The sequence below is a fragment of the Balaenoptera ricei genome, chromosome 15 (assembly GCF_028023285.1).
Source record: "Balaenoptera ricei isolate mBalRic1 chromosome 15, mBalRic1.hap2, whole genome shotgun sequence".
NCBI lineage: Eukaryota > Metazoa > Chordata > Mammalia > Artiodactyla > Balaenopteridae > Balaenoptera > Balaenoptera ricei.
Window position 1 is genome coordinate 15,291,281 of NC_082653.1, and position 70,262 is coordinate 15,361,542.

General features: G+C 47.2%; 5 protein-coding genes and 1 pseudogene across 5 annotated transcripts in view; 2 read left to right on the forward strand and 4 right to left on the reverse strand.

Moving 5' to 3' along the window:
• Positions 1 to 3,791: 3,791 nt before the first annotated feature.
• LOC132349042 (spleen trypsin inhibitor I-like) lies at positions 3,792 to 8,875 on the reverse strand. Its single transcript, XM_059897143.1, has 3 exons — positions 8,781 to 8,875; positions 4,845 to 5,036; positions 3,792 to 4,154 (listed from the first exon to the last, which is right to left on the reverse strand). Exons 1-3 carry the CDS (start codon positions 8,872 to 8,874, stop codon positions 4,069 to 4,071), a joined length of 372 nt encoding a protein of 123 aa, XP_059753126.1. The 5' UTR covers position 8,875; the 3' UTR covers positions 3,792 to 4,068.
• A 1,513-nt stretch (positions 8,876 to 10,388) lies between these two features.
• Positions 10,389 to 12,517, forward strand: LOC132349478 (methyl-CpG-binding domain protein 1-like; annotated as a pseudogene).
• Positions 12,518 to 28,404: 15,887 nt separating this feature from the next.
• PIGT (phosphatidylinositol glycan anchor biosynthesis class T) lies at positions 28,405 to 40,262 on the reverse strand. Its single transcript, XM_059896986.1, has 12 exons — positions 40,042 to 40,262; positions 39,312 to 39,489; positions 37,400 to 37,527; positions 36,998 to 37,098; positions 36,759 to 36,845; positions 36,149 to 36,236; positions 35,943 to 36,040; positions 35,675 to 35,840; positions 34,791 to 34,991; positions 29,957 to 30,122; positions 29,757 to 29,840; positions 28,405 to 29,081 (listed from the first exon to the last, which is right to left on the reverse strand). Exons 1-12 carry the CDS (start codon positions 40,226 to 40,228, stop codon positions 28,829 to 28,831), a joined length of 1,737 nt encoding a protein of 578 aa, XP_059752969.1. The 5' UTR covers positions 40,229 to 40,262; the 3' UTR covers positions 28,405 to 28,828.
• Positions 40,263 to 46,354: 6,092 nt separating this feature from the next.
• On the reverse strand, positions 46,355 to 48,602 carry DBNDD2 (dysbindin domain containing 2). The gene is made up of 3 exons (XM_059897156.1): positions 48,464 to 48,602; positions 48,135 to 48,272; positions 46,355 to 47,026 (listed from the first exon to the last, which is right to left on the reverse strand). Exons 1-3 carry the CDS (start codon positions 48,600 to 48,602, stop codon positions 46,821 to 46,823), a joined length of 483 nt encoding a protein of 160 aa, XP_059753139.1. The 3' UTR covers positions 46,355 to 46,820.
• The window catches only part of SYS1 (SYS1 golgi trafficking protein), a 33,489-nt gene continuing 11,748 nt past the window's right edge, over positions 48,522 to 70,262 (reverse strand). The window contains exon 4 of the mRNA XM_059897159.1: positions 48,522 to 48,610. Coding sequence (XP_059753142.1) covers positions 48,604 to 48,610 — 7 coding nt within the window. The 3' untranslated portion in view covers positions 48,522 to 48,603. The remainder of the gene's footprint in view (positions 48,611 to 70,262) is intronic.
• TP53TG5 (TP53 target 5) overlaps positions 69,369 to 70,262 on the forward strand; it is a 3,218-nt gene continuing 2,324 nt past the window's right edge. The window contains exons 1-2 of the mRNA XM_059898158.1: positions 69,369 to 69,443; positions 69,646 to 69,776. Of these exons, the coding sequence (XP_059754141.1) occupies positions 69,369 to 69,443; positions 69,646 to 69,776 (206 nt within the window). The remainder of the gene's footprint in view (positions 69,444 to 69,645; positions 69,777 to 70,262) is intronic.

Below are 70,262 nucleotides of genomic sequence, written 5' to 3' on the forward strand. Positions count from 1 at the left end.
CAGAGGACGCCCGCCTCCTGTCCTAGGACCACAAATCTCAGTCTCCCAGGAAATCTCCGTCTCTGGCCCTGGGTGCCTCCCTACAGCCTTCAGAGAATCCCACCAGGCCCCACTGCTGCCACCAGGGGGCAAGAAGGGCCTTCCTTAAAATATGGTGCCTAATGGTTGAGGTACTGGTGACTTGATCCCAAAGGGAACCAGAAGTCCCCAACCCCATCTACATTTTTGAGGGACCAGAGGGTCAAATAAAGGGCAAGATGGGGTGGGCAAGGGACTGGACCTGGATGAGACCTATCACTGAAGCAAGAGGGCCTTAGGTTACCTCTGAGGAAGAAAGGGACCATTTCAGGAAACAGACAGTGACGCTCCTTGGGCACTGGGGAACTCCCTGAGGGGGCTTATGAAAGGTGGGTGACACTACAAACAAAAGGCTATTTATTCCTTTCTTTAATGCAGTAGACGGCACATTTAAGAAGGAGTCAGGAATCAAGAAAACTAAAAGTCTATGTGCTTTTAGGCAAGTGCTTTGGTCTGTGGTATTCAAAGCACTTTAGCACCATAACCAACATGGTCCTCAAAAATATACAAACCCATGGGGCTTCCCTGGTGACGCAGTGATTAAGAATCCGCCTGCCAATGCAGGGGGCAAGGGTTTGAACCCTGCTCCGGGAAGATCGCACATGCCACAGAGCCACTAAGCTCATGCGCCATGACTACTGAGCCTGCACTCTAAACCCCGCGAGCTACAACTACTGAGCCCACGTGCCACAACTACTGAAGCCCGTATGCCTAGAGCCCATGCTCCGCAACAAGAGAAGCCACCGCAATGAGAAGCCCATGCTCCACAATGAAGAGTAGCCCCTGCTCACCTCAACTAGAGAAAGCCCGAGTGCAGCAGTGAAGACCCAACACAGCCAAAAATAGATAAATAAATAAATAAATGGACACCTTGTAATCATGGTTGAACACAGACAAAACAAGCTAAGTTAACAAGCCACCAAAATGACCAAGCATATCCCTGTTCTGCCTCATATGAGTGACTGATGCTGCTTGACCAAATACAGTTCTAAACTCTATCTCGTCCTCTCTTCTTAGAGTTAAGAGTAAGATACACAGTCAGAGAACTGCCCCACTTCCTGACAGCATCCATCCAGAGCAAAGCCAGCTTCCTGAAACCTTCCCCAAATCACCTAACCATAGCACATTTCTTTAGGTCTTTTCTAACATCCTCTTAATGAGATGCTAGGTGATTCCCCAAGGTGTGTGTTCTCCTTGCTGCAGTGAGTAATAAACCCAACTGGTTCAACTAGGAACAGGAGTCTTTCTGGAGGTGTGTGGCTAGAGACATTGACAGGTAGACTCATTAGCCTTATTTTGTAAAAAAGGAAAGAGAAACTCATTGATTTGGAGAGAGATTCCCAAGACTATAAGGTAGTAAGTGACAGAAGCAGCTCTTTCTATTTTCTCATATTTAAAGACCCTGCTATGTGAGTCTCTATGCATCAGTTTCCTTATCTGTAGTGATGCAGTTAGACACTGTTCTCCAAAGATCTCTCTAGCTCACGTCTTCCTAGAGGCAGGGGCATGAAAACATTGTCAAAGTGGCTTGGCTTGGGAGAGCTGGGACCTCCTTTTGGGTGAGAACCCAGTGGATTCTAAACAAGTCATTCCCACAATGCCTTGCAGCTGGGAAGGTCTAATAATGAACTTGAAGTGTGGTGCCTCCTGGGAAATACCTCCATAAGCCTTGGATTCCTGCCCCACCTACATCCTACCCGCTCCTCTCAGCCACCCTCACTTAGGTGTTCATATTTCCACAGTATCTGATTGCCACAGCTCTTGGCCTACTGGGGAAAGCAAGACTGGAGGGTGGGGCTTCCCTGGTGGCACAGTGGTTAAGAACCTGCCTGCCAATGCAGGGGACACGGGTTTGAGCCCTGGTCTGGGAAGATCCCACATGCCGCGGAGCAACTAAGCCCGTGCGCCACAACTACTGAGCCCGCTCGCCTAGAGCCCGTGCACTGCAACGAAGAGTAGCCCCCACTCACCACAACTAGAGAAAGCCCGCGCACAGCAACGAAGACCCAACGCAGACAAAAATAAATTAATTAAATTACGAAAAAAAAAAAAAAAAAGACTGGCGGGTGACCTGGGAGCTGTGATCCTACTGACCATCCTCTTATTCTTACACCAACCTCACCTCCAGCCCAGTGAGGGGGCACCTCAGGAAGGTGCCAACCATCCTAGCAGCATAAACTGTAGGGAGCTCTAAAGAGTCATTCCCTTAACTCTGAGTCCTGAGAATCTGAAAGATGGTGAAAGGGACTTAGCAAATGTTAAGAACCGAAAAGAGACTTGGGTGGTGGTGGAGGGGTACTTCCCTGACGGCCATCTCCCAATGTCTGTAGAACTAACACAGACAGCAGAATTTGTCTGTAGTGTTCTTAGGAGCAGAGTCAGGACCAATGTGGAAACACAGGGCCAGAGAGGAGGGGGACTCTTATTGGTTCAATAGGACAGAAGAGTGTTCTATTCATGAATGCTACCAGCTGGCACCTGCTGCCCAAGAGAAAGTGAGCTCCCCCTAGCAGGAGGTAAAAAACACCGAGGCTGGTTGACTAGTTACCTTCTATGAAATTTTAACATTTAATTATTCGGAAGCCTTCTCCAATGTTTTTCCAAAACCTAATTTCTCTTCCACTGGTACCTCTACACACCCACATGGCTCAGCTCTAATGGGTCTGTTTCTTAGAGGTGACAAAAGCGGCTGCCTCACCCCCCTCAGGAGCTGGGACTAGCAGAAGGGAGCAGAAAACTCAACCAGGGCTCTCATGCAAATACGGTGGTTCCCCCACCCCTCCTAGGTAACTTCTGTTGCCCTACTCTGTACAGGGGGACTCCCAGGTTCATTGTATTCAGGGTTGGGTGGACTTTGAGGAACAAGTTGAGGTCTCCTCGTGATGCTCAAAGGCTACTTGGAAACAAATACAGACTCCGACTTGGGAAATGGGTGGATGTAGAATCTCTGTTCTCATCTCCACCTCTTTGTTTTGCCCCAAAGCTCCTGTTTGCCCTCTTCTCTCTACCTGACACAATACAACTCACCCTTCCAAACTCAGCTCAGACATTGCCTCTTCTGGGAGGCTAGCCTTGACCTCTTCAGGGAGGCTGGCCTTGACCTCCTCAGGGAGGCTGGCCTTGACCTCTTCAGGTGACAGCCAGGACCTCCACCTCGGCTCCCACAGTAGCCCCGGGAAACTAATCCTCCAGCTAACTGACATTTCCGTGCTCCCATTTCCTCCCTCGCAGTATCATTAGGAAAATACAAACAAATAATTTGGGGAAAATGACAAGCACAGAGCCTGGCACATGGCCAGTCTCACAAAAGAGGGTAGTTGCCCTTCTTTAACAGAAGTAAGAAGCCCCCTCTCCATACAAATGACCTCGCAGAAGGGTGTTCCTTGGAAAACTGGACAACTGAGCCTCATGCTTCTTCTTTTCTCCTTCTAAGAGTCCAGGAGAACAACTTGCCCCAAAATTTGACCTGACCCAAGAAGTAAAGAAAGAAAGCTTTCATGTTGAGGTGTCTCCCAGATATTTTTGTAGCTTGGGGTGTCCATTAAGAGGTAGATGGTATTGTAATAGGTTTTCTTCCAATACTTGGTAGGGCCCAGTCTGAGGGCAGGAAAAGGGGAGGTGTCCACTGCTCTGCAGAATAATGAGAAGGACCACCATCTCCATGGACAGTGTTGGATAAGGTTCTTAGGTGCAAAAATCAGATTCCACACAAGTTAGCTTAATTAGGAGATTAATTTATTGATTATAAGGATGTAGAATTTTAAATGACAGATAGGAAAATGTTCAACATCGCGGTGGGGGAAAGGGGCTTCTTTAATGAAAAGACCTCTGCCATCACTGATTCTCAGAACTAGATTCCAGAAATTATACCAACGATACCCACAAGGAGAATAGTGATGGTGGCGAGGGGGATGAAGGTGAGGATGCAGCGAGGATGAGGGTTAGGACTAGAACACTTGCTTCAAATCCCAGGCCCCGTAGTCACTCCAGTCATGAGGAATGTGCTCCTGCATTCATTCTTTCTTTCCTCAAACATTTATGGACGGTCTCCTTTGTGCCAGGAACCGTGCTAAGTGCTAGGGATAAAGGGAAGACTTTCTCTCATGGCGCTTAGAGCCGACTGGATGAGACAGAACTAAAGCAAGTAGACCCATGGGGGGAAGGAAAGAGGCAGGGTTCTGCTGAGGAGGGTGGGGTTGAGAAGGACTCAGAGGAGACTGAACTGTTTCAGAAGCAGCCACAGCCCAGCCCTGCGTGGCTCCTCCTCGGACTTCAGCATGTCGGGAGAGCACGGTTCACTGGTCCTCTGCAAAAAGAAAGGGACTGGCTGAATGACATCTCTGAAGCCCCAGACTTGGACACGGTACATTCTGTTGGGTCCTAGACCATCCCAGAAATGAGCAACCACAGTCCTCCCAGGACCAGAATGACCAACAAGAAGGAAGTGAGTTTCCAAGCCTGGGTGGGGAGCTCAGGAACTCTGCAGACCTGCTCTGTAGGGCGGCTGACTCAGTGTTCCCATCTGAGAAAAGGGGAGCATGTGAGGAGGCTCAGATTCTCATGACGGGGCTTCTAGGGGTGACCTTCTGCCAAGCTGGCCCGTGGAGGATGTGCTCAGTGTGTGGTTTCACAGGACACTGCAGCCACTTCTCCTGGGTGGCAGCGAGGAGGAAAGACACTGTGCAGGTGTGAATGGTGTGGGGCCCCCTGAGCCCCTTCTCTTTCCCCAGCCCTTCCCCTACCACCCTGCCCTGCCCCTGTCTTACTCCAGGGCCTGATGGCACCACCACAGGTCCTCATGCAGTCCTCTGATGTCAGGAAGTTGTTCGGCCTGCCGCCACACCCGCCATATTCGAAGGTCTCGCAGAACCCGGAGTTGGCGTTGTAGAAGTACCTGATAAAGATGGCCATGCAGTAACCAGTGTAGGGAGGCTCCAGGCAGAAGGCAGGCGGGGGGTCTGCAAGGATGGGAGGGACTCTGGGTCAGTTATGAGAATGGTCATCAAAGCTTGGTCTAGGGGCTTCCCTGGTGGCGCAGTGGTTGAGAATCTGCCTGCCAATGCAGGGGACATGGGTTCGAGCCCTGGCCTGGGAAGATCCCACATGCCGCGGAGCAACTAAGCCCATGAGCCACAATTACTGAGCCTGCGCGTCTGGAGCCTGTGCTCCGCAACAAGAGAGGCCGCGATAATGAGAGGCCAGCGCAGCGCGATGAAGAGTGGCCCCCACTTGCCACAACTAGAGAAAAGCCCTCGCACAGAAACGAAGACCCAACACAGCCATAAATAAATAAAATAAATAAATAAATAAATAATTAAAAAAAAAAAAAAGCTTGGTCTATAAGGTCAACAACAGCAACACCCAGCTTGTTTGCAATAGAGAATGTTGGGGTGCAGGGGTGTGAAGTGTGAAAAGGCCAGTCGAGGGCCTGTGCTCCAACACGTTACTATTAATGTTGTGGTGTGACCATGATATGGTAATCATCTTAAAAAACTATATCTTCTTCATGAAGTATTTATGGATTAATTGCCATAATGCCTTAGATGAGTTTTGAAACAATCTACAAAAAAAAGAGGACCCACATCAATAATATTCTCCACATGATGATAAATGTTGAAGCTGGATGATGGGTAAATGGGGTTTATAATACTATTCTCTGTACTTAATTGAATGGTTGAAAGTTTCCACTATTAAAAAAAAAAAAATTGTGAAGAGAATTCCCTGGTGGTCCAGTGGTTAGGTCTCCGTTTTTCCACTGCAGGGGGCCCAGGTTCGATCCCTGGTCAGGGAACTAAGATCCCACAAGCCAAGTGGTGCAGCCAAAAAAAAAAAAAAGTGTGAAGGAATCACGATGTAACGGAGAAAGGCATGAAAGAAAACACACCGGTGTGTTAGCTTTGGTTACCTCATGGGGACTGGAATAATGGAATATTGAGGGAATATTGATATTGTGATTTATAATAAAAATATATTTGTCCTTCATCCCATTTCTAGTAACAGACTCCTAAAAACCCTGGAATTGCCAAAGTGAAGAGAGCTATAAGTTGCCTTTTGTTATGGGACAGAGGTGACTGACTATTGGGAAACCCCTAGTAAGCCGAGGATGGGCGCTGGTTGCCACAGGAACTAACTGCCTGACCAGAGGGTTGGAACTTTCATTCCCACCCTCCTCCATGGCCTCCCCCAGCTCCGCTCAGGGAGGAGAAAGGGGCTGGAGGTTGAACAATCACCAGTGGCCAATGATTTAATGAATCGTGACTAGGTAGTGAAACCTGCATAAAACCCTCAACAGACCAAGGCATTCATGTTATTCAAAAGAACTGGCATCGACCCAGGGAACAACATAGGTACACGTTCCATCATTGCTCACCTGGACCACTGCAGCAGCCTGCTCCCTGGGCCTCTGTCTCTGCCCTTCGCCCCCTAGAGGCCACTCTTCACAATGCAGCCGCAGGGACCCTGTTACAACTTGAATCCTATCCGGTTGCTCCCATGACCAAGCCCTCATCTCTCTCAGTCAAATTCTGACTCTTATCCTACACGGCTCCTCACGACCTGCCCCCATGGCCTCTCTGCCTCATCCCCTTCCACTCCCTGCCCTCCACCCACTCAGCTCCAGCCACCCTAGTCCTGGCTGCTGCTCAAACACACCAGGCACTTTTTACTGAAGCCTCTACTCCAGCACCTCCTTATCATAGAAGGTTTGCCTACCAGTCTATGGAAAGAGCACAGCCTCCTTTATCCCCATCACTCTCTTTCTTCAAAATATTCATCACGACCTGGTATGTTATTTTCCCCTTTCTCTGTGATCTGTCTCCCTCTTAGGAGGCAAGTTAGTTTGTTATTTTGTGTACAGCTGTTTCCCCACATCAAGAACAATGCTTGTAAGGACTTGAGAAATATTGTTAATGGAATTGACCTCCCATTTCATGCTCATGCTAAGCGTACGTTCATTGAATAGAATGGATATCATTGAATTGCTGTTAGTGAAAAGTCCATTTAATGATGAGGCAAGTCTATATAACTATGAATCTAGCTCTAACATTCTATATCTTGAGAGGATAGTAAAGTGATAGACAGGGGGGCAAGGGGAAGGGCATTGAGTTTTGACTAATATTGTTCCAGCCTGGAAGAAAAACAGCCTTAGGCCCACGAACAAACTCACAACAGTGCTAGATTTCTTGCCCTCCCTGCAGTTGCCTCAGGCAGAGCAGAAGCTCAGCTGTCCCAGACTTTTCTGATTAATTTTAATAATAGAGAAATAATCATTATTTGACACCTAAATATTTCGGGCTGGGGAGGGAAAGGTAGGTAGACTAAGTCTTCCAGATGAAGACATCTTGGGGGAAAATGGACATCATTGGTTATGAAATTCATGATTGGTTGGTTATCCCTTCAGAGAACCTGTGTAACAGGTGTCCCCAGCCAGGTGAGGAAACCACAGATGACTTGCCCCAGCACACACAGTAGGTAAGTATTTAGGTCACCATGATACTATCATGTCACAACCCATTTAATAAACTACTTGATTCTGCCAGGAATTCTGAAAATACAGATAACTGGTAAGAGCTGCTGGGAGCACTGACGCATACTAAACACAACCCTGCCCCCGAGCCACAGTCACCAAATTAAAGGGAAGAGTGAGTCCGGGTTTTGTCCCTGAGAGCAAATATGTGGTGTCCCTACTGACACCAACCAATTCTGCAACGCCACCTGGGCGTCCCACGAGTCAATTCACTTCTGACACTAAAACCGCAGAGTTAGTGCAGATTCAACAATATGAGGGCTCAGTCCCACAAGACAGCCCCCATTTCAAATGCCAGTCACAAGTCCCGGGGTCACCCATACGTGTGACCAACTTGCTATAAATTCGCAGGTTCCATGACCCCACTTCCCATTTTCAGTAATTCATTAGAACCACCCACAGAACTCAGGAAAGCCCTTTACTTACTGCTCCCAGTTTATTACAAAGGCTGAAGCTCAGGGACGGTTGAATGGAGGAGACGCATAGGGCAAAGGGGGGTTGAGGGGTGCAAAGCCTCCAGGCCCTCTCAGAACACTCTCCCCTCACATCACCTCGAATGTTCACCACTCTGGACATTCTCCAAACCCCCAAAGTTTAGGGGTTTTTATTGAGGTTTCCATAGGTCGGCAGATTGATTGAATCATTGGTCACTGATGATTGAACTCAGCCTCAATACTTACCCTCTCCTCTCCCCAGAAGTACTACAGGTTGAAAGTTCTAATTCTCTAATCACCTGATGAGACTTATTGGAGACCGGCCCCATCCTTAAGCTATCGTGGGTCCCCTTCCTTGACTCATTGCATTACCGTACAGAAGACAGCAAATTCCAAGGGCTGCAGGACATCTGGGCCAGGAACCAGGACAAGGACAAATATGGATGTTTTCATTACACCACAGTGAGCTTCAGGCACAAGGCAGTGACCAGGAATAGTCTCAGAGATGGGGTCCCTGGTCTGGTAGAGTTAGGGGGGATACTTTTTTAAAAAGCTGAAACATAATGATTCCTTTTGAGAGTCATGAAATGTCCCTGGAGTTAAAACTGCCCAGTTTCTCAGGAGAAATCCAGAGAGGGCTGTCAGCACCCACCCCACCCCTGCTCCCCAGCCCCTCCCATGGACTCGCCTCATTCCCCCCAACCCTGCCCCAGCCTGTAGAGGTGAGGTGAGCCGGGACTTACCTCTGAAACGGCCCTTGTATTTACCCCCCGGGGCGCAGGTCACCAGGGTGCCCAGGAGGACGAGAAGGGCGACGGAGAGGCAGAGTCGGCTCATGTTTCTGGTCTTGCAGGAGGGCTTCTGAGGAAAGCTGGGGGCTGACAGAGCTTTTCATATCCCAGCTGAGGGATGGGACAGGCAAGGAGGAGGAGAGTAAGCAAGGGAGGAGCTGGGGTCAGTCCTGTTTATTGCGTAATCTCCCTACCTAACCAGGCTTCTTGCTTCTGCCTGCTGGGGCCAAATGCCCAGTGACAGCACTTCTCAGACTTGACTCTGCCTGTGGGTCTTGGAAACAAGGATTGTGATTCCACAGGTGGAATTTTGTCCAATATGTTCACTCACAGAGCATCCCAGCACCTAGAGCAGTGCACGGCAGGTGATGGCCGCTCAGTGGGTGGATGAGAGCCAATCAAAGGACAGATAAGTGAACAGCAGTGTGTTAGCTCCGGTCCTCCTTTTCAGCCTCCTGCTGATGTCATCACATCCGGGCATCAATGCCCTTCACCCCCCACCCCAAATTCACTAACCTCAGAAGACAGGTGTGACACAGGACACCATCCTGCAACCATTGCCACAGCTTCTCAGCTGGATGGAACTTGCTATTTACCTGGCACTGGTCCAAGCAGAGGCTGAGCTGGGGGAAGGCAATGTTCTCCTGGGAGACAAACCCTGATTTTCTGGGTAGAAAAAAGAGTAAGGGGCGTGGGCAGAGGGGAAGCAGGGAGCTGAACACATCTCCACAGCATGACCACTCACCACCCCTCACCTGGTTACACCAACAGGAGAGCTGCCTGCCTGAGTGGACCTCAGGGGCTGGAGTGATCTGTGGGAGGCTGGAAAGATCGCCTGCAACATCTCCCTTTCTCGGGTCTCTCCACCTGTGGTTTTGGGGTCGGAGGATGTCAATTTGCATCCCAGCTCTCCCTTTCCCTAACTTTGTGACCTGTGGCCAGAAATCTCCCAGAGCCCCGTGTCGTCATGTGTCATCTGAGATCCATGCTGCCCAGGTCGTGGGGTTCCTATGGAAGCAGTGGACTCAACAGACATATATTCCTTCTCCCTGCAAAGTCAATCCTTGTAATAAGAATAATAGGGACTTCCCTGGTGGCGCAGTGGTTAAGAATCCGCCTGCCAATGCAGAGGACACGGGTACGAGCCCTGGTCCGGACTCGAACATGCCACGGAGCAACTAAGCTCGTGCACCACAACTATTGAGCCTGCGTGCTGCAACTACTGAAGCCCGCACACCTAGAGCCCATGCTCTGTAACGAGAGAAGCCACTGCAATGAGAAGCCCGTGCACCGCAACTAGAGAAAGCCCGCGTGCAGCAACGAAGACCCAACACAGCTGAAAATTAATTAATTATTTTAAAAAGAATAATAATAATGAGTAATGACAGCAGTAAACACTTAGCTCCTTCCATGTGCCAGGCATTGTCCTAAGCATTTGACTTATATTAACTCATCTAATCCTCACGATAATCCTAAAAGAGGGTGAGGAAATCTTAATATTTCCTAACAATACAGAGGAGAAAATTGAGGCAACAGGAAATCTGTAATTTGCCCGAGGTCATGCTGGGTAGGAACAGGATCTGAACCCAGGAAACCGGCTTCAGAGTCTGCCCACCATGCACTCTGCTGCTTTGTAAGGTATAACGTGCAGGCACATGTGAAGGCTTACATATCCTCCCCTCTTCACTTGTCCCATCTATTCACTCCCAATTACAACCATGTACCACAAGGCCCCCCCATACACACTCACTCATCCACTCACAGACAAGCATCTTCCCACTAACACACACACACACACACACACTAACAGCTAACACTGCCGAGATGTGCTGATTACAATTCCCTCTGTGTAAATCTTTTATCTCCTTTAATGATCACATCTCATCTCTCCTCTCCAGGGGATATTTCTACCTTACCACCGATCACAGAGGAGAAAAAATGCAGCACAAAGAGGTGAAGACCTCACCCAGCACCAAACTGCTGATCAGCAGTAAAAACAAGACCACAGCCCAGCCTTCTACGCAATCACACACACGCACACACACACACACACACACCCTGGGCTCCACTTCCAGGGTCAAGGAGAAGGGAGCTGGGCTCAGTGCCCAGAAGCCCCAGGAACAAGCCCAGCCAAATGTCAAAGGGGCCCAGAGCTGCATGATGAGCTGCAGAGGACGGGACGGGTTTGTGGCTGGCCTTTGAAGTGGGGCAGTTTTGTGGCACAGAGTCTTCCACCTGTGGGCTCTAGTCTAACTCTGGAGACTTAATCTCAGAAGGGAATTGACTTGGGGGATGCCCAGTGGGTGTCGGAGAGGTGGTTGGTCTTGGTAGAGACACCATGGATTTGGTGTCTGGGGGAAAAAAACCCAGACCCACTCGTCGCTGGGCTTTGATGGCTGAGATGCTGCTTCGGGACAGGGGAGTAATGAGTGTGGGGCAGGGGAGTAATGAGTGTGGGGCAGGGGAGTAATGAGTGTGGGGCAGGGGAGTAATGAGTGTGGGGCAGGGGAGTAATGCGTGTGGGACAGTGCATCCAGAAACTATTACCCATTATCTGCATTTTAACAATTCCCTGCAGATGTCAGGTGCTTCACTGACTGGATTTTGACAGACTAGTATCTTGACTTGAACTTACCACTTACCATGAAGTGACCAGGGGCCACTCACGTATCTGCAGTCTCCCCACGCAGACAGGTGACACCTGCCACGCAGGTTCTAGGAAGGGATTACCTATCGTCACATAAAGAGTTTTTTCACATTCCATGGCCCATGCTATCCATTTCCAGCACGATGTCTTAGTCTGGGGAGTTCGCTGGTGGCACAGTGGTTACGAATCTGCCTGCCAGGGTCCAAGGATGGCACAGGGCCACCCACACCTTACCCGCGTCGAAACAGGCCTGGCTCTACCCGAAGGCCCTGTGTGGGTCAGACTCTGAAGCCTCCCTTGGCCACACCCAGAGCCCAACCAGACCGTGCCCAGACTCCAGTGAAGCAGGAGGCAGGCCGTGGCTTCGTGCTGCCCCCGCCTGGCACCGACCTTGTGTTCTGACGGGAGGGTGCAAGCAGTCCCGCGTGGGTGCCTGGACCAGCCCCAGCTTCCACAGAAGCTCTGTTACAGGAGGCCCAGTGCCCTGGCCTCAGTTGGGTTGTGGCCTTACCCCAGGTGAAGCAAGAGCAGGCGGACGCCCAGGAGGACTGGACACCGGGCACAGCCATCCTGACTTCTCCCGTATTGCTGCCGGGCTGCCCCAGCAAGGCAGGAGACCCAGGCCTGCCACCTGTGAAGCAAGAGCCACCTGACCCTGAGAAGGACAGGGATGACTCCACCTCTGACTTGGCCCCAGAGGAGGAGGTAGGAGGGGCTGGCACGCCCGTGATCGCAGAGAGTTTCAGCCTGGGTGGAACCCGCCTCCAGGACACAGAAGTCTGGTTGCCAAGGACAGGCAATCGGGAAGGGAAGACGGATGTAAAGAGTGGGAGACCGAGGAGACACTGGCGCCACCGAGCACGAGCTGGAAACCAGGCGGATGGCCCGGCACCCGTGTCTGTCAGCCTCCCACCACCTCCAGCCTCGATGATGTGGGTTTCCTGCAGAAGAAGCTGGGGCCCTGCGTCACAGACTTAAATACGCATCTGGGCCAGGAATCAGAGAAGCCGAAGGAAGATCCTGGGGAAGGTGGAGCAGCTGCAGGCCTGACTGCTGCCCCATACCAACGAGGTGAGCCAGCAGATAAAGGACATGTGTGAACCGCAACAGTGCCTGGTGCCCCTGCACCAACCTTCCGAGTGCACTGCTGCTTCACTTCTGCCCTCCAGTTATCACGCAAAATGTCTCTTGTGGCCCATCCTAACCGGAAGCGTATGAGGAAGGGAGTGCTGGGAAACATAGCCTAGTCAAGGTGACACGTTACAAAGCCACCCTGCCATGAATCAGCTCCCAAGGGTCTCACTACTCACCTGAGGATAACTTGATAAAGCTACGTTGCTGAAAATGCAAAGCTGAAGACCATGCATTTCATGGTGACCCCAGCAAGTACAGAAATTCTGTCAAGCCCACCCAGAAAACACTTGCTGGTCTCGGCTATTTATGTGTCATTCAGGTATTGAGAACCTGGCCCATGGTAGGCACCGTACTTAATGCTGGGATTCAGGAATGAAAAGGATATAGTCGGGCTTCCCTGGTGGCGCAGTGGTTGAGAGTCTGCCTGCTAATGCAGGGGACACGGGTTCGAGCCCTGGTCTGGGAAGATCCCACATGCTGCGGAGCAATTGGGCCCGTGAGCCACGACTACTGAGCCTGCGCGTCTGGAGCGTGTGCTCCGCAACAAGAGAGGCCACGACAGTGAGAGGCCCGCGCACCGCGATGAAGAGTGGCCCCCGCTTGCCACAACTGGAGAAAGCCCTTGCAGAGAAATGAAGACCCAACACAGCCAAAAATAAATAAACAAATTAATTAATTAAAAAACAAACAAACAAAAAACACCAAATGAGTTAAAAAAAAAAAAGATATAGTCCATGCCATTTTATTAAATACCTTAGTATGTATTTTAAAATGGTGGGGCTTCCCTGGTGGCGCAGTGGTTGAGAATCTGCCTGCCAGTGCAGGGGACACGGGTTCGAGCCCTGGTCTGGGAAGATCCCACATGCCGCAGAGCAACTGGGCCCATGAGCCACAACTACTGAGCCTGAGCGTCTGGAGCCTCTGCTCCGCAACAAGAGAGGCCGCGATAGTGAGAGGCCCGCGCACCGCGATGAAGAGTGGCCCCCACTCGCCGCAACTGGAGAAAGCCCTCACACAGAAACGAAGACCCAACACAGCCAAAAATAAAAAAATAATAAATAAATAATAAATAAAAAGTTAAAAAAAAATGGTGAGTGGATTTCCAACTTTATTGTGGAATTTAATGGTGAAAATACAGAATTCAGGAAACTGTTGGTAGGACAGCCCTGGCGTGAACCTTGTTGGGGCACAATAGGCATTGGAAAATATATAAATAGTTTCTATCTCTCTGCTGTTCTATTTTTAAATTATTTTTAAACGAAAAAAAAAAAAAAAGGAATCTGCCTGCCAATGCAGGCAACATAGGTTTGAGCCCTGGTCCAGGAAGATCCCACATGCCACGGAGCAACTAAGCCCATGCGTCACAACTACTGAGCCTCTGCTCTAGATCCCATGAGCCACAACTACTGAGCCCGCATGCCACAACTACTGAAGCCCCCATGCCTAGAACCTGTGCTCTGCAACAAGAGAAGCCACCGCAATGAGAAGCCTGCGCACTGCAACAAAGAATAGCCCCCACTCGCCGCAACTAGAGAAAGCCCACATGCAGCAATGCAGCCAAAAATAAATAAATAAATTTAAAAATAAAAAATAGAGAGGGCAGACAGCAGAAGCAAGATGAACAGTTCTACAGCCTGTGGAACAAAAACCACATTCACAGAAAGACAAAATGAAAAGGCAGAGGACTATGTACCAGATGAAGGAACAAGATAAAATCCCAGAAAAACAACTAAAGGAAGTGGACATAGGCAAACTTCCAGAAAAAGAATTCAAAATAATGATAGTGAAGATGACCCAGGACCTCGGAAAAAGAATGGAGGCAAAGATTGAGAAGATGCAAGAAATGTTTAACAAAGACCTAGAAGAATTAAAGAACAAAAATCTAGAATAATTAAAGAACAAACAAACAGAGATGAACAATACAATAACTGAAATGAAAAAATACACTAGAAGGAATCAATAGCAGAATAACTGAGGCAGAAGAACAGGTAAGTGACCTGGAAGACAGAATGGTGGAATTCACTGCTATGGAATAGAATAAAGAAAAAAGAATGAAAAGAAATGAAGACAGCCTAAGAGACCTCTGGGACAACATTAAACACACCAACATTCACATTATAGGGGTGTCAGGAGGAGAAGAGAGAGAGAAAGGACCTGAGAAAATATTTGAAGAGATTATAGTTGAAAACTTCTCTAACATGGGAAAGGAAATAGCCACCCAAGTCCAGGAAGCACAGAGAGTCCCAGGCAGGATAAACCCAAGGAGAAACACGCCAAGACACATAGTAATCAAGTTGACAAAAATTAAAGACAAAGAGAAATTATTAAAAGCAACAAGGGAAAAGCAACAAATAACATACAAGGGAACTCCCATAAGGTTAACAGCTGCTTTCTCAGCAGAAACTCTACAAGCCAGAAGGGAGTGGCATGATATATTTAAAGTGATGAAAGGGAAGAACCTACAACCAAGATTACTCTACCTGGCAAGAATCTCATTCAGATTCGATGGAGAACTCAAAAGCTTTACAGACAAGCAAAAGCTAAGAGAATTCAAAAAAAAAAAAAAAAAAAAAAAAGCTAAGGGAATTCAGCACCACCAAACCAGCTCTACAACAAATGCTAAAGGAATTTTTCTAAGTGGGAAACACAAGAGAAGAAAAGGACCTACAAAAACAAACCCAAAACGATTAAGAAAATGGTCATAGGAACATACATATCAATAATTACCTTAAATGTGAATGGATTAAATGCTCCAACCAAAAGACACAGGCTCACTGAATGGATACAAAAGCAAGACCCATATATATGCTGTCTACAAGAGACCAACTTCAGGCCTAGGGACACATACAGACTGAAAGTGAGGGGATGGAAAAAAATATTCCATGCAAATGGAAATCAAAAGAAAGTCGGAGTAGCAATACTCATATCAGGTAGAATAGATTTTATTTATTTTTTTATTTTTTGGATAATATTGTTCTAGCCTTTTTGTTTTTAACGTCTTTATTGGAGTATAATTGCTTTACAATGTTTTGTTAGTTTCTGCTGTATAACAAAGTGAATCCGCTATACGTATATATATTTCCCCAAGTCCCCTCCCTCTTGCATCTCCCTCCCACCCTCCCTGTCTCATCCCGCTAGGTGGTCACAGAGCACCGAGCTGATCTCCCTGTGTTATGCAGCTGCTTCCCACTAGCTATCTATTTTACATTTGGTAGTGTATATATGTCCATGCCACTCTCTCACTTCGTCCCAGCTTACCCTTCCCCCTCTCCGTGTCCTCAAGTCCATTCTCTATGTCTGCATCTTTATTCCTGTCCTGCCCCTAGGTTCTTCAGAACCATAAAATAGACTTTAAAATAAAGAATGTTACAAGATACAAGGAAGGATACTACATAATGATCAAGGGATCAATCCAAGAAGATATACCAATTATAAATATATATGCACCCAACATAGGAGCACCTCAAGACATAAGGCAACTGCTAACAGCTGTAAAAGAGGAAATCAACAGTAACACAATAATAGTGGGGGACTTTAACACCTCACTTACACCAATGGACAGATCACGCAGACAGAAAATTCATAAGGAAACACACGCTTTAAATGACACAATAGACCAGATAGATTTAATTGATAGTTATAGGACATTCCATCCGAAAACAGCAGATTACACTTTCTTCTCAAGTGCACACGGAACATTCTCCAGGATAGATCACATCTTGGGTCACAAATCAAGCCTCGGTGAATTTAAGAAAATTGAAATCATATCAAGCATCTTTTCCAATCGCAACGCTATGAGATTAGAAATAAATTACAGGGGAAAAAACGTAAAAAACAAAAAATTTAAAAAACATTGCTTTAATAAAAAAAAAGTGCTAAATTCCTTAACTTGGGATATCTGGTTTTCTTTAATTTACTATAATCTCTTGACATTCAGACTACCTGCCCTTTGTTGCAAAACTTCCTTCTCTATATCCTGGCTCCCGCCTCACCTCCTCAGAGCACTTCTCTCAGGGTTACTTGAGATGCTGCCTCCCGGGCTTGAAGTTCTAAAAATCTCCTCCGAGTAAAACAACTCTCAACTTTTAGGTTGCACGGTTTTTTTCAGTCGACAATGGACTAGTCTCATTTCCCCCCCAGCCTGTAGAGCAGAGGTGAGCCGGGACTTACCTCTGGCATGGCTCTTGTGTTCACCCCCCGGGGTGCAGGTCACCAGGGTGACCAGGAGGACGAGAAGGGTGACGGAGAGGCAGAGCCGTCTCATGTTCGTGGCCTTGCAGGAGGGCTTCTGAGGAAAGCTGGGGGCTGACAGAGCTTTTCACACCCCAGCTGAGGGGTGGGATCAGGTAATGAGGAGGGGAGTGAGGAAGGGGAGGAGCTGGGGTCAATGCTGTTCATGCTTCACCTCCCACGTAACCAGGCTTCCTGCTTCTGCCTGCTGAGGCCAAATGCCCAGTAACAGTGCTTCTCAGACTTGACTCTGCCTGTGGGTCTTGTGGAATTAAATACACATTCTGATCCCCCAGGTCTGGGTGACGCCTGAGAAGCTGCATTCCTAACAGGCTCACCGTTACAGGTGTGTCCCCAGCCCCAGTTTCCCCTCTTATAAAATGGTCCACAGGACCACAATTTGATAGCAAGCCTGAAGGAGACTCACCGGGTTGGAGGAGAAGGGCAGCAGACACAGAGAAAAGCTGCCTTTCCCATGCACCTTGGGAAGTAGCAGAGGAGCCAAGATCGGGAAGAGCTGAATCTCAGAAAGCCCCACATTCTCTCCCACTGATCTGCGTCTCTTCCTAATTCTCTGCCTTTACCTTAATTCTTTGGAATGATCACACACTGGTAACATATGAGAAGTACAAGTCACTGGACTTCTTTTGTAAAAACAAACATGAGTCTCCTTCCATTCCCTGAGGATGAAATGATTGATTAGATCCCCATCCCCTTCTCCTTCACTCAGGATGGCATATAAGCCTCAACTGCCTGACTGTCTTTGGGTCCCAGGTCTTTGGGGATGATCTACCTATGAAATTTGGTTTTCTCCTATTCATCTGTCTTATGTCGATTTTAATTACCAAACCAGCCAAAGAACCTAGAAGGGAAACAGGGAAAGGTTTCCTCCCCAACAACAGTAGGAGGACCTGCATTTGGCAAATTACTTAGTGTTCCTGGGCCGTGGTGCCCTCATATGTAAAACGGGATTGTTTATGAAATCAACCCCATTTCTTTGAGATGCTGTGAACGCATTTGAGACTAATGAATAGAGAATGCTCAGCTCTGTGCCCCTGGGTGCTAAATACTCAAAGATTCAGGGCTCCTCTTGTGATCATCAATGTGACACCCAACTCCCAGTAGGAATGTCTGGATCTGATCTCAGGCCTGTGTTGAAATAAATATCTAGACCCAAGATGTCTGGGGTGCCATGTCAGCAAGTTGAAACTTAACTCTGTGTTCTTGTAAATGATCTACAGTTCTTTGGACCCTTGGGGATGGAGACTGCCCATGTCATGAAGTGTTAAGTAAAGTTTGTGTCACCTGAACTGTCTTCTTTAATCATTTTAGACAAGGGAAATGCCTGCTTTCCCTTTGGGGTCTGGGGCTTCCCTGAGGTCAGCTGTGCAGGCAGTATATGCCTGCATGCCTGACCACAGTAAAAACCCAAGACTCCCAGACAGGAGTGAGCTCCCCTGGTTGGCAACATCTCGGATGTGTCGGGCTGAGGGAATCAAGCAGAAGCTTGTGCCTGTGTTCCTCCAGCTTCACCCCATGCTCTTTCCCCCTTTGGTGATTCTACTCTGCATCCATTTGATATAAACTTAAGTATAACACCTTTGTGTCCTGTGAGTCCTTTTATGAATTAAACCTGGGTGTTGTCTTGTGAACTCCAAACACAAGTAGTTTTGCTGTAGCAGAAAATAGTTGAGGCACCCCCATTATGTTAGACCTTATTCAGCCCTTATTCTTTCCACCCATTCCACCTGTCTCCTACAGATGTTTTCTCCCCCTCTCTTTCTTGCTTAATTGCACTCTGAAAATGATTGCCCTCTAGCTAAGGTTGCACTATGCACCTGATGTTTACTTCTCCAAGACAACACTCCTTAACACTCCTTTCCTTTGTGAGCATTCTTCATTCCAAAAAGAAGGTCATGGAACGATAATCTCGAGGACCACCAGAACCTATTCTGGAACCACCTGATGCCAGCCCTAATGATCTCAAGGTCTCCAGGAGGAAAGAAGGATGCAAACATCAGCCCCGATCCTTATCTACAGCCCTATTTTCCACCCTGAAACTATAAGACCCTTTCCTGCTTCCCAGGAAGGGGGGCACAGCCTTGAGTGTGTTAGCCTGCTGTGGCCCCCTTTGCCTGGCAAAGTAATAGAGCTACTCCTTTCTACTCCTCCAAAGCTCTGTCTCTGGGTTTCTATTCTGTACTGGTGAAGAGAGACTGGGTTTTCGGCAACAGTTTCCGTTGTTATCCCCAAATAGAAACTATATCCATAGAAGGTAAATAACTTGTCTGAGGTCACACAGATAGTGAATAGCAAAGCTGGAATTTGAATTCCTCCGTCTCCAATGGTGAGGTTTTTAACAACTACTGAAGCACAAGTGAAGATAATCTAACATAACTGATGTCTCATATAGAAAACTCAATAATTGGAAAAGAAACTTTATTTCAAGATGTAATACAAGGAAATTTCCCTTACAAAAATCTGTAGGTTGGAAAAAGCATTCCATGTTCCAGTACAAAAAGAATGATGCAGAATGATACAAAAATACATTATCTCAAGGATAAGCAAAGAGGTCTTCAAGCTTTCAGGTAGGAAAAAAGTCACCCCTAAGGGAGAAAAACATTCAGGCCACTTCATAGTGACACTCCATGGCAGAATTCAGTGGAACCAGGTCCACAATTGTTCTGGGAAAAGAAAGTCTGATCCAGGATTTTTTATCCCAACAAATTGTCCTTGAAATATAAAGGCAATATGCAAAAATTCAGGGAAAACAATACCTGTAAACCCTTTGTTTTTTAGAATTATTTTTTTATCTACCTAACAAAATGTTTATGAGGATAACTTGAAGTAAAGATATTTATTTCACGTGGTGGAATTTCACTGTCCACTATGGTAGCCACTAGCCACATGTGGCTACTGAGCACAGGAAATATGACTAGTATGAATCAGGATGTGCCTTAAGTGCAAAATACACTCAGATTCCAAAGACTTAGTATGAAGAAAAGTAAAATATCATATTAATCTTTATTACATGTTGATTATATGTTGAAATTATACTATTTTGGAGCTACTGAGTTAAATAAACTATTATTAAAACTAGTTTTAGGGCTTCCCTGGTGGCACAGTGGTTGAGAATCTGCCTGCCAATGCAGGGGACACGGGTTCGAGCCCTGGTCTGGGAAGATCCCACATGCCGCGGAGCAACTAGGCCCGGGAGCCACAACTACTGAGCCTGCGCGTCCGGAGCCTGTGCTCCGCAACAAGAGAGGCCGCGATAATGAGAGGCCTGCACACCGCGATGAAGAGTGGCCCCCACTTGCCGCAACTAGAGAAAGCCTTCACACAGAAACGAAGACCCAACACAGCCATAAATAAATAAATAAATAAAAATTTTTTAAAAAACTAGTTTTACCTCTTTCTTTTTAATCTTTAAAATGCTGCTGCTAAAAAAAAAAAAGCTGCTAATTCCTTGGCGGTCCAGTGGTTAAGATTCAGCGCTTTCACTGCCGTGGGCCCGGGTTCAATCCCTGGTTGGGGAATTAAGAACCCACAAGCTGGGACTTCCCTGGTGGCGCAGTGGTTAAGAATCCTCCTGCCAATGCAGGGGACACGGGTTTGAGCCCTGGTCCAGGAGGATCCCACATGCTGCGGAGCAACTAAACCCGTGAGGCACAACTACTGAGCCTGTGCTCTAGAGCCCGCGAACCACAACTGCTGAGCCCGCGTGTGACAACTACTGAAGCCTGTGTGCCTAGAGCCCGTGCTCCGCAACAAGAGAAGCTATCACAATGAGAAGCCCGCGCACGGTAACGAAGAGTAGGCCCCGCTCACCACAACTAGAGAAAGCCCATGCACAACAATGAAGACCCATTGCAGCCAAAAATAAATGAATAAATGAAATTTATAACAACAACAACAAAAAAGATCCCACAAGCTATGCAGTGTGGAAAAAAAATGCTGCTACTAGAAAATTTAAAATTCTCTTTGTGGCTTGCATTATATTTCTGCTGCACAGCACTATGGTAGAATCTGTGGGGAGTGATTTTGCCTTTTGTTTATGCTATTCAGTATAGCTTGATCTTTTAAAAATAAATATGATGATTTATATGAAACAATAAACTCATTATCCCAAAATTAAATAAATAAGCCAATGAACAAAGAGCTATGTTCTCTCTCCTGGGATGTTGAGACACTAGCTGGGAGGCTCTGGATAGGAGCCAATAATAACAGAATGGAGAATAGATGTGCTGAGCCCTTAGGGACCATGTGGTCTAGCCCACCTGTTTTACAGATGGGGAAACCGAGGCCCCTAAAGGTCCCTTTTCAGTCCAAGGTCACGGAGACTCGAGTCTGCAGTAGATGAGGCTGGGGACTGCATTCCGGATGCTACAGAAGCACCGTCTTAGGGGACTTGCTCAATAGCTATGAAGAGCCCATCCAAGGCCAGTGCACAGCCTCCAGGTAAGAAGTCCAGTTCTTCCAGCCCACACCCCTTGCCCAGGGTGCTTCCTATTCCAAGTAATGAAAAGCGAGTACTTCCCTCAGCCCTGGGGAAGAGGACCCCTTCTCCTTCAGCTGCAGATATAAGTTCCCGCCTCCCAGCCTCAGCCCAGAGCAAGCAGCTACTCACACCATGAAGCTTAGCCGCCTCCTTGCCCTTTGCCTCGCCCTCTGCCTGGTGGGCTTGGCCAGCTCAAGAAAGACCTCAGGTGAGCTGAGGGGTTGGGAAAAGGGTCCCTGAGATCATAGCCTATGGGGTGGGAGGATGCTGGATCCAAGAGGCCACCTGGTCACTGCCCCCTCAGGAGGAAACCAGGGCCTAGGTATGGGAAGGGGCTCCCATGGGGTCACCATCTGGTCTCAGGAAAATGTGGGACCAGACCTCCCCGGTGTCTATGTGACATCTTCACCAAATCCTAATTTTTCTTAAAAAGCAATACACATGTTTGTGTTAAAGACAAACCATATGTAAATGTGTGAAGTTTAAAAAGTGGGTCCCCTGTTTTACACAGCGCCAACAATCCTGCTCTCCAGAATCCTACTCCCTAGAATTCTTAAGCAAGAAAATAAATGTTCATACTGCTTTGAAAATGAGGCCAGATTCTCAAACTTGGCTGCACATTGAAGAAGTCCCCTGAGGAGTCTCTGGGTCCCACACTCAGAAATTCTGATTTGATTGGCCTGGGATGAAGCCTGGGCATCGGGACATTTTTTTAAAGTTCCCCAAGAGATCCTAGTATTCTAACCAAGATTGAGAATGGCTGCCTAACAGGAGGTCTCGAATTCCCTTCCTAGAATGGCCTCTTCCCTATTCTTGGTTAAGTTTCTCCCAGTATATTCAGCATGGTCAGTGTGATGTACAGTGAAGATTCACAAAATGGTTCTGTGAGGTGAGTTGACCCATGTGCTTATCTGTTTGAGGGACGCTGTCCTTATTAGGGAAAGTGTAATTATCAAAGTGGAGTTTGTTGCTTCCCATAAAAGGATACACTGAAGTCCTGAGTGTCCAAGGCTAATGGCTGAGGGAGGGTGTGTGTGAGTGTTTGATAAATTCCTTTGTGTGATAACTGGACCTAGATGTAGTTAAGAGTTAAAATAACAAGTGATTCAGTAAAAGAGGCCAGTTTCCTTATTTGCTGATTACTCATGGATATTTAAGACTATTTAATGTAAATATCTTTTTCCTAGTTATAAAAAATGATACTTGTTCACTGGCATTCAAATGATACTAAAAAGAATTTTTAGGGAATTCCCTGGCAGTCCAGTGGTTAGGACTTGGCACTTTCACTGCCATGGGCCCGGGTTCCATCCCTGATCAGGGAAGTAAGATCCGCAAGCCACACGGCACAGCCAAAAAAAAAAAATTTTTTTTAGAAAATAAAAATTCTACCACCCAGAGATAACTACTCTAAATATATTGGTGAACAATTTTCATGTCATCATTCTACTGGTTTATACATATATTTTACATCTGCAGATCATACTAGATCTCCTGTTTTGTAATTTGTTTTTTTTATTCAACAAAAGTTACGGACCTCTCTCCATGCTGATGCGTATAGATCAACACTATGCTTTTGTTTTTTGGCCACACTGTGCAGCATGAGGGATCTTGCTTCCCCAGTGCCCCTGCAGTGGAAGCCGGAGTCTTAACCACTGGACCGCCAAGGAAGTCCCAACACTATGCTTTTTAGTGACTGCATAATGGCCCATGGATCCCCTGTTGGTGAACATTTACATTTTTTCCAAATTATAACTCTTTGCAAATTATAAAAGCTACAACAAACATCTTGATGTCAAGTTATGAGAGGCTGTAGGACACAGCACTTGGGATTTGAAATTGGATCTGGGTTTAAATCCCAAGCCTCTCTCAATTTACAGGTCTTATGATTTTGGGGAAATTATCAAACCTCTCCGAGCCTCAGTTTCTTCATTTGTGAAGTGGGGACCGTAATACCCTCTCCATTAGGTTATTTAAATAATGGCAAGTATAGCAAACACCTAGGAGGGTGCTTGGTGTAGAATAAATGCTGGGGGAAAAATACTTATCAGTTCTTTAAAAGGACACATAAGTGACAATCCTGTTCTTCCTTTACCTTGCAGCCAATCTTCAGCAAGAGGCTTCCCAGGAGTTGTTCCAAACTCCCCCTGCCCTCTGCCAGCTTCCCCCAGTGAGGGGCCCTTGCAAAGCCTCTTTGCACCGATACTTCTACAACTCTACGTCCATTGAGTGTGAGCCCTTTACCTATGGTGGTTGTCAGGGCAATGCCAACAATTTTGAGACCACAGAGATCTGTTTGAAGGTCTGCAAACTCCCTGGTGAGTCCTCTGATGGAAACAGGAGGAGTAATGAAGGTGACAGCATGCTGGGCATGTGAAGGGAGGTGGTGTTGGTGAGGATGCTGGCAGTGATTCAGATGATCATGTAAATATGGAAGTTGGTGATGATGAGAATAATGGGAATAAGATGGGTCACCGTGGGCTGCTGATGGTGGTAATGAGGTGTAGACAGTAAGGCTGCGGTGGATGGTGGCATGGATAGTAAAGATGAAAGGAAGCTTGGTTATTGCAGTAAGCCCTTTTAAAATACATGGTGGGGCTGGTAAAGGTGAAAACAGCAATGTAGCCTTCACAGGGGTGATCCTGTTGACAGAGGTGATGAACGTGATTGTAGCACTGATCACGGTGGGAGGTGACAGAAGTGAGGAGGCCCCCAGGTTGGTGGGTGTTGAAGGGGTTGGGTAAGGAGTCTAGCTTGATGGCTCTGGCTCTAGGCCGCCAACAGGCCAGCCAAATAGGGAGCTGGCTGTCATCTCCATTACAGAGAGCAAGGTCAAGAGCAGCTGAAGGTGATATCTGCATGTTCCCAGGCCTTGACCGAAAGCTGGCTCGGCTGCCATTCCTACGCAGAGGCCCTGTTCGGAGCCCGTCCTGTAACCCTCCGGGACTGAGTCAATAAAGTGTTCAAAGTTGATGTGACCTGAAGCCTTCCTACAAGAGCCCTGGGCCTGTCCTCCAAAACTGCTCACAGCCACAGGGGCAATCAAACCCGCATCACCCCCACCCGTAACCTCCTTCAGACCCGCACTGCCCTCTGTCCCCAGAATGAAGATGAGGACAGAGGACACAAGTTCCCCTATCGCCAGGGGTCCTCATGCAAGCCAGACGGAATGGAAATTTGGGGACCTTGAGTGTCTGTCCCCAGATCCTGGCGTGCTGCTCTTTCCTGCCCGGGGCTGCAGGATGAGCCAGAAGGTTCTTCCTGCCCGGCAGGAACCATGGCCTGGAGGAGTGTGGAGAGGGGTGGAAATTCAGGGAATCTTGGCCAGCTAGGGTGGCACTTCCCTCTCCACCCAGAGGGATACTGGAAAAATGAAATTTTTACATATTTTTAAAATTGTGGTAAAATACATACAACACGAAATGTACCATTTTAACCATTTCTAAGTGTACAACTTAGTGGCATTATGTATACTCACGCTGTTGTGCCAACATGACCACCACCCACCTCCAGAACTTTTTCATCTTCCCAAACTGAAACTTGTACCCATTAAAAATTAACTCCTCTTTTGCCCTCCCCGCAATCCCTGGACACACCGCTCTAATTTCCGTCTCTGTGAGTTTGCTCTAGGAACCTAAGTGGAATCACACAGTATTTGTCCTTTCGTGACTGGCTTGTTTCACTTAGCATCATGTCCTCAAGGTTCATCCATGTTGTAGCCTGTATCAAAATTTCCTTCCTTTTTTGGTTTTTGTTCTTTGGTTTTGTTTTGTTCTGGCTGCTCCGCACAGCATGAGGGATCTTAGTTCCCCAACCAGGGATTGAACCTGTGCCCCCTGCGGTGGAAGCGTGGAGTCCTAACCACTGGACCACGAGGGAATTCCCCAAAGTTCCTTCCTTTTAAAGACTAAATAATATTCCACTCTTATATACATTTTTGAAAACCAGACGGGTCTGCCTGACCACCATGCCTACCACCACCTGTAACCGTCTCCTCCTGTCCTGCGTCTAATCTAACCACTTCCTCTTGCTGAAAGGGAAACTGCTGACCAAAGTCAAAGAGCAATACTAGAAGCCAGAACCTGGAATCCCTAGACTAGATCCCTGTCCTGGTGATGTCACTGGTACCCTTGGTGTGCCCTTCCCACCTCCATCCCTTTCAGATGTCCTATTGCCCAGGAGCCAATCTAGATCATGTGAAATCATGTCAGGAAGGACACGCTGAGAAGCCAGCCTTGCCCTAGGCTCAAAGTGGGAATCCAAAGTTGAATGGACCAGGATTTCCCTGGCGGTCCAGTGGTTAAGACTTCGCCTTCCAATGCAGGGGGTGCGGGTTTGATCCCTGGTCGGGGAGCTAATATCCCACATGTCTCACGGCCAAAAATCCAAAACATAAAACAGAAGCAGTACTGTAACAAATCCAATAAAGACTAAAAAAAAAAAAACAGGTCCACATCAAAAAAAAATCTTGGGGCTTCCCTGGTGGCGCAGTGGTTGGGAGTCTGCCTGCCAGTGCAGGGGACACGGGTTCGAGCCCTGGTCTGGGAGGATCCCACATGCTGCGGAGCGACTGGGCCCGTGGGCCACAACTGCTGAGCCTGCGCGTCTGGAGCCTGTGCTCCGCAACGGGAGAGGCCGCGACACTGAGAGGCCCGCGCACCGCGGTGAAGAGTGGCCCCCGCACGCCGCAAGTCGAAAAAGCCCTCGCACAGAAACGAAGACCCAATGCAGTCAAAAATAAAATAATTAATTAATTAATTAAAAGAAAAAAACTTAAAAAAAAAAAGTTGAATGGACCCTTGGGCTTTATCCAAGGCCTGAAATACTTAAATAGACATGAGTTCATATATATTTGAGACAAAGGGCATGCTTTTCTCTTTATTTCCCCACTCTCTTTCGTGTTCTGAACTGTTACCAGAGACTGAGCTCTGGAAGATAAGAGTGAGGGTAGCCTTAACGACATGCCAGGCATTGTTCCAGACACTGCAGCTACAAAAGTCAAATCCTGGCCCTTATAGAGAAAGTAATTGTTAATAAACAAGATAAGTAAGACACACAGCACGTTAGATGGTGGTGAGGGCTACAGAGGAAAACAAGACAGGCAAGTGGTGAGTTGGTAGCTGGAGCAGCAATTTAAAATCGGGGTGGCCAGGAAGACCTCATCGATAACTTGATGGTGGAGGTGGTGGAGAGGAGTTGGATTCTGCATTTATTTTGAAGGGAGAGCAAACAGATTTGTTGACAGAGCACAATGGGGAATGAAAAGAAGGATCAAGGATGAGTCAAGGTTTCTGCTCTGGACAACTGGAAAGCTGAGAGCTACCATTAGCAGAGGTGAGCTGACGATGGGTGAGCAAGTTTGGGGTGGGGGTGGAGATTATCAGAAGTTTGGTTTTGGGGATATTGAATTTGAGATGCCTTTAGACATCCAAGTGGAGATGGCAAGTAGGCAGCTGGGTAAATGAATCTGGAATTCAGGGAGGAGGTCTAGACTAACGATATGGGGTGCTGTCTGTACACTGATTACATAAGACATGGTAGTGGAGGGCATTTCTAGGTGCTGACTTGGCTGGGGGTATAAAAGATAGCCAGGCCACAACTTTGTGCTCTTCTGACTTGGCAGACACCCTGCTCCATGCAGGCAGCCAAGACCACTTCCCTTATCTACCCACCTGCATTCTTATCTCACTTACACCCTGCGTATTCACTGCTTGGAAGTAAACTTGAGTAAAAGCATCTTGACCCAGTTGCTTTTGCCCACGGTCTGGACTAGCTCACTCACATCACCTCCCTTCCTAGACACACACACACACACACACACACACACGTCGTTTGTATGTTCTAGAGGCTCTTGGAAAACCTTCAGAGGTAACCTGAACAGCCCTATCTATGTTAGCTGTACAGACATGACCAATCCTACTGTGTTAAAGACTCTGCACTCATACTTGTGGGGTTTCTAGAAAGCCCCTCACCCTACTCATCCCTACCTCTAGACCCCAGACCCCAAGCCAGAATAGCCCACACCCATTCATACATTTACGTCCGTTGACTGAGCACTTACAACTTGTCCTGAGTGCAGTCAGATCCAGATGGAGGATAGCCCCTGTGCCTCCAGGAAGCTCCTAGTCTAATGGAAGTTAAAGGACAGTAACAGCCAGGGCGATAAGGAACATGAAAGCTAACTCCAAGGAGGGGAGGGGCACACAGCAGCTCGGTGTATCAGGGAAGACTTCCTGGAGGAAGCAACATCTCACCTGGTTTTGTCAGTCAGAGTGAACCTAGCAGTTGAGGGGGGCGTGTGGTTGGTGGAGCAGGGCATTCTGTTTGATGGGGCAATCCACCAAACCACTATGATGGGAGAACCGGGGGAGGGAGGGGCAGACCACAAGTAGCTTATACAGTTGATGCCAAGTGTGTCAGAAGAAGAGACAGATGATGGGGGCAGGGCAGACATCTGCCTAAGGACTTGTTTTACAGGAATCCAGGGTTATACAACCAGGAGAGGTAGGCAGGGGTGGGTTTCAAAGCCTGTGGGTGGTCTAAGGACCACCTGCAACAGAAGCTCCAGAGGAGCCTGATAAAAACATAAAAACTCAAAGGCTAGGCTACACCCAGAACGACTGAATTCACAGGGTCTGGACCCCAGGAATCTGCATTATTTCACAAGAGCCCCAGATGATTCTAATATGCAGTCTGGTTGGAAAACCACCACGCAGAGCTCTTCCGTCTCTCCAGCCCTACCCTTGGTGATAGGGGACTGGTTCTCAGGGCTCCTAAAAGGCGCAGGATGATTCATTTTCATGGTCATGGAAATGTTGACATAAAACACTCCCAGCCAAACCCAGGGAGTTCTGGGAATTACAGTCAGACGATGGTGGGCGAGGAGGGAGGCAGGAGACGAGAAGGAATTTCTGGCAGGGGTGGGAGGAGATAGGGGAATTTTATTTGGTGGGTTGGTTGTTTCTTTGGTGGGGAGTAGGGGATGGGGTAGGAGGTCCTGCTCAGGCACCCAGCAAACACGGCCTAGTCCCCAGCTCTTCCCAGGCCTCAGGGACAGGAGGCAAAGAACCAAGGAATTAGGCACTTTTTATTCCACACCCAGTAAACTCCACCTACCGCAGGGCAATACGAACTCCTCAGCACACCCTGTTGCCCAGGCCACCGTGTAACAGAACTTTCCGCAGTGGTGGCGACACCTGCCCACGCTGCCCAGGACTGCAGCTGCTGATCACTTCCGGTTACCAAGCCCTTGAAATGGGGCTCGTACGGCTGAGGAAGTACACTTTCAATTTAAATTAATTTCAATTCAAACACACATCTGGCTCGTGGCTACTGTCCTGACAGCGCCACTCTAGGCCCTGGCCCAATCCAGGGGTCAGCTTGGCTCAAGAACTGCCTCGGGGGAGGGCAAGCGGCAGACAGAGCCTTGGGGGGGTCAGTCACCGCCCACCTCGGAGAGAAAGAGCAGCCCGGCTGTGAGGAGGGCGTGCCTCAGAGCGGGGGGACGCCTCGGGCGCGCCGGATGAGGTTGGCCAGCCGCTTGGCCAGGCCGCCCTTGCTGGGCTCCTCAATCTGGAAGGTTCGGGTGAGGAGGTTGTAGAAGGAGCCGTAGCACACGGCCACCACCGTGCACGTGAGGCAGATGACGTTGTAGGGCATGCTGAAGTCCGGCGTGGGCAGGTTCACCAGCAGTGGCTCCGTGTAGAGCCGCACGAAGTAGCTGGAGCTGTCGGAGACTGGGAAGCTGGGGGTTGGGAGGGAGAGGTGAGGCTGGACCCGCTGCTGCCCGGCGCCGTCTCGCCACCCCCTCCTCGGGCCGCACCGGGCCAGTCTCGGCAGTAAGGGTTTTCAAAGCCTTCTTAGCCTCAGAGCCTTGTAAAGCTCAACACAGAAATCTGATCACGGGAGAGCAGCTCCGGTGTGCTGAGGGAGAGGGAAGGGACCCTGCCTTCGCTTGGCTGCTTCTTCCTTAGCCTTCTGGTCTCAGCCAGAGGCCACCTCCTCAAAGCAGCCTTCCTGAATTACCCGCCAGATTACTCCCCAGTGACCCCAGCAGCTCCCCTCTAGACTGAGCACGAGAAGGGCAGGGGCAAGTCTGTTTTGTTTACTGTGGTACACATGGTGCTCTCTGAAGTACCTGGCATCTGATAAGCGCTCAATTAAATATTTGTTAAGAGAAATAATGAGTAAACTTGGGCTATACATAGCGCGCTTCTCACCTGTTGATTCTCCTAGAAGCTCTTTAGGATCATTCCATAAAGACTGTACAAATATTAGCGACCACTAGGATTTTAATTAGGACTCAGTGAACCTACTCATTACTTTGGAAGAGGCAGCATCTAGCCCCAGCCCACCCCGCAGGAACCTGACCCTCTGCGCTGGTGTCACCCGGACGCCCAGCGGCTGAGGTCACACTTACAGGGTGTTGAAGAGGGGACTCTCTTCCCAGTCCACGGGTTGGGCGGCCACCTCGCTGGGCATGAGGGCACTGAGGACAGATGGGCTGCGGAGAAGCAGACAGGTATTCTGTGAGCCGTGTTCCTCACGGCTCCTCTGTCAAGGGTAAGTGGCAGAGAGGGTGGGTCAGGAGGGTGGGGGCAGCAGGTCGGGGGAGCCCACCTGACATAGAAGCCGTGGTTGGGGTCTGGGGTGTACTCAGTCCACTTAAGCAGCGCCCGCTCAAACTGGATGGAGACCTTGGTGACCGAGCTGGCCGGTAGCTGAATCAGCATCTCCAGGAGGTGGGGCTGCATCCGGTCCTGGGCAGGCTGGTAGTGGATGTAACCTGGGGACAGGTAGGGGCCACCCATAGCTCTTTTTTTGTTTTTAATTTTATTTATTTATTTATTTATGGCTGCGTTGGGTCTTTGTTGCTGTGCGCGGGCTTTCTCTAGTTGGGGCGAGCGGGGGCTACTCTTCGTTGCAGTGCGTGGGCTTCTCATTGTGGTGGCTTCTCTTGTTGCGGAGCACAGGCTCTAGGCGCGCGGGCTTCAGTAGTTGTGGCTCGTGGGCTCTAGAGCGCAGGCTCAGTAGTTGTGGCGCACGGGCTTAGTTGCTCCGCGGCATGTGGGATCTTCCCGGACCAGGGCTCGAACCCGTGTCCCCTGCATTGGCAGGTGGATTCTTAACCACTGCGCCACCAGGGAAATCCCACCCATAGCTCTTTCCTGGGCTCAGACTACCTACACCTCTCATCCCTACCTCTCAAGGCCCCGGGGCCTGGATCGGGGTGCCTAGAAGGAGGGCTTTGGATCACAGAAGCCAGGCAGGCTCACAGGAGGGAGGAGGATCGCAGAAAAGGGAAAAGGTGTTTCCAGGGCAGCCATCCCAGGACGTGTTCAACCTGATCCATCTTCACATCATGAAAACTGGGCCACCAGACATCAGGTGCCTCACGTGATGTGACAGGGAGTCCACAGAACCACCTGGGAAGTTTTCTTGCCAAAAATATAAGACCTGAATCTAATCAAATTTCTAAATCTAACCACTGATACTCAAGAATACACAAGGGACAGAGGAACATGTTAAACACGGGCAAATCCAGAATGTAGAACATCCTATACAACAAATGACCCAGTTTTGCCAACAAATAGGTACAAAAAAAAAAGCCTGGGAACTGTTTTAGAGGTGAAAGGAGATTTAAGAGTACCATACCAATCAAGACGTGAATAACAAGGGAAATGGGGGTGAGGGGGAGTGTATACGGGAGCCCTGTACTTCCTGCTCAACTTCTCTATAAACCTAAAACTGCTCTAAAAAAATAAAGTAGTCTATTACTTTAAAAAAGAGAGGGAGAGAAACTTAAGAGCATATCAAGCAAACGTAATGTGACGAGGTTATTTTGGTCCAATTCAAACAAACCAACTATAAAATTATTTTCAAGAACACTGGGGAAACAGGAGTGACAATGATAGATTATATATTTGTGTACTTTAGTATTTAAAGGTGAATTGATACAATGTCTAGAATTTAAGATACTTCAGCAGAAACATAACCAAACCAAAAAATAAATAAATAAAGGGAGAGATGAAACAAAAAAGACGGGAAGCTGTGGAACAGAAAAGAGAGCTCAGAAATGAACCCACACTTATATGGGCAATTAATCTATGACAAAGGAGGCAAGGATATACAATGAGGAAAAGACAGCCCCTTCAATAAATGGTATTGGTAAAACCAGATAGCTAAACGCAAAAGAATCAAACTGGACTACTTTCTCACACCATATACAAAAATAAACTCAAAACGGATTAAAGACTTACATGTAAAACCTGAAATGATAAAACTTCTAGAAGAAAACATAGGCAGTATGCTCTTTGACCTAGCAATATTCTGGGGGGTATGTCTCCTCGGGCAAGGAAAACAAAAGCAAAAATAAACAAATGGGGTTACATTAAACTAAAAAGCTTTTGCACAGCAAAGGAAACTATCAACAAAATGAAAAGACAGCCTACTGAATGGGAAAGGTATTTGCAAACGATGTATCCGACACGGGGTTAACATGCAAACTATACAAAGAACACATACAACTCAACGTCAAAGAAAAACAAAAATTACAAACTGGGCAGAGGACCTGAATAGACATTTTTCCAAAGAAGACATACAGATGGCCAACAGGCACACAAAAAAATGTTCAACATCACTGATCATCAGGGAAATGCAAATCAAAACCACAATGAGATTATCACCTCATACCTGTCAGAATGGCTATCATCAAAAAGACAACAAATAGGGACTTCCCTGGTGGCACAGTGGCTAAGAATCCGCCTGCCAATGCAGGGGACACGGGTTCGAGCCCTGGTCTGGGAAGATCCCACGTGCTGTGGAACGACTAAGCCCGTGCACCACAACTACTGAGCCTGTGCTCTAGAGCCCACGAGCCACAACTATTGAGCCCAGGTGCCACAACTACTGAAGCCCGTGACCCACAACAACTGAGCCCACAGGCCACAACTACTGAGCCCGTGAGCCACAGCTATTGAAGCCCATGTGCCTAGAGCCCATGTGCTCCGCAACAAGAGAAGCCACCGCAATGAGAAGCCCGTGCACCGCAACGAAGAGTAGCCCCCACTTACACAACTAGAGAAAAGCCCGCACGCAGCAACAAAGACCCAACACAGACAAAAAAAAAAACAAAAAACGACAACAAATGACAAGTGTTGGTGAGTATGTGGAGAAAAGGGAACCCCGGTGCACTGTGCTGGGAACGTAAATTGGTGTAGCCACTATGGAAAACAGCAGGGAGAGTCCTCAAAAAATTAAAAATAGAACTACCACACAATCCAACAATTCCACTCCTGGGCATTTATCTGAAGAAAATGAAAACATTAATTCAAAAAGATATATACACCCCAACATTTACTGAAGCATTATTCACAATAGCCAAGATATGGAAACAACATACGTGCTCATTGATAGACGAATGGATAAAGAAGATGTGGTACATATAAGCAATGGAATATTAGCCATAAAAAAGAAGGAAATCTTGACATTTGCAACAACATGGAAGGACCTAGAGGATCTTATGCTAAGTGAGATAAATCAGACAAAGACAAATACTGTATGATGTCACTTATATGTGGACTCTAAAAGATAAAAACAGATGAACGAACATAACCAAACAGAAACAGTCAGAGATACAGAGAACAAACAGGTGGTTGCCAGAGGCTGGGGGGGGGGGTGGGGGGGAGGAGAGAAATAGGTGAGGGAGAGTAAGAGGTACAAATTTTCAGTAGCAAAATAAATGAATCACAGGTTATGAAATGCACAGGGTGGGGAATATAGTCAAACTACGTATAATATTTGTATGGTGACAGATGGTAACTAGACTCATCATGACGGTCATTTTGAAATGTACAGAAACACTGAATCACTATGTTATGCACCAGGAACTAACATAGTGTTATAGGTCAATTATACTTCAAAAATAAACAAAAAAGGGGACTTCCCTGGTGGTCCAGTGGCTAAGGCTCTGTGCTCCCAATGCAGGGGGCCTGGGTTCCATCCCTGGTCAGGGAACTAGATCCCACATGCCGCAACTAAGAGTTTGCATGCTGCAACTAAAGATCCTGCATGCCGCAACGAAGATCTCGCACACGGCAACAAAGATCCCGCGTGCCACAACTAAGACCCGCTGCAGCCAAATAAAGAAAGAAAGAAAGAAAGAAACGAACTCATAGAAAAAGATCAGATTTGTGGTTACTAGAGGTGAGGGGTAGGGGGAAGGGGAATTGGACGAAGGCAGTCAAAAGGCACAATCTTCCAGTTCTAAGATAAGAATTAGGGATGTCATGTACCACATGATAAATATAATAGGCACTGTTGTACATTATGTATGAAAGCTGTTATGAGTAAATCCTAAGAGTTCTCAACACAAGGAAAAAACACTTTTTTTTCTATTTCTTTAATTTTGTATCTGTACAAGACGGTGGATGTTCACTAAACTTACTGTGGTCATCATTTCGTGATGGATGTAAGTCAAATGAGTATGCTGAACACCTTGAACTTATAATGTGTTATATGTCAATTATATCTCAATAAAACTGGAAGAAAGACATCAACAACAACAACAAACAAAAAATAGGATATGAATCTGGAGACTGCTGAGGCTGGATAATGGGTACATGGGGGTTCATTACACTACTGTATTTGGGTATGTGTTTGAAATTTTCCAGAGTGAAAGGTTAAAAAAAAAAACAAAAAACAAAAAACCTACGAAATACATAGGTAGGATGTTCGAAGTAGAGATTTTGAAGGTGGTACAGATAGTGGGGCTGAAAATAAGTATAACTATTAACCACAGGCTTGAAAATATGGGAAACAACAGACGGGTTTAGAGAAGATTGTAAGTCTAGCTGTTTGGGATGTGCTGTAACCTCTTCCTAGGAAGTCTTCTTCTGTATTACTAGTCTCCCTCCACTCCAAAGGAAAACAAGTGCTTTTGTGCTATGCCTGGCATCTCTTAGAAAGCACTCAGTAAATATTAACTCCTCCTTAGAAAAATAATAGAAAATAAAAACAAATTTTAAAAATCACACCTCTTTACCCCACCCGAGGAAGCAAAACCATCTACTCCAGCTGTTATCTTCTTTGTTTCCAGTACTCTGTTTTTCTTGCTAACGCTTTCTCCACCTGAAAGAGCCTATGAATCATCAGAAAACAAAAACATGTGCCCAGAGCACCAGGAAGCAGGAGGAAGCAAATGAAAAAGATATGGAAACTCCTGCCCTTATCAAGTCCTATTAAGAGTCACCAGAACTATGTGGTTTAACTCTTTCGGCTTTATAAATACTTCCAGATCTGGCATTGGTGAGGTTACCCTTTCCATTTCTCAAACTATTCCTAACTCGTGATGCCTCTGTAGACTGCCGAGGCACTTCCGGAATGACGCTGAGAACTGAGGCTTTGGGGGACCTGGAGGGGGGGGTGGGGGGCTGGTTCGGGGCTCGGCACTCACTTGGTTTGTTCTCCTTGCCCTTGGAGGTGATGGTGAGGGTGTGCACGTACAGTCGCAGGTACCAGGGCACGGTGTCCAGCAACAGCACGGGGAAGGCCCGGTACGGGTGGGTGTTATACAGCAGCGTGCTCAGCTCCCCGTCATGCAGCCCGTAGCCGCTCACGTACCGCTGGGCGTACAGGAAGGGCGTGGGTGGGGCCTCTGCTCAGAGAAAAGTCAACAGTTAATTAACCACTCCTTTAAAAAAAAAAAAAGCGTCACTCCCCACCTTCACTCCCTGGGCCAGGTTCAGAGTCTCAAAGCCAGGGAGGGGAGGGGGTAATGCTTCGCCATCAGAACTGGGAAACCTGCATTCTGGAACCATCCCTGTCTGCCCCAACCCACAGCAATGAGAACAGAATTACTAATATTTACTAAGTACTTATACAGGCCGAGCTCTGTGCCCCTTCCAACCCAAACCAAGTGCTCCTCACAACATTCCACACTTTTCCTTGGTAACACTGAACATAATCGCAATTGTTTGATGCCTGCTTCAACTATCAGATGTTAATGTTGCTCGAAAGCAGGGCACTTCTGTCTTCAAAAAAAATTTTGTTGACTGAATGAATGAATGCATGAATGACCTCCATGTTTTCCATTAATTACCTCATCTGATCCGCTAGGTATTACTGTCCCCGCTTTCAAGACGAGGCAGTAAGGTTAGGAACCTGCCAAGGGCACAGAGCTTAGAAGAGGTGGAGTTAGAACCAGGACGTCTGACTCAAGAGTTCTGGGTCTAAACACAAGCCTGTTACCTCGCGGTGAAGAGGCAGGACTGTGAGTCTCCCCCACGAGCTGAACCCTCTGTAGCCTATGGGGGCTGCAGCCGCCCACCTCCCACCCACCATTCCCTGGGGGTCTCTTCCACTTGAGCTGCAGGTTGAGGCTGCGCGAGTTGTTGATCACAGCCGTGTCCAGCAGGTCGTAGATGGCATAGGTCTTCCGGGTGCCCAGGACGACATCCTGGTATGTGGTGAGCGGGGGCGGGTACATCTCCAATGTCTCATTGTCCTGGGGACACAACGGCAGGGCTGAGAAGCGAGCAGAGGGGCAGGCTGGCCTTGGGGGCTGGGGGGGGGCGATGTGTGTGGGTGGAGGCCTTAGTCTTAGTACCTGGCTATAGTTGGTGACGTCCACATAGACTCGGCTCTCCGAAGCCAGGGGGCAGGGCTCTGTGAGGGTTCGGGAGAACATCCGGAAGAGGGACCAGTCTGAGGAGCGGAGAGAGGGGTTGAGCAGGGGCAGGACTAGGCCTGCTCCGTGTAGATGGGGTGGGGCTGGCAGTGGGTGGGCAGAGATGGGCTGCCAAGGTAGCTTACCTTGCTTCCCCTGCCCCGTGACGAAGGCATCAAATACAACGGAAAGGGTCTGCCTCAGCTCCCAGGAGATGCTGGCACAGCGTGCATCCTACCACGAGGGCCAGAAGGCAGCAGTGAGGACCTGCCACTCCCCCAGCCACACAGCCCCAGGGACTACTACCCAGATTCAATCCCTTGTCTATTCTGTACCTCCCCATCCATCAATTTGCTACCATCCACTACCGAGCACTTGCCCCTGTGCCAGCAGCTTTATGCGCATCACTGGGATGAACCATTGCCGACAACCAGAGGAACTGATAGTACTGTTATTCTCATTTGACAGATGAGAAAACCAGGGAAATAAAATAACTCACTCAAGGTCAAGTGAGCTGGTGAGTGGCTGAGCTAGAGCTGCACCCACACGGCTGTCACTCTTAACCACGACAAAGACTGAGTGATGCTTGCCAGGCAACCACTCGGTTTCCTTGGTGCGTGGCCAGTGCCCTGAATCATCATCACATCTCCCACTGACTACTGGCTCAGCCCTCGGTAGACACTGGGCTATGTGCTTTACCCGCACCTTCTCTCAGAGCCCCTGGATGGCCCCCATCACCTGTTCCCCGTGACTTACTCTGCAAACAGGGCGGATATGCACTGCCTGGGAGTGGTAGCTCGTGTGGAACAGGCGATCGGCCTTCAGCAGCACGGAGAGGCCTGCCTGGAGGAGGTGGCAAGAGAGGAAAGGTCAGTGCCCCGCACGGCAGGGCAGCCGGGCATGGGGCCGAGGTTATGTCAGGCAGTGAGGGGGCATCTGCCGACTCCATCCACTCTCTGGGGCTCCCACCTACATTTAGGCCCCTCTGGCCTCACCTTGGAACTGCAGGGCAAGAGCTTCTTCCACGGGGTGAGGTTCTCAGTACAGACGACCTCCCGAGGCAGCACCGCGTAGCGCAGGAAGGAGTGATCCGTGCCTGAGAGACGGAAGCCTGTCTGCAGAGGCTCTTGGGGCGCCCCTCCTCAGGACCCACACATACTCTCTAGCACCACCGCCCTAACAGTGTCAGATCGGGGGGAAGCGGGGATGACACCATCTTCCCTTGGGAGAAGGCAGTGCGGAGACAGCAGAGTCTCGGGAAACCTTCCTCTGGGGCCTGCACACCCAGGGCATTTATGACCTGGCCCTGCTGAGGAAGAAGGAAGCAGAGGGGAAAGGAGGCAAAGGCTTGGGTAGGAGGAACAGGAAGAAGGAAGGGGCCGCGGAGGCTGTCTCACCATTGGCCAGCCCCAGGGGTTTGAAGGAGGCGCTGGGCGTGACTGTGTTGGTGGAGTCGATGAAGTTGAGCGAGGCGCAGAAGATCCCCGAGAGGACGTTACTGAGCTCCTTCCAGGACTCATCCACGCTAAGCGGAGACACAGACCCGCTCACTGTCCTGGGGCTGCGTCTGCTTCCTCCCTCAGAGCCTGCAGCTGGCTGCCAAGCCACGAGGCCAGCCAGCTGCTGGAGCCGGAACTGCCCCGCTCGGCCTGCTTCCTGGGTCTCCCCAATCAGCCCCTTCTTCCTCACTCCCCTCTGGACACCCCTGCATCCCCAGAGGCCTCTGCTTGGGTGGTTCCTCCTCCCGCCTGGTAATGCCCTCCTCACTCCTCTCTGCTCCCCTTCGAAGAGGCTCCCTCCTCCAGGAAGCCTTCCCGCCCTCCTCAACCACAGCCTCCTTCTGGGCTGCTGCAGTTCTGACCATCCGAGCCTCTCACCAGGGTCCTCCTGGGAAATGGCTGGGTGGCAACAGCACCTCGTCCTAAGCATCTTTTCTCCTCAACTAGGCTGTGAGCAACCTGAGGACAGGGAGCAAGTCTGGGTCACCCACGTACCTCCCACAATGCTTTGCAAAATGCCCCACACGCCAGAGGCTGAGATCAGCTCACTGATCCACCCTGAGGTGTGCTCAGCTGGGCAAAACGACAAACTTCCCTGTGAATACCCTGGGTGAGTCCTGGTTCTACCCTCAGGGTGGGAAGTCTTACATCTACAAAGGCTCACTGAGCAAGGGAAAACAAGCATTCTAGGACCCCACAGAAACATCAAATTAAATTAGATTTTTTTCTTAGAGAAATACCAAAACAGATTTGCTCTTTCTACTAATAACAGAATAAAACTAGATTTGTGAACATCACCTCCATATTATAGGCAATTATGAGGGGAGACAGTGACAGCAGAGCAGTTGGGATAAAAGGCAAAGAAGCCAGGGTTCAGACAAGAGAGGAAGCCTTGGCTACTGTGGGGTTTGCTCCTCATTTGACATCACCTTAGAGCCGTCCTGGGGGGTTTTCAATAGTCCTCTGTTCAGAGCTTTCCAATTGCTCCAATCCTTAGGCCTCAAATAAAGATTGCAAACTGGAAGCCTGAAAGCTCCACCCAAACCATAGCCATGTTTCATTCGACGTGCACAACATTAACCCATGTGGCATTTCTTAAATTTTTTAATTACTTGCTGATATTTAAACTTGCCAATTTTCACATTAAAATCCAGATTGCTGGTAACTCTTTAAAAATGAGAGTATCTGACGACAGTAGGCCCCTATTCCCACGTGGCAACAATCCATAGGAGCTGAGTGGCAGCTGTCCTCCCAAGCTCTGCCACAGTCCCCATCACTCCCTATTCTGACTCCAATTTTTTTTTTTTAATCATACACGTGCTACTGATTTCCCATAGTCGGATTAAGAGGATACTGTGGTGCAACCGCAGTACCTAACCCACTCCTCCCCAAATAAAAGCACTTCTTCTCATACAGAGATCTGGTGTCTTGTAGGCCAATTCTAGCCCACATATATTTTGTCTGGCCCTTGTGGCATTTTGTTGTTATTATTATTATTATGTGAATGAATGTCTTTTAAAAGGCTATCCAGTTTGCCACAGCTTCCTACTGCCTTACATCCAAGTAAGCTTCAGATATTTGTTATCTGCCTCTGTAGATATACGCATACGCTACCTCAGGTCTGGAAGTATTAGGGGAAGGAAGTATATTCAGCAAAGTAAAGAATGCCACTAAGTCATAATATTTCTTACTTCCAATGCCATATTTACCCCCATGGAACTGCTGCCCCCAAGGGCAGTAGCAGGAGGACACCACCTGCCCTGCCACGTTCCCACCACGGCCTGCCACAGGCCTCAAGGTGGGCACTCACTCAGTGACGGTGTCTTGGAACCAGGCCCACAGCTCTGCACCTGATGGGGCCTGCAAGAAGGGTGTCCCCCAGTATCGAGTCCTCCAGAAGCCTTGGGTTAACGACAGGTGCAGCTCCCGTAGAGAATACTTGGAGATCAACTGCCCCAGTGCTTTGGGGAAGAGCCTATAATGAGATACTGGAGAAGGAGGAGCAGGTGAGTGATGATCCTGGAAGGAGGGTTCTCAGCCACCCCAAAGAAACAATACACCCCAGTTCTGGGGTCAGAGGAATCTAAATTACTGACCAGACTCAGTCACTTACAAGCGATGTGATCTTGGACAGGTGCCTTACCTCTCTATACCTCCAATTTCTTCCTTGAAACCGTTCACATAACTTATCACTGTGCCCACCACCCAGGATAAACCGTAACCGTCAATAGCATCATCATCACTGTTGTCAACAGAGGGTTTGAACTAAAGGTTTAGAGTGGCAGCCTGGAGCTGCGGAGAGAGCACTGGTCTAGAAGTCAGGAAGAGTCACTGCCCCTCTCTGGGGCTCAGTTTCTTCACTGATATAATGGGATTCTTCAAAAACTATCCCATCCTTCTGCAAGGACCATCTTTGTCAGGCCCCAAGCCCAGGGACCAGAACCTCACCCAGGGATCAGTCCTCGCCCCCAAGACTAGCCTCCACCCCACTCCCAGCAGGTGCCACAGATATCTTTCTCCCGTCAGTGTCCTCTTCTCACCTTCTTCCCGCTGCAGCTCCGAATCCCAGCGCGTGCGGAACTGGAATGTGGCGGCTACGTCCCCAGAAGGCAGCGGGGTGATGACGAGCTCCTCCCGCAGGCTGTCGCGTGGGGGCTCTGTCTGGCCCCAGACGCCCGGCCCGAGAAGCAGCAGCACCAGCAGACAAAGCGGCGCTGCCGCCGCCATACCTGCGGCTGTTTCCGCCTCCCAATGGCCCCGCCTCCGCGGAAGGCCGGCCTCCAATAGGAAGAGCGTCTGAGAAGCGACTTCCGGTGCCGTCCCGGAAGCCGGGGTGCGGTTATCACAGCGACTGCCAGGATAGGCCTTTGAAGGGCTGCTGGGTGTAAAGGGGTGCTGATAGGGCACAAAGGGCAGTGGGCACGTGGCGTGGCTGGGACCTGGATTGAGGACCCCCCTTCCCCACGACAAAGTTTTTAATGATACCTGCCGCCAATGTGCCTCCGTGATAGTTGAAGAAACAGACTGAAAAATGTTATTACTTTTGCAAGGTCACACTGCTGGGCTCCTGTCTCCCTTAGCTTCGTGTCTGTATTTGCCCTGTCCTAAGCCTAGCCAAGAACTTTCCTGCAAAACCCTCAAATAACTCACCCTTTTATTATGAAAAATTTCAAACATACAACAAAGTTGAAAGGATGAATACCTGTTACAATGAACATCTGTATCCCCATCACCTAGATTCCACTATTAACATGTTACTGCACTGGTTTTATCACATATCAGCCTCTATCTCCCCCAATTCATCTTATGTTCTGATGCATTTCAAAGAAATTTCAGACATAAGAACACTTCCCCTTAAATAGTTCAGCATGCATATCATTAACTAGAGTTCAATAGTTGTTTACATTTTTCTTTTGGTGTAAAATTTACAAACAATGAAATGCTCAACTCTGAAGTGCACATTCATTGAGTTCAACAAATGGATACACCCGTGTAACTCTTGTCAAGATATGTTTGGAAAATCCCTGAAAGTTGGCTAATGCCCCTTGCCAGTCAATGTCTGTGACCCCTGCCTTCCAGATGCAACCACTGTTCTGATTTTTCTCCAGAAAATGGATTAATCTGTTCTAGAGCTTCGTATAAATGAAATCATCATATAGTATGTATACTTTTAGTAAAAAGCTTCTTTCATGGGAAGAATGTTTTGGAGAATCATTCATGTTCTTGCATGTATCAGCAGTTTGTGTCTTTTCATTTCTGTGTAGTATTCATACATTGTCTGAATATACCATAGTTTATCTGCTCTCCTGTCCATGTACACCTGAGCTCTTTCAAGTTTTTAGTTCTTATGAGCTAGGCTGCTGTACAAGTTTCTTTGTAGGCATATGCTTACATTTCTTTTAGGTAAATATTTAGGAGTGGTCAAAGAGTAGGTATATGTTTAATTTTACAAGAAACTGCTAGATCTTTCTCCAAAATGTGTCATTTCATACTTGTACCAACAATGTATGAGAGTCCCCATTGCTCCACGTCCTGGTGAACATTTAATTTGGGGGGCTTTTTCATTTTTGCCACGTGGGTGTGTTTGTAGTAGTATCTCACTGTGGTTTTAACGTGCATTTCCTTGGTACCTAGTGATGTTGAACAGCTTTTCATGTGCTTCTTGGCCATTCATATATTTTCTTTTGTGAACGATCTGTTAAAATCTTTTTCCACCTCTCCCCTTTTGTGCTGACTTGAGTTGTAGGAGTTCCAAGCAATTCCTGCTTTGGTTTTTCCACCTGCCCAATGGGGTACACATTCATGAAGGATTTCGTACACAGTCTTTTGGTAAAACTGGCAACCATCTGGCTCTGAAGAACCAGAAATTTGGTGTCTGCCAGGTCTGCCTAGATATAGCCCTGACCAACTGGAGAGGAAGTGTCAAAAAGATGTCTTTGTCTCATTATGCCCTCATTCTACTTACACCCAGTGTTCCTGCCCCACTACACATGGAATAGAAGGAAGGCCATGAGCTTAGATGTCAGACATGGGTTCAAATCCCCACACCAGCCTTTAATCCATGTGAGCATTAGCAACCTGAGCGCCAGTCTTCCCGCTCTGTAAAACGGATAAACCTGCTTTCAGGGTTGTTGTAAGGATCAGAAATTAGGTACATGTAGAATCTGGAATGTAGTTAGTCCTTAATAATCTCTACTAACCTTTACTCAAAGAGCTCTATGAGGCAGGCACTATTATCTCCATCTTACAGATGAGTAAACTGAGTACAGAAACTGAGATAATTGCCTAAGATCACAGTGAGTGATGGAGTCAGAACTCAAGTCCACACTATCAACTTCAAAAACAAATTTTTTAAGGGAGTTGCTATTATGATTATGATTACCTTGTACTTCTATGCTTTGTTTCCTTTTGAAATTGCCTGTCCCTATCGCTCAAAACCCAGCCACCCCCAGAGAAGACTTGCCTTCTTCCTCTCTAGTGTGCTACAGCCCACGTTATAGTTCCATTATCTGTGGCCAGGTCTCTTCGTGGAAAAGCTCTTGGCCACCTTAGAGTTTCTGTTGCGTAAGCAAGGAGGCTAGCACATAGTGGGGGCTCAGTAATGTTTGAATGAACAAACAAGACAACATCATAACACCGTTCCATGTTGTCCCCACACCGCCATACTATTCACGGTATCAAGTTCAGTGCACTCCTGGGGACTGCTACAGTGTGAGCCGTCTTGGGAATCTTCCCCTGAGATGTGGTCCCTCCTATTTCCTCCACAGCACAGGATTCTACAGGAGGAGTTTGTCTTCTTCCCTCCTCTCCAGAGTCTATGACAAGTCTATGCAATGGACAGAAGACACCACACTGTGGCTTGGAGACTGAAAGCTGGGCTGCTTGCCTCGGAGTTGGAGCCAAATCATCCCCCATCTCCAAGGGCCCTGTGTGGCCTCAAATAAAACAGTCAGCTGGAGGTGCTGGCTCTGGCTCTGAAGGCCAGCCAAGCCCCTGTGGTTTGGCAGAAGAAGAGGTCATTGTCCAAACAGGAAGTGGTCCTGGGGTCTCAGCTGACCCTAGATTTTCCCAGGCAGGGCTGGGGCTCGTAGCAGCTGAACTGGAGGCTCCTCGTAGGCTCACAAACAATTCCACCTCTCCAGAGGGCTGCAGATCCCTCTCCCCGGACAGGCTCCCTGCCCCAGACTCCACAGATCTTAGCATTGTGTTCCTGGGGTTGTTGACATGCTGACAGCAACCAAGCTAGGCTAGCTTCCCATCATTCGCCTTGGAGGAGAATGGGGAGATCCCAGGAGCTGAGAAGCCCTCAGAGCTGAGCTGTGGATATTATGGGGTGCACCCCAGGAGAAGGCTCAGCCGCAGTCAGACAGGAGGCTGAGCCTCGCTACTCCAAAGGAAGGGACAAAGAACAAGAGGACAGAGACCATGTCTTCTGTGTGCAGCAAAGTCATCGGCAACCCAGAAAAACCACAAAATTTAACATGACGCTGGGCGCTGGCCCAGCTTAGTGGATGATCTCAACTTGGACACAGACACTTTTAGACAAAAGGAACACAGAACTCCCACAAGTTTTTCAGTAGTGCTAGGAAAAGCACTTAAGAACTGTCACTTACAATGGCCTCCTACAGGGGTGGAAGCAAAATGGGGCTATTGGGAAGACTGCACCCCTGTCACTCAGCCTGGTTGGTACAAAGAGCTTTGGGATTTAGGCCGAAGGTCACTGATTCCATGGATGGTTTGATGTATGAAGGGAGGTGGAATGATTTATTTTTTCTAATATGAAAAATGACTTGATGTTCCTTAAGGCTAGGTCCTATAACCCTCCTTTTATTCCAGTCTCTCCCTGGGCAACCTCACTTGCACCCATACCTACACTTACCTCCTATGCACTGATAACTCACCTATTGATTTTCCAGCCCGATCCTCTGATCTAAATTCCACTCTCATGGGTCCAAGTGCCTACCCAAAATGTCCTCTTGGTCGCAAAAGCAACTCGAACTCAACATGTCCAAAACCCAATTTATGGCCTCTTCCCCAAACCTGGTGCTCTCCTAAACTCCCCATCTGGATGAAGAACCCTCCAAATCATCCTGCCGCACAAGGCAGAAGCAAGGATGGCACCCTTGAGCCCTTCCTCTCTCACATCCACCTATGAAAATATTTTGAAATTTGCCTCCCCAATATCTCTCCATTCCTTCCACTTTTCTACAAGCCCCCCCCCCCACCTCCACCCTGTTCCATTTTTATCTAGATGGCTGCAATCATCTCCTCGTTTCCAGGCATCCACTCTGGTCCCCTCCAATCAGTACATCTCTACCAGGAGTCCTTGCAGCCATTCTCCCCCTAAACTACTCCTACTCCACCTTCAGATCTCAGCTCAAAACCACTTCCTCGGGCTTCCCTGGTGGCGCAGTGGTTGAGAACCTGCCTGCCGATGCAGGGGACAAGGGTTCGAGCCCTGGTCTGGGAAGATCCCACATGCCACGGAGCAACTAGGCCCGTGAGCCACAGCTACTGAGCCTGCGCGTCTGGAGCCTGTGCTCCGCAACAAGAGAGGCCACGACAGTGAGAGGCCCGCGCACCGCGATGAAGAGTGGCCCCTCTCGCCACAACTGGAGAAAGCCCTCGCACAGAAACGAAGACCCAACACAGCCAAGAATGAATAAATAAATAAATAATAATTTAAAAAAAAAAAAAAAAAAAAAAAAACCACTTCCTCCAGGCAAACACCTCGTGACCTCTCTTAATAGGCTATTAACTCCTTCCCAGCACTAGTCCTAGTTGCAGTTTTACATTTGGGCCCCCAGTAGACCCTGAACTCCGTAAGAGCAGGACGGGGTCTTTTTTTTTTTCTTTTTTTGTGCCACTACCACATTCCCAAGGCCAAGATCAGTGTCTTACACATGTTAAACACTGACCTTTAATATTTATTGAATGAATGTCATTTATTTGTTCATACCCTGCCTCAACCCAGTTAAGCTAATCATCACCACTATCTTCTAGGCCACCGTTGTCTCTTGCCTGGATTACTGCGTTATGTCTGTCTGGAGCCTGTCCTCTTCCAGTATGTTCTCTACACTGCAGTCAGAATTACACTACACTGCAGCCAGAATTGTTAAAAAGATAAAAAATTATCTTTTTAACAAGCAACATCAACCACTTGTAATCCTTCATTACTCCCAATAAAGTTCAAAGTCGTAACGTGTAAACTGCTAGTTATCTACCCAATGACTGCTGTCCTCTTGTTTGTCAGTAACATAACCCTGATTTTATCAAGACAGCAGGGTGCCCTACCAAAGGACTACCCCAGCCTCTGCAGTAGCCAGGGTGCTTCTGAGAGGTTTGACAGGAAGTATAGGAATCAGACGCATTGGTAATTGAAACTTGAAAGGTTATTGTCTTTCCAAACGCCAGAATTTCCTTTCTTCTAGATAATGTTGTATCCCTATGTCTATAAAACATCTGTAAATGAAACATCCCTCAGGTTACCAAGTTCTGGCCAATGAGATGTAAGTGGACGCTATTGGTTAGAACTTCCAAAAATGCTTGTTGAAGTGGGACTAGGCAGCAGGCCGTGCCTTTTTTTGTCCATCCTTAATTTCTTCTCCTGCTTTCTACCAGCTTCAGAGACATGATGGCTGGGGCCTCAACAGCCATTTTAGCCATGAGGTATCAATGAGAATTCCAGCCATGGGCCTTAGATGGCTAAGCAAAAAGAGCCAAGAAGGACCTTGGTGTCCAATAACTGTGGAACGACCATATAGCCCTGCACTTTGGACTTCTTTTATATGAGGAAACCAAATTTATATCTTAAGTCACTGATATTTTACTAGCAAACTGAAACTTGATACAGGCTTCAAAGCATTTCATGACCTGACCTTTGTCAAACTTACCTCTCCCTTCATCTGCTCAAATTCAACAATTCAGTCAAGCTGAATGTTTTTCAGTTCCTCAGGACTTTTCTCTCCATTTAAAGTCCTTCCAAGCTGCTCTTTCTGCCTGGGTTACAGCCCCACCTGGCTAACTCCTACTCACCCTCTGCATCCCAGCTTAAAAATCAGCTCTTCAATGACCATCAAAGCTAGGTTAAGATGCCCATTTTCTGGTAACAGAACAGTTCCTCAGCATGCTACTTATTATGCTGTGAACTGTGGTGTTTACTTGACTTTCTCCTCCCTGAAGGCAGGCAGCCTGTCTTGTTCAAAACTGTATTCCAAATCTGCAGCTAATTCCAAATAACTACTTCTTGAATAAATGGAGTAAATGAGTCATGGGAATATGGTATTGGTTAGAGAGCTACAGAAATGTATTGGGTTTGATATCTGTACAATGTGAAAAGATGAAGTGGAATGGTTGGCATATTATTATCTGTTTATTATTCATACCGTGCCCTGTTCCAAAAAGGATGTAAGGAAGCAGGATGGCTGGAGTACCATCTCACCGGGAGTGTTAAGGAGTTCACGTCCATTTAGAGACACTGGTGTAGGAGACTCTATCAGGAGACTGCAGGATAGTTTGGAGGAGGGAAGAGTGCTAAGAAAAGCAGTGGCATCTTGTCCTATCTCATCTTCCACCTCCTCACTTGCAGGCCCTACCTCAGGAGTAAGCCAAAACCTGCCAGGGAGGTTGCAGCAGGGAAAGGTTAGCAGTAAAGCAGGAGCGGGTTAATTTCCAGAAAGGTACACCACCCACCATCCTTTCCTCCCTCTGGTGCCTACTGCAGGTAAAGAGTCTGGTCTTCTCCGAAGCGCTCTGGCTGGGCCTGGGGTCTCAAGTGGAGAATAGGCAGCTCAATCAGTCTGTAGGTGGGGGCCCACTGCTAGCTGCAGGCTCCAGGCTCTGCCCCGCCATCTCCCCCATCCTCCTCCTTGTCAGACTGTGCCAAGGGCGTGTCTGCTCCGCCGTCACTGACATCCGGGCTGTGCGGATTGGTGGAGGAGTCAGAGGACGAGGAGGAAGTGCGGGATGTGGTCCTGTCTGCCGTGGGCATTGGCAGGTTCGGCTCCTCGGGACGGTCGTCCACCCCTGCCCAGAGAGAAGAGCCCGTCAGCGCCACGAACAGGGCTTCAGAGGACTCTTAGAGGTGCTCTGGCCAGGAGACACTGAGGCCCAGAGGGGAGCAGGGACTTGACTAGTCACCCGGCCAGGCTCCTGACTCCCAGTTCCTTCCACTTCACTGCACCACATCTGGGCTCTAGAGTCAGGTCAATCAAGTCAAGAGTTCAAATTCTACCTACGTCACTTCCTTGCTACTGAGTAGCTTTGGGCAAGTCACTTTCCCTCTCAAGGACTCTGCCCCTCCTCTGTAAAAAAGGGACCCCGACATTCCAGAGGGTTTTGAGGATGAAATCTGTGAATGCTCATAAACTGTCTGGCACATAGACCACCAATAAATAGCAGTTTTAAGTAAGAGAATATCTATCTTATAGGTTAAGAATGTGGGCTTTGGAGTCAGATAGCTCTGGTTCGAATCCAGCTTTTCCACTTTCTGGCTATGTGGCAGCAATTTCTCTGAGTCTAATGTCCCTCTTTTATATATATATATATATTTTTTTTTTGGCCGCATGCCATGTGGGAACTTAGTTTCCTGACCAGGGATCGAACGCAAGCCCCTTGCATTGGAAGCTTGGAGTCTTGACCACTGGACCACCAGGGAAGTCCCTCTAATGTCCTTCTTTATAAGATGGGAATAATCCCACCTGCCCTAATAGGACATTGTAAGGACTGAGATAATATATGTAAAATACCTTAGCACCGTATTAGAAACCTAATAAAGTGCTAAATAAAGATTAATATTAAGATGACTAAAACTGCTTAAGTTGTCTAATATAAAAATTATAGTTTTATGTTATTTTAATTATGTTAATTAACTACATTAATTTCACAAATATAAAATTGACAAAGGCTAAGGGGGTTGGGCCTTCCTAGAGTTTTGGATTAGGAATCTGTAACCCAGCTTCCCTCAAGGTCAACTTCCCTAAAATCAGAACAGACAGCTATTTCATGGGTGGAAACGCCCACTCCCAGCCCCTACATGCATACTTCCCCAGTCCAGCCTTGCAACCTCACTTCAGAGCCCTGACATCCGGCTCTGGCTAACCGGTGCCCAAGTGCCCAAAGTAGAGGGGCATACCAGACGTCTGGGGGGTCGGTGGAGGATCTTCGCAAGGCAAGAACACGTCAGCTCCATCCTGATCCCCAAGGTCGATAAATTCCACTTGCTCAAGTGTGTCCACATTCACCTCCATGGATGAGATACTACCTATGGGGGCTGCAGATCAAGAAGGGGGCAAGTCAGGAGGAGCCAGGCCAGAGCTGATAGGATGGTCAGAGACATATGTCAGGTCTGGAGATAGACGTTTAGAGGGCCAAGAAAACCAGGGGGGAGGTACCAAGATTCAGGACCTATAGGACTTCCTCCCTGCCCCACCCTAGTCCCTCTCCCCAGGACTCAGAACTTACGTCTGTGCGACTCGAGATGCAGGTGGGACAGGGGGAAGACAAACTCTGTCTCAGGCTGTAAAATGTCCTCAAAGAATTTCTGCCGCTCCCGAAGGCGGAGCTGCTGGCGCTCCAGGGCTGCCCGCGGATTTGGGTCCATGTCAGCTCCTGGAAGAGCAAGTACAGCTATGAAGTTGAGAGGGGATTCCGTGGGGGCCTGGGCTTGGGGAGCCCCCCTGCAGCCAGCATCCCAGCACTGGGGCCTCTGGACTTGACTACCTCCTCCCCTTTCCTAAAACAAAGTCCATTACCACAAACTTCAAGTCTCACGCAGAGGCGGGGCTGACCCTAGCTCCACAAAGGGGATGCCAGTTCCAGGCACAGCAAAAGAGGCTCCTCTGTATTCAGGGAACACAGTCAATGGCCAAGTCTCAGTATCATGCCCTTCGGAGAGGGGTTGGAAGGGCTGGTTCAGCTCAAATGGGGGAGGCACTTTTTCCACTTAATGGACCCAGCCTCTCCTCAGAAGGCTGGGGAAGAGGACAGAGAGGAAGGTCCCTTCCTCCAGGCTGCAGCTCTGGTTCCTGGCCATTCTTCAAAACCCAGACGAAAGCTAAAGTACCCCCTCCCCTACTCTCCCTCTCTACACACACACACACGCGCACACACACACCCCACCACCACCACCACCAGCATCCCCTCCAAACCCTGCTCTTTAGTCACAGACTTGACTTCTAGACTTGGCTCTGTCCCTAAGGAAGTCATCTTTCCAGCCTCAGTCTCCGCATCTGAAAATGGCATCATCCTCCTACCTGCCTCCAGCACAAGACACAGCCGGTGAAGGTGCTCTGGAAAACGGAAAGCTCTGGTCCCCGTGCTATTTAGAGGACATCATCTCTTCTCTGCCCCCCACAGCTCTTTACTTGAGCTCCTCTCCTCTGACACTTCTCACTGTCTGATCTCCCCACTAGGCATCGAGTAGCAATCAGAAGGGTGCAATTCAGACCAGGCCTTCTGGCCCCCAGTGCTGAGAGCTTTCCAGAACACCATTCACTCGGATTCGCTCCATTCCCTTCCTGAGCCCATCACCCGAGGCAAGGGAGTATCAAGCTTGAGGACCAGATCGTCATCCTCCGCCTACTGCCTTCCCCCCCTCATCTGGACTCGGCATATCCGAGACCCTGGCCAGCTGCACCGGCGCTGGGGTGGGCCGCGAGAGACCCAAACCCAAGTGGGCCAGGCAGGGCCAAGGAAGTGTGGGGAGACCATGTGGCCGGGGCTGGCAGCGGAGGAGGGAGGCGCTGACGCCGATTCCTGGGAAAGGCTCTTAGCGCTGCCGCCCAGGTCACAATACTAAAAATACCCAGGGCCTCTGGGGCTGTCTGCGGGCGGGGAAGGGCGACAAAGAGGGTCGGGGTCGGGGAGCTGGAGGGGACCACGGGAGCCGGGACGCCCCCTCTCTTTCCCCCTCACCCCATCAACCTCAGGAAAGTGGAGGGGCTGCCCCCTGGGGAGGTGCGGAGCTAAGCGCCGGGGAGAGGAAGGGGGTTGTTTACATAACTGAAGGTGCAGGGGAGAGGGGTGGAGAGAGCTGAAGAGATTTGGGGGGTCGGAGGCGGCCAGGGGCCCGGCCAGGGGAATGGAGCGCTCCCTCTTCGTCCTGCCCCACCCGCACCGGAGTCAGCGAGAGCGAAAGAATTCCCTAAAAGGGGACACGCCGCGACCGCGGGGGAAGGGGGGTAAGGCGGAGGGGTCCCCCGGCCGTTCCGCTCGCGCTCCGGTCCCCCCGGCCTCCCGCTGCACCTGCGCCCGCCCGGCGGAGCCCCTACCTGCCGCGCCCAGAGCCCCCGCTGACTCAGGCTGTCCGCTCCGGCGCGACGGCGGCGGGGGCGTGGTAGCGGGCCGCGCCGGCCGGGGTGGGGCTGCGCCTCCGGGTCTCCCCCGGGACCAACGGGCCTTGGGAGCCGGGAACGAGGAAGAGGCGGGAGGCGGAAGTGGGGGAGGGGCGGCGGCGGGCACACACGCTTCTGCCGGTCGCCCGGCGGCCGCAAGGAGCCCCTGCGGGCGCGATCGTTCGTAGTTCCAGGGCGGGCAAAAAGTTCCCGGCTCGCATCCCTCCTCCCCGCGACCCGTCGGGCCCCTCGGCGCTCCGCCCGGCTCCGCGCGCTCCCATACACTTGCTGCGCCCCGCCCGCCCGCGCGGACCCGCAGCGGGGATACGCGGGCTCTCGGCCCCTGCGCCCGGCTGCTCCCCGACTCCCGGGCAACCCCGACGCAAGCTCCACGCGCCGGCACCCGGACTACCCAGCACCCTCGGCCACGCTCGGCACACTTAGGCGCGCACCTCTCGAAAAGGCGTATGCAGGGTCAGAGGGGCTGGGGACTCGCTGCCGCCCATCAGGGCAGGTGCACTGCGGCGGAGGCCCCCTGACCCTGGGACTCACCCCGCAGCCCCCGGTTCCCGGCTCCGGGATGGACAGGGCCGCCGTCCAGCCTTCCAGCGCACTGGGCGGGGTGGGCGCGGGGACGGGGCGGGTTGGGGGGTGGACGCCGGCGGGGAGCCAACTCCTCCGGGGTGCCAAGAGGGGCGCTGCGCGTCCCGGCTGGCGGGGGTGGAGGAGCGAAGCGGAAACTGTGGACCCAGAGGGGAAACGCTTGCCCCTCTCGCAGTGGCTCCTGGCTCAGACCAGGGCCAGAAGTCTCCTGGACCGAGGCTCTGTGCTCATTCTCCTCCTCCTCCCTTCCACCCTGTGCCCGTATGTAGCTCCAGAAACCGCGGGGTTGCGGGGGGTTGGGGGGCGTCTGTCGGAGATGCTTCTGCCGTGGGGTCACTCGATCGTTCATTCAACAAACATCCGCGAGCAAGCCGGAAACTAGGAGTCATCCTTGGCATCTCCCTGTCCTTCGCTGCCCACATTAAAACACATCTCCATTAACTGTCGATTCTCTTTCCTAAATATCTTTCCAATCCACCGTTCCTCTCCGTTTCCACCACCATCTCTCCCTTGGCTCCTACGGAAACCTTCTCTCTGGTTTTCTTGTACTCTGGTCCTGCTGCGCTCCATCCCCACAGCAGTTAGTCGTCACTGTAGACTCGAGAGTGCTAACCACGGAACCCCACATCAGTCATTTCAAAACCGCAGGTCCGATGTGCCACCCCTGCTTAAATCCCTCCTTTGTTAGAATGAAATCCGGGTGCTGATATCTGAGCTGAGTCTTAAAGAAATGGGTTCAACAAGCAGAGAAGAGGGGGAAGGGCATGTACAGAGGGACAGAGGTGTGAAAAGTCCGGACATATTCAGGCTTCCCTGTCAGGGGACCAGCACTCAGTACAAATACCTAAAGCTCTGCCTCGTCTATTGTTACTGAGATCCCTAAACAATCCTGTGAGATAAGTACAGCAAGCAGCTTTCCCATTATTTTACAAGCAAGGAAACCAGTTTGTGGGAGGCAAAAAGTGCAGTGGTTAGGAGCACAGACCTGGGAGTCAGGCCCTCTTGGGTGGTAAACCTAGCTCTGGTGTCTAGCCAGCTGTGTAAACAATTTCTCTGATCCTTGATTTCTTTGCCTATTAGGTAGGAATAATTAATCCCCTCCTCCTATGAGATAATTCATATAAAATGCTTAGTACAGGACTTGGGCACTCTGGAGATGCTCAATAAACAATAAACACTAGTTGTTTTGACTGTAATCGGTTCTGAGAAAGGGAGGAAACTGCTTTCTTCCACGAATTTCTGAAATTATAGAAAGTAGGCTCTAACCTTCTACAGAGCTTATTATGTGCCTGTCACTGTTCTAAGTGCTTTGCATGTATTAACTCTTTTAATCCTCTTAATAATCCTGTGAGGTAAATACTATTTTTACTTCCATTTTACAGATACAGAAACTGAGATATAGAGTGGTGAAGGAACTTGTCCAAGGCCTTACAGCAACTAAGTGATGGAGCAGAAATTCAAACCCAAGTAGGCTGCTTCCAGAGACTGTGCTTATAACCATGGCTCCCAGCCTGCTCTGCTTTTATCCCGTTGCAGTTTTCATCTTCCGAGAAATGTTTTGGTCAGTCTGATTCTTATTCCTCATTAATGGATGGAGTAGATACTTGGTCCCGTTTTCTAGCACAGAGGAATGAGGCCAAGTCAAAAGTACAGTGGATGAGAGCTCAGCTCCCAAAGTCACCTCCCCCCTTTTCAGGCGTATCCCTGGGAACAGGACTGCATGGATTATTTTGAGCCGTCCCCAAGATGGTGACAGATCAGGAACCTCTCTGTCCCTTTGCCAGATATTTGCCACATACAAGGGTGGAAGGGGAAAAAGCATCCAAGTTAGAAATAATTCACAGGGCTAAGCTGGAAGGGTATCAGCCAAGAGAAAGGCCCAGGCAGCAGACCCAAGGGTGGATGGCAAAAGGAGTTGAAAGGATCGGTGAAAAAGTAGATGGCTTAGACTTCTGCGTTCCATCTAGGATGCCAAAAGCTGGGAAGAGCATCATTACCACCCTAATAACAATTTTTTTAAACTGTTAGGTAATTATAAAATTATTACTTTTGTCAAACCCATCAGCGAGCTAAGGCTGCAGAGCAACTAATTAACCTGAATTCCAAAGAAGGACAGGCACCTCCAAGAAGAAATAGGATGTAGGCACTGGCACACCTCTTAAGTAGGAGGAAGGCAAGGTTTCCATGCAAACAGGTAAGAAGAGTTCAGCTACACTTTTTATTGCTAAAGGCCAGGTGTGGCTAGCATGAGAGTATAGAATCCTTGGGAGTCACAGACACTAAAAGTAATCATAGAAAGAACAGAACCAAACTTTGTTCAACTCCTGACAAGATTGGCTCAATTCTCAACACTAATGGCCTAAGAAAAGAAGAGATATGACAATTTCCAGGCAAAAATCATTTTGACCTCAGCCTCTACTGTTCTACACATTATGTCCAGGAATCAAAAATTACAACACACACATCAAAAGCAGTTTAAGAAAAACAAAAAACCCTATTGTCAAGAGACAAAGCAATCAACAGAACCAGATAAACTCTCTGGAGTTATCTGCCAGAAAATTTAAAGCAACTATAACAATATGTGAAAGGCTCTGTTGGAAAATATGGACAACATGCATAAACAGAAGGGGAGTTTTAGCAGAGAGATGGGGACTATAAAAAGGAGTCATATGGAAAATGCTAGAAATTTTAAAAACCTGTAACAGAGATGAAGAATGCCTTTGACAGCCTCATCAGTAAACTCAACACAGCTGAGGAAAGAATCAGTGAACTTGAAGATAGGTCAACAGAGACTACCCAAACTGAAACAGAAAGAGAAAAAAAAGAGTGAAACAAAACAGAACAAAACACCCAGAAGATCCAAAGCTATCATGTGCATAATTTGAATCCCAGAAAGAGAAAGAGATAGAGATAGAAACACACACACACACACACATTTGTAGAAATAATGGTCAACAATTTTCCAAAAATAATGAAAGAACCACAGAGCCAAGAAAATCACAGAATCAAAAAAAAAAAACATTAAATACCAACAAACACACACACACACACAAAATATGATCTATCATATTCAAACTGTTGAAAACCCAAGATAAAGAGAAAATCTTGACGGCATCAAGAGGAAAACGACACAGTACCTACAGAGGAACAAAGATAAGAATTACAGTGGGCTTCCCTGGTGGCGCAGTGGTTGAGAATCTGCCTGCCAATGCAGGGGACACGGGTTCGAGCCCTGGTCCGGGAAGATCCCACATGCCGCAGAGCAACTAGGCCCGTGAGCCACAACTACTGAGCCTGCACGTCTGGAGCCTGTGCTCCACAACAAGAGAAGCCACCGCAATGAGAAGCCTGTGCACCACAACAAAGAGTGGCCCCCACTCGCTGCAACTAGAGAAAGCCCGCACGCAGCAACGAAGACCCAACACAGACAAAAATAAAATAAATTTTAAAAATAAATAAATTTATTTAAAAAAAAGATAATTGTCTAAAGCAAAAGAGTAGCAATACATGGTGGGTGTAGAGCATATATTAAAGTAAAATGTATGACAATCACAGTAGTAAAAATGATGGGAATTAGAAACACACTGTGAAAGAGTCCTTCTGCTATATAAGAAGTGGTATAATATTATTTGAAGATTGACTATGACTAATTGAAGATATATATTGTAAATGCAAGGGAAACCACTAAAAAAATGTTTAAAGAGGTATAAATAACAAGCCAATAGTGGAGACAAAATAGAGTCATAAAAGTATTGGGAAGCATCGTCCCTGGGCCTCTTTGTGTTCAACATATCAAGATTGCAAGGATCTGACTTCTCTTTCACCTGGGCCCTTGCTCAGGATTAATACAGCTGGCAGCTCTGAGAAATAAAACCAGGTCTTTCTCAGACAAAGGCAGGCTTGCTGACTGCTTGCTATAAAAGTGCTGGGCCTGGGTTCCTCAGCCATGATGCAAAGCCACTGTGTGTGTACCATGCATCTGGGACCACTGTATCACTTGTTGAACTTCAGGCTGAAGGAATCAACACAAAACTATGCTGATGTTCATGTTGTTTGATGTTCTATGAGTAATAAACTGTCTTGATTGGATGCAGTAAGTCTTATTGTCTCCTTTTGGTACCCATGAGGTTTTTCTCTGACAAAACATAATCAATTAATCCAAAGTAAGGGGGGAAAAGAGGAAAAACAAAAAAAAAGCACAGATGAAAAAATAGAAAACAAATAGTGCGATGGAAGATTTTCATCCAATTGTGTGAATGAATAGCAACCAATTAAAAGACAGGTTAGTAGACTGGGGAAAAAAAAGCAAGAGGCAATAATATGCTGTCTACAAGAAACCCAGTTTAACTATAAGGAAATATATGAGTCAAAAGTAAATGGATGGAATAAGATATACCATGCAAACACTAATCAAAGTAAATTGGAGTAGTGATATTAATATCAGAAAAAGTAGACTTCGAAAGAAGGACTATTACCAGGGATGAAGAGGGACATTACATAACGATAAAAGGTTGTTCATTTCACCAAGAAGACTTAACAATCATAAATGTGTATGTGTACATCTATTAACAGAGCTTCAAAAACACAAGATAAAAATAGACCTAAAATAAGAAAGAGAAAAATCCATAATACAGTTAGAGGATTCAGCACTTCTCTCTCAGTAATCAATAAAACAAGTAGAAAATAAAACTAAGGATACAGAAAACCTGAACACTACCAACTAGCTTGTTCTGATTGACATTTTTATAGCACTTTACCAGCAGACTAAACATTCTTTTCAACTGCACATAAAACATTCACCAAGATACATCTTCTGGGCCATGAAACAAACCTCAACAAATTTAAAAGAATTTAAATCATACAAAATATGTTTTATGACTATAAAAGAATGAAAATATAAATAAAAACAGAAAGAGATCTGGAAAACACCCCAATACTTGGAAATAAAACACAACACTTCCAAATAACCCATGAGTCAAAGATGAAGTCCAAAAGGAAATTAGAGAAATATCTTGATTGAATAAAATTGAAATGAGGCAACCAGCCACCAAAAAAGCTCCCAATGTTCCTTGCCTTCTGTTTATTCATACTTTTGCGTCGTCCTCTTCTGCACTGTATCAAGGTTACTTTATGTGGTCAATAAGGCATGGCAGATGATGGTACATCACGTCCAAAATTAGGATTAAAAAAATTGGAAAACCCAGCGCTTCCATCTTGGGTGTGTGTTCTCTCTATTGCTTGGATCACTCACTCTGGGGGAAGCAGGCTATTATGTTGTCTGCAGCCCTACAGAGAGGCCCATGTACCAAGGAACTGAAAGTTCCAGCCAACAGCCAGTGAAGATCAGAGGCCAGCCAGCAACCCCATGAGTGATCATGGAAACAGATTCACTGGCCCCAGTAGAGCCTTTGGAATGACTGCAGCCCAGGCCAGCAGCTTGACTGCAACCTCGGGAGAGACTGCGGCAGAACCATCCAGCTACAGCAGTCCTGGATTCCTGATGCTCAAAACCTTTGAGTTGATAATACTTCTTTTTTTTAAACTGCTAAATTTGGGGATGATTTGCTACGCAGCAATAGATAACACATAGGGATTTTGGTATGGAACAGGGTGCCACTATCACAGCACTCTGAAATATGGGACTGGCAGTGGACTGGCCATAGACTTGGGAAGAGTGTACTCAAAGCCCAAAATGCCTTGAAAAAGCTCTTAATAGAAGCCTCGTGCCTTTGATAAGATTGCAGCCAGGGTATACAGGAAAGTCAGGTAAACACTACTGGGAACTGGGGAAAGAGGAATTCCTGTTATGCTGTGGCAGTTTAGCAACCCTGTTGCCTGTGGTAAAGTGGAAAGCAGAAAACGTGCCCAATGAGTTGGGATCTGGCTAAGGATATTTCCAAATCAAGTGTTGAAGGGGCCACCTGGTGTCTTCTTGCTCCTTATAGTAAAACGCAAGAGGGGAGAGAGAAACTAAAGCAGTACTAAAGCAGTAGTTCTCAAATGAGAGTGATGGCGCCTGGGGCGGGGAGGCGGGGAGGGGAGGAGCGCGGGTGTGTGTGTGTGTGTGTGTGTGTGTGTAGGGACATTTGGCAATGTCTGGAGACATTTCTGGTTGTCAAAACTGGAGAGGGGACTTCCCTGGCCGGCCCAGTGGTTAAGACTCCGTGGTTCCAATTCAGGGTTAGATCCCTGGTCAGGGAACTAAGATCCCACATGCTGCATGGCAAGGCCAAAAAAAAAAAAAAATCTGGAGAGGTTGCTACTGGCATCTAATTAGTAGAGGCCAGGGATGCTGCTAAACATTTTATAATGCGCAAGACAAAACCCTCTTACCACCCACCACCTCCCTCTCCACGAAAAAGAATTATCCTGCCTGAAATGTCAGTAGTGCTGAGGTTGAGAAATCCTGAACTAAGAGGAAGGACTGTTAACTATGAAGGAGCCAGGACTTCACGGTAGAAAATTCTCACTCTCTCTAAATGGCAAATGATAGTAAAGTTAAAAAAATGGTTTCCTAAATTGAAAAAAGAGGGGATATATGTATATGTAGAGCTGATTCGTTTTGCTGTACAGTAGAAACTAACACAACATTGTAAAGCAACTCTACTCCAATAAAAATTAATTAAAAAAAAAAAAGGTTTCCTAGCAAAGCTCAAATCCAGAGCATTACCAGAAGAACATGGTCCGAGAATGTGACTATCAAATCTTTTGTTTGCATCTCAGGAAGATTCAAGACAATGCATTAGAGTAGTCTTCAGTCAGATAAAAGACCTCTAAAGAAATGATGGGTGTGCCTCACAGATCCTTTGAATCAAGCAAGAAGGATTCTAGAAAGCTTAAGGGTGTTGCCCCTTAGCCAATTCAGCAGAAGCCTAATAGAGAAAAGGGCTTATCTCAGAGAAATTTGGGGCATGGCTTTTGTCTAATAGTGTGGATCTGAATAAGATTCAGAGTGACCCACAAGTTCTTAAAAGGATTCTATATCCAGAAACATCTCCACTTGGACTTAGAGGGATAAAGAGTGTATAACATGAAAAAAAGATTTTTAGTTCTGAACAAGATGGAGTAGATGCCTTCCTCTCTTTCCCTCCCACTAAGTGCAGCTTAACATGCTGGGCATTATATATATATATATAAAACAAACGTAAACATAGTTGGCAGACCAGCTAGGAACCCGAGAACACAAATGACACAGCAGTGAGTCCCTGGGTTTTCTTTTTGCTAGGGGTCTGGAGAAGCCAAACAGGCACAGACAAAAATCCCCCCCATGAAAAGCCTGTTCTCTCTTGTCAAAGGACTGGGAAAGAGGCACCCTAGCAAGACAGAAATCTTTTGACATGAAGTGCCCCCTCCAGCAAAATACTAGAGGAAAAACCTCACTCCCAGTCTTTGTCTCGTGGTAACAAGGCACCTCTCCCTCTCACCTCCAGATGGCGTTATGTGAGAGGAGGCGGAATGGGGAGCCTGGGCTTCATCACTGCCCAGCAGTAACAAGTACCCCTCCCCACAGTTTCCATGATGTCAGTGGAGGCCATGTGGGGAGGCAGGCTGCCCTCCCCACCCAACAGTAAGGAGGCACCGCTCCCTCCCCTCAATGTAAAGGTGGCCAAGTGTGGAGCCTGGAGGCCCACCTCCGCCCAGCAGTAATGAGGCAACCAACCTTCCAACCCTCCCCTCCCCCTACAGGGTGGTGCCAGTGGGGGCCATGTGGGCAGCCTGGACTTTCTGCACGCCCACCTGGTGGTAAAGAGTTGGTGCCCCTATCTCACTGGCCCAGGACAGTAGAGGCCTACCAATACAGAAGAGTTAAATGAGATCCAGAGTCTCACCACATAATTTCTGAAATATCCAGGTCATAAATGAAAATAATTCACCATACCAAGAACCAGGAAAATCTGAACTTGGACAAGTAAAGACAATCAACAGATGCTAGTGGATCACAGTGCTGTTGGAATTACCTGACAGGGATTTAAAAACAGTCATTATAAAAATGCTTCATCAAGCAATTGCAGGACTTCCCTGGTGGCACAGTGGTTAAGAGTCCACCTGCCAATTCAGGGGACACGGGTTCAAGCCCTGGTCCGGGAAGATCCCACATGCTGCAGAGCAGCTTAGCCCGTGCACCACAACTACTGAGCCTGCGCTCTAGAGCCCGCGAGCCACAACTACTGAAGCCTGTGAGCCTAGATCCCGTGCTCCGCAACAAGAGAAGACACCGCAATGAGAAGCCTGCGCACTGCAACGAAGAGTAGCCCCCGCTCGCCGCAACTAGAGAAAGCCCGCGCACGGCAACAAAGACCCAACGCAGCCAAAAATAAATAAATAATAAATTTATTTATTTAAAAAAAAAAAAAAAACAAGCAATTGCAAACTTTTTGAAATACTGGATTGGCCAAAAAGATGTTATGGAAAAACACAAATGAACTTTTTGGCCAACCCAATAAATGAAAAAATAAAAATCTCAGGGAAGCAAATAGAAGATACAAAGAAGAACCACATAGAAATATTAGAACTGAAGAAAAAGTAACTGTACTGGGTCGAATAGTGTCCTCCAAAAATTCATGACTACCTAACACCACAGATTGTGACCTTATTTGGAAATAGGGTCTTTGCAGATGTAATTAGTTAAGGTGAGGTTGTACTGGATTAGGGTGGGCACTCAGTCCAATAACTGGTATCTTTATAAGAAGACACACAGGCGAAAACACCATGTGAAGATGGTGGCAGATATCAGAATGATAGATCTCAAGCCAAGGAATGCCAAGGATCGCTGGCAATCACCAAACACTAGGAAAGAGGCATGGAACAGATTCTCCCTTGGAGATTCCAGAAGGAACCAACACCTTGATTTTTGGACTTTTGGCTTCCAGTACTGTGTGAAAATAAAATTCTGTTGTTTTAAGCCATCAAGTTTCTGGTAATTTGTTACAGCAACCCTATGAAACTTACACAAATTAGTTTAAATTTTTTAATTTTTAATTTAAAATTTAAAAAAAAAACCCTCACTGGATAGGCTCAATAGAAGAATGAAAATAACATATGAAAGGATTGGTGAATTTGAAGATAGAACAGTAGAAATTACCCAATCTGAAAAACAAGGAAAATTAGATTTTAAAGAAGAAGGAAGGAAAGAAGGGAGGGAGGGAGGAAGGGAGAAAGGAAGGACAGAGCCTCAGCAACCTGTGAGACAATAACAAAAGATTTAACATTTGTGTCACTGGAGTCTCAAGTGGAGGGAAAAGAAGTGGAACTGAAAAAGCATTCAAAGAAATAATGGCTGAAATTTCCCCCAATTTAACAAAGACCTACACCCCCTCCCTATTTTTGAATTCTCCCTTTTGAAAAGATCAATAAAATTGACAAACCTCTGACAATATTGACAAAGAAAAAAGAAGAGAGAGAGTGACCTAAACTCTCAATATCATGAGTGCAACAGAAGATATCCCTACAGACTCTGCAGATGTTGTAAAGATAATAAGGGACCAATAGGAACAATTCTACACACATAAATTCGACAACTTAGATGAAAAGGACCAATTCCTCAAAAAGTACAAACTGCCAAAATTCATCCAACATGAAATAATTTAAATAACTCTATAACTATTACAGAAATTGAATTTGTAGTTAATTAAAAACAAAACACCAAAATAACACAAAATTCTTGAAAAAGAAATCCCCAGGCCCAGATAGTTTCACTGGAGAAACCTACACAACATTTTTAGAAGAATTAATACCAATTTTATACAATCTTTTTCAGAAAATGGAATAGGAGGGAACACTTTTCCACTTATTTTATAAAGCTAGTATTACCTTGATACCAAAACCAGACAAAGACAGTACTGAAATAAAACAAAACACAATAGACACATTTCATCTAAGTTAACAGATTTGAGGGCATAGAGTTATTCACGATGTTCCTTTATTATCCTTTAGATGTCCCTGAGATCAGTGGTGATGGCCCCTCTTAAATTTCTTTTTTTAAATATTTATTTAAAAAATAAATAAAATAAAATAAAAAATTTATTTAAAATAAAAATAAAATTTAAAAAAATTCTTTTAAAAAAATATATTTATTTATTTATTTATTTGACTGCGTCGGGTCTTAGTTGCCGCACTCAGGATGTTCGCTGCCATGTGCGCTGGCTCTAGAGCGCACTGGCTTAGTTGCCCCGTGGCACGTGGGATCTTAGTTCCCTGACCAGGAATCGAACCTGGGTCCCCTGCATTGGAAGGTGTATTCTTAACCACTGGGGCACCAGGGAACTCCCTTAAATTTCTAATATTGGTAATTTATGTCTTCTTTTTTTTCTTGGTTAGTCTGGCCAGAGGTCTGTCAATTTTATTTATTTTTCCAAAGGATCCGTTTTTGGTTTCATTGATTTTCTCTATTGTTTTCCTATTTTCAATTTCATTGACTTCTCCTCTAATTTTTATTACTTCTTTTATTTTGCTTGCTTTAGGCTTAAATTGCTCTTCTTTCTCTAGTTTTATAAGGTGAAAGCTTAGATTGATTTCTGATCTTTCTTCTTTTCTAATATACGCATTTAGTGCTATCAATTTCCCTCTAAGCACTGTTTTCACTGCATCCCACAAATTTTGATAAGCTGTATGTTCATATTGTTCAAAATATTTTTAAATTTATCTTGAGATTTCTTCTTTGATCCATGTGTTACTTAGTAGTGTGTTGTTTAATCTCCAAATATCTTGGAATTTCCAGCTATCTGTTATTGGTCTCTAGTTTGTTTCCATTTTGGCTTGAGAATACACTTTGTATGATTCCTACTTTTAAAAATCTGATCAGGTAGGCTTTATGGCCCAGAATGTGGTTTATCTTGAACGTTCCATATGAGCTTGAAAAGAATGGGTATTCTGCTGTTCTTGGATGAAGTATTCTATAAATTTTATAGAATTTTATAGTATAAAAGCCAATTAGATCAAGTTGACTGATGGTGGTGTTCAACTATATCCTCACTGATTTTCTGCCTGCTTGATTTACCAAGTATTGAAAGAGTGGTGTTGAAGTCTCCAACTGTAATAGTGGATTTATCTATTTCTCTATGGCGTTCCACCAGTTTTTTGGGGTGTTTTTTAAAAAATATTTATTTATTTATTTATTTATCTGCACCGGGTCTTAGTTGCGGCTCACGGGATCTTCATTGCCACGTGCAGATCTTCATTGCAGCATGCGGGATCTTTTAGTTGCAGCATGAGAAATCTTGGTTGTGGCATGTGCGATCTAGTTCCCTGACCAGGGATCAAACCTGGGCTCTCTGCATTGGGAGCACGGAGTCAGCCACTGGACCACCAGGGAAGTCCCCGGAGTTCCACCAGTTTTTACCTCACATATTTTGACACTCTGTTGTTAGGGACACACACATTAAAGATTGTTTGTCTTCATGGAGAATGGACTCCTTTATTATTATTTAATGCCCTTCAGCACCGATAATGTTCCTTGTTCTGAAGTCTGCTTTCTCTGAAATTAAGATAGCTACTCCAGCTTTTTTTTTTTTTTTTTGATTGGTGTTAGTATGGCACATCTTTCTCCATCCCTTTGCTTTTAAACTATCTGTGTCTTTTTATTTAAAGTGGTATTTTTTAAAGACAGTATATAGTTGGGTCTTATTTTTTTTATCTACTCTGACAGCCTCAGTCCTTCAATATTTAATATTTAGGCCAGTCACAAAGTGATTACTGATATAATTAGTATAAACATCTACCATGTTTATAACTTTTCTATTTGTTGTACTTGTTCTTTGTTTCTTTTTCTTTCTTTCCCTCTTTTTCTGCTTCTTTTGTTTTAATTAAGCATTTTATAAAATTCTATTTTCCTCTCCTTCCTTAGCTTATAAATTGTACTTCTTTTTAAAAATTTTTAGCTGTTTCCCTAGTCTGTAGCATATGTTTACAACTAATTTAAGTCCACTCTCAAACTATACCAGTTCAAGGGTAGTACAGGTACCATATAAAAGGACCTATATCCATCATAAAAATAGACATAAAAATCTTCAACAAAATATGAGCAAATTGAGTCTAGCAAACATAAAAAGAATTAAACACCAAAACCAAGTGAGGTTTATTCAGAGATGCAAGCCTAGTTCAATATTCAAGTCAGTTAATGTAATCAACCATAATAATTAACAAAAGAAAAAAATCACAGGATCATATCAACTGATGCAGAAAAATCATAAAATTCAATGGCTATTCATGATAAAAACTCAACAAACTAAGAATAGAGGGTAACTTTGAACTTGATAAAGACCACCTAGAGAAAACCTACAGCTAACATCATACTTAATGGTGAAAGATAAGATGTTTTCCCCTTAGCATCAAGAACAAGGCAAGGATGTCTGCTCTCACCACTTTTATTCAAAATGGTACTGGAAGTCATAGCCAGAACAATAAAATAAGAAAAGGAAATTAAAGGTATACAGATGTGGGAAGAAAATATTTGCAAGTCACACATCTTACAAAGGACTCGTATCTAGAATATATAAAGAACTCTCAAAACTCAACAGTAAAAAAACAAACAATCCAATTAGAAAATGAGCAAAAGATATGAACAGATATTTCACCAAAGAGGATATAGAGATGGCAAATAAACACATTAAAATATGCTCAACATCAATAGCCAGTAGGGAAATGCAAATTAAAAGCATGATGAGATATCACTACACATCTATTTTATACCATTTAATTAAAAATTAGTGACCATACTAAAAGCAGGTCAGGATGCAAAGAAGCTAGATCATTCAAACATTGCTGGTGGAATGTAAAATGATATAGTCACTCTGGAAAATAGTTCGGCGGTTTCTTAGAAAACTAAACATATACTTACCATATAATCTAGCAATCATACTCCTTGGCATTGATTACAGAGAAATTAAAACTATGTCCATGTTAAACCTGACCATGAGTGTTCATGTCAGCTTTATTTGTAATAGCCCTAAATGAGAAACAACCCACATGTTCTTCAGTGGGTGAATGGTTAAACAAATTGTGGTACATCCATACTGTGGAATAATACTCGGCAAAAAAGCAACAAATTATTGATACACACAACTGGATGGATATCAAGGGCATTATTCTGAGTACAAAAAAAGCCAAGCTTGCAATGTTACATACTGTATGATTTCATATATATAACATTCCTGAAATAATAAAAATATAGAAATGGAGATGGGGGACTTCCCTGGTGGCTCAGTGGTTAAGAACCCGCCTGCCAATGCAGGGGACACGGGTTCAAGCCCTGGCCCGGGAAGATCCCACATGCCTCAGAGCAACTAAGCCCGTGCGCCACAACTACTGAGCCTGCGCTCTAGAGCCCATGTGCCACAACTACTGAAGCCCGCACGCCTAGAGCCCGTGCTCCGCAACAAGAGAAGCCACTGCATGTGAAGCCCGTGCACTGCAACGAAGAGTAGCCCCCGCTCGCCGCAACTAGAGAAAGCCCGCGCGTAGCAATGAAGACCCAACACAACCAAAATAAATAAATAAAATAAATAAATTTTTTTAAAAAAATAAAAAAAGAGAGATATTTGTACACCCATGTTCATAGCAGCATTATTCACAGTAGCCAAAAAGGCGGAAGCAACCCAAGTGCCCACCAATGGATGAGTAGATAAACAAAATATGGTCTATACGTACAACAGAATATTATTCAGCCTTAAAGGAAGGGAATTCTGCTATAACATGATGAACCTTGAGGACATTATGCTAAGTGAAATAAGCCATCACAGCAAGACAAATATTGTATGATTCCATTCACATGAGGTCCCTAGAGCAGTCAAATTCATAGAGACAGAAGGTAGAAGGGTGGTTGCCAGGGCTGAGGGGGAGTAGGGAATGGGGAGTTGTTATTTAGTATTGAGTTTCAGTTTTGCAAGATGAAAAGAGTTCTGGAGATGGATGGTGGTGATGGTTACACAACAATGTGAATGTACTGAACACTACTGAACTGCCCACTTAAAATGTTTAAGATGGTAAATTTTGTTACGTGTATTTACCACAACTGAGAAAAACAGAGTGGTGGTTTCTCACTCAAGTGCCTTGGATTTGGTCCAAAAGGCTGACCAGCTGTGTGTCCTTGGGTGTCGCTATTCCCATAAATGGTTATTCCTGTGTAAACGGAAGAGACAAACAAGACAGAATATGGGAATTTGCTTTAGGAGCCATTGCTGGGGTACAATGTCTGGTCAGGGAGAATGCCCTGCCCCCTTGGGGATGAACTCCCTAAGCTTCCAAAGGGAGGGAAGTGAGTGACGATGAAAAGAACAGACTAGAACAGAACGGCGGAGGCGCTGGGCCAGCCCCTGGAGCTCAATCAAGCCCCGTTGCCTCGGTTGCTGGAACGCTCCCAGGATGCTCTGACCCTCAGGACAAACTCCAAGTCCCTCAGCGTGTGATCGAGCCCTTAGCAGTCTGTGTTTCGCTCACTCTTCCAGGTTTGGTCACTGCCACTCTGGGCTCCTACTTTCCACTCCAGCACATACACCAGTTCATAATTCCCTCCCACACCTGTACTTTTAAAATCCCGTCTTTTGAGAGTGTCCTGCCCACCCCACAGCCCTCTGCCTGGAGACCATACTTCTCCTTTGTTCCTCGTCACCATCTCTGTGAAGACTTCCCTGGCCTCCACACACTGCTCCTCTGTGTTCCAGCAGCGCCCGCCCCCCAACCCTTATCATAGGTAATGCCATTTATGTCACTTTTTCACGAAATACTTAGTGGGTACCTATTGTCAGTCAGGCACTATTCTAGGCTCTGAGGGGTTAGCAATGAAGAGAACAGCCAAAAGTCCCTGCCCTTGAGGAACCCATATTCTAGAAGGACCTCTCCCCTGGGCCTGTGTGCCATCCTCAGTGGGGAGCGCCCAGCGGGGCCCCAGCCCTTGGTGCCCAGGTGCTGAGTGGCGGGGATAGATGACCCTGATGCAGCCCACCAGAGTCCAGCAGGGTCCAGGAAGAGCTGAAATCGCGCAGGGAGAGGGAAGCAGAGGAGACACGGAGAGTGCTGAGGCAGACAGAGGGAGGGGGCGGGGGTGTGCTCTGTGCCTTCCTTCCCAAGTCACCTCCTCGGTTTCTTCCCTGGTCCACAGTGTGTTTTACCACCCGCTTATCTTTGCCCTAATAATAAAGGGCATGTACATGTAAGAAGCTGTTCAGTAGTCTGGTCTTGGTCCATCACCCCTAAAAGGCAGAGCTAAGCACCCCAGATGCACGCACACCCCTCCGCCCGGGTATGGTGTGGATTTGGTTCCCACACTGGGTTAGGTACCAGACTGGCTGACTGAGTGAGGTAGTGCCCAAGAAGCTCTATCTCACAAGCTCTTCTGATTATTCAGATGCAGCCAGCTGGGCAGATTACTCAGAGCAGCCTGAGCTGTTAAAATCTCCCATGATCTGTCCCCAGCCCTTCACCACGACTCCGCCTCCGCCCTCATCTCCTGACGCCACTCCTTCCCCCCTTCCCTCACCTCCTCCAGGTCTCTCCTCAAATCTCATCTTGTCGGTGAAATGGTCCCATTCCATCCTTTTTAATACAGCAAAGCTTCTACCTTTGTTCTCCCTTTCCGGCCCACACTGTTTACTTTTCTCCACACACTTACTCCCATCCAACATTAACAGAAGCATGCTGGAACCGACTCTGAGGGCTTACAAAAGCCTATGACGTTTTTAGGAACTTGGTTGGCTGGTTGTTAAGCAATGCCATCATTAAAAATTAAAGTATACCAACTTCATTAAGTTAATGATATTAAAAACAAAGGTGAGGGGCTTCCCTGGTGGCAAAGTGGTTAAGAATCCACCTGCCAAAGCAGGGGACACGGGTTCGAGCCCTGGTCCGGGAAGATCCCACATACCACAGAGCAACTAAGCCCGTGCACCGCAACTACTGAGCCCACGTGCCACAACTACCAAAGCCCAAGCACCTAGAGCCCGTGCTCCACAACAAGAGAAGCCACCGCAATGAGAAGCCCACGCACTGCAATGAAGAGTAGCCCCCGCTCACCGCAACTAGAGAAAGCCTGCATGCAGCAACGAAGACCCAACCCAGCCAAAAATAAATAAATAAAAAATAAATTTTAAAAAAATAAAAGATAAAAGCAAAGGTGAAAAATGCTCAAACTCATCACTTTCTAATTTTTACTACCTTTTGCTATTATCTATGATCTTGAGAATCTTTACAGCTGTAGAAATATGGTAGAAATATATAATATATAATGGCATGCTACTGTGCATTTCTGTTCAACTCTGCATTCAGTGACATCACACTGGTAGCTTGAAATCAGCCCTGGTAGGAGTATTTACACCACAGAAATAGGTAAGTGTGATAAATCAGGTTTTGATTTACTGTTCTGTTGACTGTCTAGACCAGCAGTTGGCCACGGGCCAAATCCAGCCCTCCATTTCTGTAAATAAACTTTATTGCAATACAGCCAGGCCCACTCATTTCCATATCTGTGGCTGCTTTCACATCCCAAGAGCAGTTGAGTAGATGCAACTACATGGCCAGCAAAGTCTAACACATTTACTATCTTGCTCCTTACAGAAGAAACTTGCCGACCCCCGGTCTAGCCTTAAGAAAGTAATGGAGGAAATGTTAATAATGTAGATTAAATGTAAATGTGTCCTGTCTATAGCTGCTACAGGCAGATCTCATTTTTTTTCGCTTTACTGCGCTTCACAGATAGTGCGGTATTTACAAATTGAAGGTTTGTGGAAACCCTAGTTGAACAAGTCCATAGGCGCCATTTTTTCAACAGCATTTGCTTGCTTCGTGTCACTGTGTCACATTTTGGTAATTTTCACAATATTTCAAACTTTTTCACTATTATACTTGTTATGGTGATCTGTGACCTTTGATGTTGCTACTACGACTTCCTGAAGGCTCAGATGATGATTATTGTTTTTTAGCAATTAAGTATTTTTAAATTAAGGTATGTACATTTTTTTAGACATAATGCTATTATTGCACACTTAATAGACTACAGTATAGTGTAAACATAACTTTCATATGCACTGGGAAACCAAAAGATTCAGGTAACTCACTGTATTGCAGTGGTCTGGAACCGAACCTGCCATATCTCTGAGGTATGCCTGTACATTGTAAATAGTCACACACACGCAAAAAAAGCTGAGCAAATATACTCCCGCTTTTGAAAACTGTGATCTAGTACAGCAAATAAGTCGATCAGGTCATTGAGAAATGAGTTGAATTCCAACATCTTTGTTCTTTCACTTTTTCACTTTCTTACATCAACATTCATGTTGGAACTACACTTGTTCATCAGTTACAACCATAGGTTGACTATGGATGCAAGAGTTAGGCAAAATTCAAGAAAAGTATACTGTAAGAATAAACTGGCTATACCGAATTCACAATAAAGAGTATTGTAGAATTTTATTAGATTTCTTTCAGTAAAATTTATGATAAACACACATTCACACACACATATACACACTTTGTTTCAGAGAGCCCCTTGTTAAACCTTTACAAGCACACACACTCTCCACTAGAATGTAAGTTCCTTGATGGTAGGAATTGGTTTTTTTTTATTCCAGCGCTTTAGAACACACCTAACACATAGCAGATACACAGTCAACATATGTGACATGAATGAACAGATGAGCATAGTTGGGAACCCACGTTTCATGGGTTGATGGTCAGACCTTATGTTTCCAGCTCCAACATTATCCAGCTGTGTGGATAAATTATTTAATTTCTTTGAACCCTGGCTTCTTTATTAAAAAAAAAAAAAAAAAAGACGGGGGGATCTTCCTACCTCACAGGGAGGTGGTGACAATATACGCCTCTGCCTGGCACCTACTAGGCTTCTCCACACACAGGAGTTTCCTCCTCACCCTCCACCCCTGCCACCCACATACTCCTTGGAGACTCAGCCCTGCCACTGTCACACATTTCAGTGATGTCACAGCCCCCTCCCTGGGAGCCCCAGCACAATCATCCTGGTGCCCAGCCTGAGCGCTGGCTGAGCTGAGAGGGGCAGGGGGCAGGCAGTGCCTGGTACCAGTCTCGCTCCAGCTGTCTCTGAGGCCTCACAGCTCCAGCACGAGTCCACCAGCAAAGAAGAGGCCCAAGAATAGAGTGGTTTCCAAGGTTGGATTTGGGACTAGACCCAGTGGGGGTCTCAACAAAGAGTCCAACCATGCCCAGGATGGGGGCCTTCCAGCCTGGGGGGAAGAGGGAGAGGTGAAGGGTGAAGGGGGGCCAGGAGAGTTAGAATGGGCTCCCTGTTTCTACCCCCAAACCAAGGTGACAAAACTCCCAGTCTAGGGTTGGTCACACCAAGCCCAGCCCAATGGGGAGGCATTATGGAGGCGTTCGGGGGATTCCTACTGTGTTAGCATTCCCTCTCGCTCTCTCTCTCTCTCCCTCTCTCTCTCTCTCTCTCTCCCTCTCTCTCTCTCTGTCAGATGCAAGATGAGGAAGCACAGGACAAGATACAGCAGCCTGTCAGCAAAGTAATTGTGCGGAACCGACTTAAAGCGGTGAGAGGTGCCCCATTCCGGTGTCTGCTTAGGAGAGCCTGAGCCCCCATGCAGTGCTGCTCCTGGCTGCCAGGCCGAGTGACCCGGAAGGAGTCACCTGGCCCTGCCCTGAGCTGAGCTGAGCCAAAGTCCGGGGGGCGGGGTGGGACGCTATCCCAGGAAAGCTGAAGCTTCCGTTTTTCTGGCTCCTCGCCCCTGGCAGGTGCTAAAAAACTTGTCGCTCTTGAAGCTGCTCAAGAGCTCGAACCCTCGGACCCAACAGCTGCATAACCTGGCCAGAAGGTGTTGGAATTCACTGCTCAGAGTTCCGAAGATGCTCGGGGTCTCCTCCGGGTGAGCATGGCCCGCCCATGGCCCCTAACACGGGCCCGATAGCCACCTTTGCTAGGAACAGGCACTGTGCTACGGCATTTCGAAACCTGCATTTTGACTAGGCTCTGCGAGAAAGGTAGTTATTTATTAGCCCTATTTTACCGATGACGAGCTGAGGCTTAGGAGATGTTGTAACTCATCCCGTTAACTGGACTGGGAAGTGGCGGAGCTAGGATTGGAAGCCGTTCCCGTCTGATATCAGAGCTGCTGTCATCACCCTGGCCATCCTCATCCAACCACGGGACTAACCACCACCTGGTGCTCTGAGCAAGAGGGGCCACCCCTTCTGCCTCTCCCAAGTCAACACCGCGCAGAGATTCACCTGCAAACTAGTCATCCTGCTGAGGCTCCGTTTCCTCACAAGTCACATCAGGATGCTAAGAAAGCTGACATGAGGCACCTGCTAAGTGCAAAGCATTTTCCCACTTAGTTTATTCTTCACAAAAA

Bases quoted from the DNA above. Each gene is read 5' to 3' on its own strand.
- LOC132349042 (XM_059897143.1), bottom strand. From the start codon at position 8,874: ATGAGCCGACTCTGCCTCTCCGTCGCCCTTCTCGTCCTCCTGGGCACC. The intron at 5,037-8,780 runs GTAAGTCCCGGC...CCATCCTTGCAG, and splicing joins ATACAAGGGCCGTTTCAGAG to ACCCCCCGCCTGCCTTCTGC. The intron at 4,155-4,844 runs GTAAGACAGGGG...CTTTATCCCTAG, and splicing joins TGGTGCCATCAGGCCCTGGA to CACTTAGCACGGTTCCTGGC.
- PIGT (XM_059896986.1), bottom strand. From the start codon at position 40,228: ATGGCGGCGGCAGCGCCGCTTTGTCTGCTGGTGCTGCTGCTTCTCGGG. The intron at 37,099-37,399 runs GTGAGACAGCCT...TCCGTCTCTCAG, and splicing joins ACCCCTGGGGCTGGCCAATG to GCACGGATCACTCCTTCCTG. The intron at 36,846-36,997 runs GTGAGGCCAGAG...CACCTCCTCCAG, and splicing joins TCTTGCCCTGCAGTTCCAAG to GCAGGCCTCTCCGTGCTGCT.
- DBNDD2 (XM_059897156.1), bottom strand. From the start codon at position 48,602: ATGGACCCAAATCCGCGGGCAGCCCTGGAGCGCCAGCAGCTCCGCCTT. The intron at 48,273-48,463 runs GTAAGTTCTGAG...CTTGATCTGCAG, and splicing joins GCATCTCGAGTCGCACAGAC to CCCCCATAGGTAGTATCTCA. The intron at 47,027-48,134 runs GTATGCCCCTCT...CTCTCTGGGCAG, and splicing joins ACCGACCCCCCAGACGTCTG to GGGTGGACGACCGTCCCGAG.